Source organism: Stegostoma tigrinum, chromosome 14, assembly GCF_030684315.1.
Source record: "Stegostoma tigrinum isolate sSteTig4 chromosome 14, sSteTig4.hap1, whole genome shotgun sequence".
Taxonomy (NCBI): domain Eukaryota; kingdom Metazoa; phylum Chordata; class Chondrichthyes; order Orectolobiformes; family Stegostomatidae; genus Stegostoma; species Stegostoma tigrinum.
In genome coordinates, this window is record NC_081367.1 from 61,691,662 (window position 1) to 61,763,750 (window position 72,089).

Here is a 72,089-nt window from a genome sequence, read left to right on the forward strand (position 1 = left end):
GCTTCATCGTTCGCCACTGATGAAGGTTCAGAAATTGATCAGCGGCTAATATTGTTCAATTATTTAAGAAAGGTAGCAAAGACAAGCGAGGCAACTGCAGGCCAGTGAGCCTGACATCAGTGGGAGGCAAGTTATTGTAGAGCATACTGAGGGACAGGGTGAACCAACATTTCTATGGCATTACAGTAGATCTCCAGTTCAGGCTATGGATGTGTGGTTGGTTAGCTCGCTGAGCTGGTTTGTTGTTCTGCAGGCATTTCAATACCCTGCTGGGTAATAACACCAGTGCAGCCTTTGATGAAATGCCTCGTATTTTCCCACCTGTTATTTAAAATCTGTTGCCCATTGAGTAGGAATGCCTTACTTCCAGTTTTCCATCGCAATGGAGCACAGATGGGGTCAAGCTCTATGTGAATGTTGTTGGCTTTCTTAATGGAGTACCAGGCTTCTAGGAATTCTCATGCTTGTCTCTGTTTTGCTTGCCTGAGGAACTGGGTGTTTTCACGGGTGAGTTGCTTGTTCTCCTTCTCCAAGTGGGCAGAGATGACCAAGTATTGGTCATGTCCTTTTGAAGACAAATGGTGTTCAGGTACTCTTGATGTTAATTTCCTTCCTGTTTGCCTGACATAGTGTTTGTCACGGCCGCTGCGAGGACTCTTGTTTATGACATTGGACCAGTCCATAGTGAGTCGTGGATCCTTGGTTTGGGTGAGCAGTTGTTGAACGATTCCTTTGGGGTTGTGTGTTATTCTGATGCCCAGTGGTTGTACGAGTCTTGTGGGCAGTTCAGATGTATTCCTGATGGAAGGAAGCGTCATGATTGTCTTGGGGCGTGTAGTATCTTCCTGGTGTCATTGGTGTGATAGCCTTCTTCTGACCCAAGTTTTCGAGTAACCATTGTCTTTGAATACCTGGAAGAGGTACTCTTCCTCTTGGTGTAGCTCTTTGCTGCATGCAGTGTGTTATTATCCTTTTAAATAGTGTTCTCACGTAATTTTGCTTGAGTGTTAGGGTGGTTGCTGCTGAAATTCAGTACTTTGTCAGTGTGTGTGGCTTACCTGTGTGCCTTTGTATGGAATTCTCCATTTGTCCTGTGTTCCACCATGGAGTCCAGGACTGGGAGATGTTTGGTCTTCACCTCTGCCTGTTGAATATGATTCTGGTGAGGGTGTGTTTATTAATTCATAGTCTCCTCCAGTTTGCTGCTTTTAAAGATGATGAAGATATCATCCATATAGCATATCCATAGTTTTGGTTGGATCAGTGGAAGGTCTGTACTTTCAAGTCTCTGCATCTCTGCTTCAGCTATTAGTCCAGAGATAGGTGATCCAATGGGTGCCCCGTTGCTCCAAACATATGCTTGGCATTAAAGGTGAAGTGGATGGTGTGGCATAGGTCTGGTAGCTTCAGCTTGTTGTGGAGATGATTTCATGAGGGTGTTGTTCTTGTTTTACAAGATCCAAAGACCCACTACCCACTACTACTGAAGAAATGACAATATATTTCCAGGTCAGGACAGTGAGTGACTTGGAGGGGAACGTGGAGGTGGCGGTGTTCCCACATATCTTGTTGCTCTTGTCCTTCCATATGGAAGTGGTTGTGGGTTTGGAAGATGCTGTCCCAGTATCTTTGGTGAATTTCTGCATTGCATCTTGCAGATATTATGCACTGCTACTATTGAGCATCGGTGGTGGAGGGAGTGAATGCTTGTGGATGTAGCCCTAATCAAGCGGGCTGCTTTATCCTGGATGGTGTTCAACTTCTTGAGTGCTGTTTGGGTTGCACTCATCCTGCCAAGTGGGGATTATTCCATCACACTCCTGACTTGTGCCTTGTAGATGGCAGTGAGGCTTTGAGGAAGAAGGGGAAGAGTGACTCACTACATTATTCCAAGTTACTGGACTGTTATTGTGGCCACTGTGTTAATGTGGTGATTCCACTTGAGTTTCTGATCAATGGTAACCCCCGGACATTGATCATGTGGGATTCAGTGATGGTAGCACAATTGAAAGTCATGGGGCGGTGGTTAGATTGTGTCTTATTGGTAATGGCTAGAGCCTGGCATTTGTGTGGTACGAATGTCACTGGCCACTTGTTAGCCCACGCCGAGATACTTTCAAGACCTTGTTGCATTTGAACATGGACTGCTTCTGTATCTGAGGAGGCTGGATTCATGCTAATCATTGTGCAATCATCCCCCCTTTTGACCTTCTGGTCCCGCTTCTGACTTTCTGACAGAGGGAAGGTCATTAATGAAGCAGCTGAAGATATTTGGGCCTAAGACACAACTCTGATTAACTCCCGCAGAGATGTCCTGGAGCTGAGGTGATTCGCCGCCTATAACCATGTCCATCTTCCCATGTGCCAGGGATGATTCCGACCACTGAAGTGTTTGCGCCTGATACCCATTGATTTCAGTTTTGCTAGGGCTCTTTGATGCCACACTCCGTCAAATGCAGCCTTGATATCAATGGCTGACACTCTCACCTCACCACTGAAATTCAGCTCTTTTGTCCATGTTTGAACCAAGGCTGTAATGAGATGTGGAGCTGCGTGGCCCTGGCGGAACACAAACTGGGAGTCACTGAACAACTCGTGTCTGAGCAGTCACTGGTTGATTGCAATGTTGATGACCCCTTACATCACTTTACTGATGATTGAGAGTAGACCGATGGGGCGGTAATTGGCCCATGGAATTGGTCCTGCTTTTTGAGTACAGAACATACTTTGGCATTTATTCATATGATTGGCAGGATACGAGTGTTGTAACTGTACTGGAACAGCTTAGATCAGGGAGAGGCAAGTTCTGGAACACAAGTCTTAAGTATTATTGCCAGAATGTTGTCAGGGCCTGTAAACTTTGCAGTATCTCGTGTCTCCAACTGTTTCTTGATATCACGTGGAGTAAATCGAATTGGCTGAAGATGGGCGTGTGTAATTCTGGGGACTACTTGAGGAGGCTGAGATGGATCATCAATTGAGTACTTCTGCCCAAAGATTGCTGCAAATTCTTCAGCCTTATATTTTGCACTTATGTGTTGGGATCTTCCATTACTGAGGATGGGGATATTTGTGGAGTCTCCTCCTCTAGTGAGTTGTCTATATGTCCACCACCATTCATGACTGGATGTGGCTGGGCCACAGAGCTTATTGGTGATCTCTTGGTTGGGATTGCTTCGCTCTGACTATCACTTGCTGCTTTTGCTGTTTGGCATACATGTCACCCTGTTTGGTGGTTTCACCAGGTTGATACCTCCTGTTCAGGCATCCTTGGTGCTGCTCCAGGCATGCCCGCCTGCAGTCTCCTTTCAACCAGCGTTGATCCCGTATCTTGATGGCAATGGTTGAGTGGGGGATTCACTGTGCCATGAGGCTACAGACTGTGCTGGAGTGCAATTCGGCTGCTGTAGATGGCCCCCAGTGCCTTATGGATGTCCTGTCTTGAATTGCTAGATCTATATGAAGTCTGTCCCATTTAATACAGTGATAGTGCCATACAAAACAATGGAGGTTGTTCTCAATGTAAAGGCAGGGCTTTGGCTCCACAAGGGTTGTGCAAAGGTGACCCTTACTGAAACTGTCATGGATTGATGCAAGCGTATCTGGCAGATTAGTAAGGACGAGGTCAAGTTTGTTTTACCCTCTTGTTGGTTCCCTTACCACCTGCCACAGACTGAGTCGAGCAGTTCTGTCCTTTCGGATCTGTCCAGCTCAATCACTAGTCTTGCTCAAAGAAGATCATCAAATACTGCTGCCGAGCCAGTCTTGGTATTAGAAATTGAAATCCACCACCCAGAATACAGGTTGTGCCCTTGAAATCCTAAATGCTTCCTCTAAGCACTGTTCAACTTTGTGGAGTACTGTTTCATCAGCTGAGGAAACAGTGTGTTGTAATCAGCAGGAGGTTTCCTTGCCCAGGTTTAACTTGAAGCCATGAGAATTTATGGGGTCCTGAGGCAATGTTGAGGACTTCTAGAGCAACAACCTCTGGACTGTTTACCACTGTGCCGCACCCTCTGCTGGGTGTGTCCTGCTGTTGGGACAAGCCATTTCTGGAGGTATTGATGGTGGTATTTGGGACTTTGTCTGTTAGGTATGATTCTGTGAGTGCGACTATGTCAGATTGTTGCTTAGCCAAGCTGTGAGACAGCTCTCCCACTTTTGGCGCTAACCTCAGATGTTAGTGAAGTGGATGTTGCATGGTCGAAGGGGCTGTTTCTGCCATTTTTCTTTCCTGGCAACTAAGCCGATGACAGATGATTCGTCCGGTTTCATTGCTTTGAGTCTTTGTAGCGATTGTTAAAATCTGAGTGACTTGCTACACCATTTCAAATGGCAGCTGAGAGTCAACCACATTGCTGTGGGACTGGAGTCACGTGTAGGCTAGGGTGGGTGAGGGTGGCAGATTGCCTCCCTTGACGGACATTAATGAACCTGACGGGTTTTTCCAACAATTGGCAATGACTTTGTTGTGATCAGTGGATGCTTAATTCCAGGCTTTTATTTGAATTCCAATTCCACTATCTGCCATGGCGGGTTTTGAACCTGGGTCCCCAGACCATCAGCTGGTTTTCAGTATTAGTTGCCTCGTGAAAATATCACGAGGCCATTACCTACACCATAATCTACAATCTTGAATCTACAAAACCATTGTACCATCAACGAGGTACAATTCAGGAATATAATAGAATATTTCCCACTTTCTTGTATGAATGCACCTGCAATTACATACAAGCATTTGACACCATTCAGAAGAAAGCATCTGATTTGATTGTTACAGTGTCCACAACTGCTCGTCCTCCATTGTCAATGCACTGTAACCGCATTTCCAAGATGCAGTGCAGGAATCCATGAAGGCTTGTTAAACAGCACTGCCCACATTTCCAACTACAACCAACCAGAAGGACAAATTTAGCAGATATATGGGAACACTATGCAAGATATCGCTGAGGAGCCACCAGCCTAAGGGGAGATTATTTGGAATGTAACAGTGATCTATTGATAGTGGATTCATATATTGTCATTAAATATTGAAACATGCAACCAGAATTGGGTTCTGTATGTAGCAAGAGGCAATTTAACTGTTAAAATGCATAACAATCTGCCTTGCGACGTAAAATTATCTCTCCTCACTTCTGCGCTGATGAAGAATGATGCAAGCTGCATACAATCGGGGACAGATGACATGTTTGGCTTGACTAAAGAAAGTGACATTATTCATGACGAAGGTTTCAGTGAGCACATGAATTTAGGTAGTTTGCATCTTTCCTTTCAAAGGCAATCAGAAATGCGATAATGCAAAAGGTCCCAAGGGTTGTGATGTTTTTTACCATTTCATACTTTGTGAGTTGTGGATAGTGACGAAGGATGCTGTAGGTTGCAGAGAGACATAGATAAGCTGCAGAGCTGGGCTGAGAGGTGGCAAATGGAGTTTAATGCAGACAAGTGTGAGGTGATGCACTTTGGTAGGGTAACTGGAAGGCAAAGTACTGGACTAATGCTAAGATTCTTGGTAATGTAGATGAGCAGAGAGATCTTGGTGTCCATGTACACAGATCCTTGAAAGTTGCCACCCAGGTTGACAGGGCTGTTAAGAAGGCATACAGTGTTTTAGCTATTATTAATAGAGGGATCGAGTTCCGGAACCAAGAGGTTATGGTGAAGCTGTACAAAACTCTGATGTGGCTGCACTTGGAGTCTTGTGTACAGTTCTGGTCACCACATTATAAGAAGGATGTGGAAGCTTTGGAAAAGGGTGCAGAGGCGATTTACTAGGATGTTGCCTGGTATGGAGGGAAGGTCTTACGAGGAAAGGCTGAGGGACATGAGGCTGTTTTCATTAGAGAGAAGAAGGTTGAGAGGTGACTTAATTGAAACATATAAAATAATCAGAGGGTTAGATAGGGTGGATAGGGAGAGCCTTTTTCCTAGGATGGTGACGGCGAGCACGTGGGGGCATAGCTTTAAATTGAGGGGTGAAAGATATAGGACAGATGTCAGAGGTAGTTTCTTTACTCAGAGAGTAGTAAGGGAATGGAAGGCTTTGCCTGCAACGGTAGTAGATTCGCCAACTTTAGGTACATTTAAGTCGTCATTGGATAAGCATATGGATGTACATGGAATAGTGTAGGTTAGATGGGCTTGAGATCGGTATGACAGGTCGGCACAACATCGAGGGCCGAATGGCCTGTACTGTGCTGTAATGTTCTATGAAATCGCTGTTGAAAATTGAGGACGTTTTTGCGCAATGATATTAACTGTCGTCTTGACCATTTTTTTCAACATTCAGTATCTGGATAAATGGTTGATGAGGTTGATAAACATGACGCTGTTGTGTTTGCAGTTTTAGGGTATATACTGAGTGTTGCTTGGAAGCTTAACGAATCGGGTGGAACATCCAAACAGTTGAGTAACAATCCGCTGCCCAGCCATTTTTAAGGCGCAACTGACGCAGTTAACATGCAAGGAGTTACTTTATGACCAGACCGAGCAACAGAGTATTCAGCTCACTGTAGCAACTTTCGATTAAATTATACGCACTACTGTTGCAATAGTTTATTCATAACAAGTGCAACACGAGGTCGCATTGCTTTCGGCTTCTATAAGTCATATCTCATAAATGAAGATAGACATAAGCAAGTCCCAGATTTGTTTTTTTTTTCCCTGAACAGAGGTCACTTGAGATTGCAATAAAAACGATCTGGATGCGTATTTCCAAACTAACCATCTTTGCACCAGCTTTCAAGATTGTTACTGTGCAAATTCTTGGGGAATTCGATGTTTGTGTCCCAACCATATTAAAGCCATAAGCGATTTAAAACGATGGGGCGGATGTCACTCAACTCTCGATCGGAAAAGATGCTTTTAACGTTTATTAAGGTAAATATAGTTATTGTTTCAAAGCCGATATTTGTCAGGTGACCATGTACAAATGCAGTGCTTAATAAATGGCGAATTGCTATTCAATTGAACCATACACTCCAACCTCAAATTGCACATTTCGACACTGCTCTGAAGTCGTCACAATTTCTTTGCAGCGCATCAATTCATTCAAATATACATGGACATCTTTTGAAGCAAATGTCGTTCTCGCATTATCCATGGCATTCGTTTTACATGTATGTACCTGTATCTGTGTAATTGGCTGCGACACTTCTTTGTTTTAGGCGCGGTCCTTCCTACAAATGCTTCATGTTTGGAAGCTGCACAGTAGCAACAGCAGGACACAGCCAATGCACGATGGCGTGGGCTTTCAGCGCGCCAGGCATTGGAAGGGATTCATGGCACATTCAGGCAAGAATATGTTTGCTTTCCAGGATTTTTCTTCATGTGAGATGTGCGAAGTGAGGTGTCAAGTACTGTTGAGCAGAGTGTGCACCAGATAGAAAACTAATGCATGAGACACGGAGGGTGGAGTCAAACGTAATTCCTGATAGCCTTGGTCTGCATGGTGACCCAGTGGTCAGCACTGACGCCTCACAGCACTCGGGCACCACATTTGATGACAGCCTCGGGCCACTGTATCTGGGCAGTTCGCACATTCTCTCTCAGAGATAGTAGGAATTGCCGATGCTGTAGTTTGAGATCACAATGTGGAGAGTTGGAGGGAGACAAAACGACAGGCAGCATCAAAGGAGCAATCTGGATGGATCTGGAAATACTTTGCCAAGTACGGCCTAATCAGCACCCCAAACAGCTGCAGCATAATCTGCCTATTTTTAAATTCCATCCATCTCGCGATGAAGCACAATATCTTCTTTGTCTTCTTCATTATTTGCTGCACCTACAAATGATTTTTTTTTATGATTCATGCATTCCTGATATTGGCCAGGGTTATACATGCTTGGTGGTTTAGGAGTGTGAAATGGAGATTTGTAGAGATTTTGGTGGTTCTGGGTGGGAGGCTCTTGAGAGTGTTGGTGTGTCCTGAATGGCCTGAATGGACTGCTTCCATCCTGTAGGAATGCTGCGATCTGAATTGTATTGATACCAAAAGAGAAGGGACGGACAGCGATAAATTGTCCACTCATTAAATTTTTTCCAAGGTTAAATTGGACTGTGAAACACTATTTCAAACTGAGCTGCAATTAAGTAACATGGTGAGGATTCAGTCTTTTGAATGGAGAACATTTTAACATATTAATTCACAGAATGTTGCATTCCTCACTGGGACAGCATTTATCCTGAACTGCTCATTGGGCAGCTAAGAATCAATCACATTGCACTGGGTTTGGATTTATGTGCCCGCTGGTCCAGGTAAGGAGGACATTTTCTTTCATTGAAGGACATTAATGGATCAGATGGAGTATTCTGACAATCAACACTGGCTTCATAATCATTATTTGACCGTTAACTCCAGATTTTTTATCTGTTGAATTCAATTTCACCATCTGCCTTGGCTGGATTTGAACACAGGTCCCCAGAACATGATCTAGTCCTCTTGATTAATAGTTTAACGACAATACAATTATTTTTAGAACAGCAAAAACAGATGGGCTGGATGAGAAAGTTAAAAAAGGAAAACAACAACAAGAAAGAACGAGACAGAGATGAGCAGAAGACCAAAGGTAGAAGAGATAGCGAATTTCCATCCAAATAGCTTCAAACCAAAGGCACTCCATCAGATCTGTTTCTAATAAAAGAAAAAGAATCTGAATAAAATTCGCAACTGTGTCCTGGGGACTTAAAAGATTGTTAATTAGACCACTTTGTTTTCAATATTACCATTCCGTTTTGCCAAAGTGGCCTGACGTTCAGGGTCGGGAATTTCCACAGTAGGTTTAGCAACACTGGTGTGAATGAGGAGCACATTATCATTCTTGGATTTACATAGTGGATACGAGTCTCTGAGGAATGGTCACGGGACCGAAAGGTTAACTCTGTTTTTACTTCCTTCACAGATGCTGCCAGGCCTGCCGAGCTTTACCTGAAACTTTGGTTTTGTCCCTTGTGAATCTCTGTGTTTGTTTCAGGTTTCTAGCATCAATAACATTTCACTTATATTCCTTTTTGGTGTCATTAACATACTCAGTATAAACGAGAATTTATTTTAATGCATGAAGGATCTCGGCCCGAAACGTCAGCTTTTGTTCTCCTGAGATGCTGCTTGGCCTGCTGTGTTCATCCAGCTCCACACTTTGTTATCTTTCATTTTAATGCAGTTGTATTTACCTGATAATATTCTGCATAACTACACTGGAGGCCAAAATGGGAGGCATTGGACGAATAGCGTAATCGCTAAAATTGTGACCTTGAACCCCAGGTAATGTTCTGGGGGCCATGCATTCAAACCCCACCACGAAAAATAGTAAAATTTAAATACCCCCAAAAAAATTTGGAGTAAAACGCCTGAGGATAACAAGGGGAATAAAAAAAAACAAACACCCATCTGCTTCACTAATGCCCGTTAAAGGAGAAAACTGCAATTCCTTTCCTGAAAAAAAAGTCGAACCGCAGATGTTCTAAATCAGAAGTTGGTGGAAAAGCTCAGCAGGCCCTGGCAGCATCAGTGAAGAAAAAAACAAAAAAAAATCAGAGTTAGCGTTTCGGGTGCAGTGACTCATCCTCAGACCCTTCCCTACCTAAATTATGAATAAATGCAAAGAAAACGCAGTCAGACTTATTTTATCTGCCAAGAAAGAGGCGTCACGGATCACTTACTTTGTATTTCAATCACGTTTGACTGAACATCCAATGGCTCTTTTGGATAGAAAAAAAGAGGTCTGAAAGTACGATACCTCCTTTATAAGCTTTCCGGTGACATGGGCTGCACAGATTCCGAAAGCAATCTACCATTACTAAGCTGCAGAGCTAATGGTGAATACAATTGCTCCAGACGTGGTCAAAGAATGGCTTTGTGAAACTGTTGGACAATGTCCTCCTTGTTTTGTCTTAATTCTCTAGATGTAAAGGGTAAACTTTCATATTGTATTATTTCATTTCCCTGTCTAAAGCTTACTGACATGGTGAAAAAGACCTGCTGAGCCCATGAAGGAGAACTCGCATTTAGTAAAGGACTTAGTGATAATATTACCACAGAAACCCTGCAGTGTGGAAGTAGGCCCTTCGGCCCAACAAGTCCGCACTGACACTTGGAGCATTCCACCCAAGCCCGTCCGCCCATAACTCAAACAACCTACACATCCCTGAACAACACGGGCAATTTAGGATGCTCAACTTAATGAAGCTGCACATCTTGGAAACTGGAGTACTGGGATGAAACTCACGCAGACATGGGGAGAATGAGCAAACTCCAGACAGACAGTCGCCCAAGGGTGGAATCGAACCCGGGTCCCTGGAGCAGAGCCACCATGCTGTTCATTGTAACATGTTCAGAAATGCCGAGCATCCGGCTCATGGTCTCAGGACTGACCATTGCTGGATAATGAAGTTTGAATTCCATAAATGCGAGTTTAATATATAGTGCACGAGCGATTCTTGTAAAAATACATCTGTTTCAGGAATATTCTGTCAGAAAGGAAATGTGCGGGAGTTATTTTTCCTGTTCTCAAAAATAGCCTCAGCAACCTCACATAAAGTCAATCAGGGATCAGTAACAAATTGCAGCTTTGTCCACACTGTATAAGCAAATCAATCTTGGATTGACTTTAATTGGCTCAGATGTCTTGAACGCATCACGCAGTTTCTAAAAATCCATTCCAACAATTTCACAAAATTAAATTAACAGGTTATCATGTTAATGTTATAATTGCAACAAAAGGGCAAACAGAGACGTTAAAGAGTTGAACAATTTGCAATTTTCTGGGTCTGCTGTTTGTAAACTAAATTTTCAAATGTTGAATATCAGATAGTAAGGAAAGAAAATAAGATTTCTTCTGTAAAATCAGGTTCTGAGATAAGTTTGTTTCAAAAGCTGTCCCAATGGAGCAAAGAAAGGACAACCCCTTTGCTGCTTCAACTGCATAAAATGCGCTGATGGTGTCGTAAGCAACATCACTAGTCAGGACGAATAGATCGATTGATCGCTGTTATTCTTTGCTTGCTGGGAGAGCATTTCTGTATCTTAGCAGTCCTTTATAGTTTTTCTGGATCTTAGCAGTCCTTTATAGTTTTGCTGGATTCACAGAACATTTCTCCATGAATAACAAATAGAATGTAGAGGCAATGTAACAAATGGAAAAGTTAGCAGTTGAGTTGTTAAGTATTAACACAGTGCTGAGTTTCTTTTAAAAATGAACTAGGTTCATTTTCCAATGCATTTTGATTTTCATCCATTTAGATTGACCAGATAGCATAAAATAGCCGTTGGCAGACCGGTTCAACTAGAAATGAGACAAATGCATTTTAAAGGATATTGAGTTTCTTTCTCTTGGTGCTCTAATGGGAATTATTTTGATGACGATGGCATTTCTTGGAACTTCCATCACAAGCAGTACATTTGCATTGTTTTACGTTCCAAGAGATACTTGAATTGTTAAAGCCGACAACTCCGAGGAGAGTAAGCTGGCGTTTCGGGACTAGACCCTTCATCATCCAGTTCCACACTTTGTTAGCTCGGATTTTCCAGCATCTGCAGTTCCCATTAACTCTGAGGAGAGTTTTTTTTTGCTTCTTTTATCATGAGCTCTGCATTTCCTGTGTTCGATGATATTGCTTGGAGACCCTTCCACCTGGTCTTGTAACTCACGTCACACAGCAGTTAGTATCATTTTTGTTCTTTGCATTCGTGTGTTTTGAGTAAAACAGTTGCTGTGGAGATGGCATTTAATGTGGTCCTTCCCAGCAATAACATGATGAAGTAATTTAGAACCAGACAGCCATCTATCTGTGTGTGCCCTTACACTGGTGTAATGTTTATTCTGCTCAGTATGGCTAAGAAAATCACCTCTTCATCTTTTAATGAGCAGTGATTATTTCAGTGAAATAATTGTAGCTTCTCTAATAGCCTTTTTATTGTGACACCCCCTTCCATTCCTTAGACGACATGTCCATCCTGGGCCTCCTGCACTGCCATAATGATGCCACCCATAGGTTGCAGGAACAGCAACTCATATTCTGCTTGGGAACACTGCAGCCCAATGGTATCAATGTGGATTTCAAAATCTTCCCTCCCCCCACTGCATCCCAAAACCAGTCTGGCTTGTCCCTGCTTGCCTAACGTGTTCTTCCTCTCACCTATCTCCTCCTCTCACCTCAAGCCACACCTCCATTTCCTACCATAGCCTCATCCTGCCCCCTTGACCTGTCTGTCCTCCCCGGACTGACCTATCCCCTTTCTACCTCCCCACCCATACTCTCCTCTCCACCTGTCTTCTCCTCTATCTACCTTCAGTCCACCTCCCCCTCTCTCCCTGTTTATTTCAGAATCCTCTCCCCATCCCCCTTTTCTGACGAAGGGTCTAGGCCTGCTGTTTGTCCTGCTGTGTTCATCCAGCCCCACATTTTATTATCTTGCCTTTTATTGTGTACTGAGCTGTATTGAGTTTCTGTCTAATGTGTATTTTGTTACCGCTCCGCTAGCATAAAATTTAAACTTTCCATTTTAAAGCAATGTAATAATACGTCCACTATACTGGCGACATGATTTAAAATCCATTGATCAACTTTGAATTGCTGATATGTTCCTTCTCTGTTGGAATTATCAGAGGACAGGCATTAAAAGAAAACCTTTCTGAAACAGTGCATGACACTTAGGGGAGTCATTCCCTTCAGACGACATTGAATAGATCAGACATTACTTGTTGTATTCTAGGCATACCAACCTGAGAAAAAAGCATTGCATTTCATTTAGAGAAGAAATTGATGTGCTGTGAAATAATACTGTCTCATGATAAATTTGTCTTGTCTCTATCGCTGAATGTTATTTAATTGGAGAAAGACTGCAGTAAGCTGCAGAACAGACAGATTGGGAGTTCCTGCAGATGAATCTCAAAAAACTGGAATAGTATAGGGGGAGGGACTTAGATTAGTTCACAGGTCGGCACGACATCGAGGGCCGAAGGACCTGTTCTGCGCTGTATTGTTCTATGTTCTAAAGTATCATTCAACTGCAGTGAAAATGGCCATTTTTGGAGCATTGCATGTAACTCTGGTGTCCTTCCTATAGGAAGGATGTAGTGAAAGTAGAAAGGGCTCGGAAAAGTTTTGCGAGAATTTTTCCAGGGTTCAAGAGTTCGGGGTATAAGCAGAGTTTGAACAGACCGGGACTATTTTCCCTGGCATTTTGGAGGCTGAGGGATGGCCTGTTAAGGTTTGTAATGAAATGATGGTGGGGGTGGGGCATGGATCGGATAAATTAGTAATGTTTTTTCACTATGGTGTGAAAATCCAAAACAAGAGGGCAAAGGTTTAGGGTGAGAGGAAAACACTTTAAGAAAGACCTGAGGAGCAACTTTTTCACACAGAGGGTGATGCATATTCGGAATGAGGTGCCAGAGGAAGAGGTAAAATCTGGTATCTGGATGTGTATATGAATAGGAAAAGGTATTTGAACGTCGATATGAATAGGAAAATGTTAGTAGGATATGGGCTAAATGCTGGTAAATTGGGAGGGATGAAGAGATTGTAGAGCCGGATGAGAACAGCTGGCCATGCAGCATCAGAGGAGCAGGAAGGCTGACGTTTCAGGCATCAACCCATCTTCAGAATTCAAGGCCTGAAACATCATTCCTCCTCCTCTGATGCTGCTTGGCTTGCTGTGTTCATTCAGTTCTCCACCTTGTTATCTCAGATTCTCCAGCATCTGCATCTCCTGCTATGCCCGGGGCAAGATTAATCTGGGACAATTAGTCGGCATGGATGAGTTGGACTGAAATGTCTGTTTCTGTTCTGCACATCATTATGACTCTATGACTCTGCTACACTATTGACGGAAAAAAGAATGTTGACTTTTATTTCAAAGGGAATGGTGTATATCAGCAGGGTACTTTGCTAAAAGTACACAAGTAATGAGCCAGGCCACATTAGAGTACTACAAACAGTTCTGGGCCTCTATAGTAAAGAAAAAAAAACTTCAGATTCATCAGGCTGATGCCAGGTATGAAAGGACTGCATTATGAGGAGGGTTTGAGTAGGTAGGCCTGTACTCATTGGAATTTACAAGTGTCGGAGATGTCCTAATTGAAACACATCAGATTCTTAGGTGATTTGATCGGGTAGATAAGGAGAGATCATTTCCATTTGTGCAAGTACTAGAGAAGATACTCCCAGAATAAAGATTGATAACATTCAAACAGATATTGGTAGTAGTTTCTTCTTCCAGGTGTTTGTGATTCTGTGGAATTCTTTATGCAATTGGCTGAGTAATTCAAACTATACAATGTTGAGGTAGGCAGACTTTTTTTAGTGAATAAGTGAATTAAGAGTGACAGGAAAAATGCAGGCAAGTGGCATTGAGGATTGTCAGTTCTGCCATGATGTCATTGAATGACAGAGCAGACTCAGTGGGCTGAATGGCCTATATATCCACTGACCTCATGTGGTTTAATTTGATTTTTATCAAGAATCTGTAAGTGCAACTTAATACTTTCCCCAACAGCTGGCATCAATTTGAAAACCCGCAAATACACAATATATTGACGTCATTTGTTGAATGGAACGTAATTCCTTAATGTGGCTAATATTTGGAGGAAGCTACAAATGCATGAAATAGCTACAGCCGCATCAATCAGCACCCTCTGACATTGAGTCTAAGTTCCTGAGTACTTTTTACATTTCAGTGCTTTTAATTTTTCCACTCCAGTAATCATAACGATATTAATTTCACTCAACTCGTCATTCTATGTAGATAACAAAGTGTGAAGCTGGATGAACACAACAGGCCAAGCAGCATCTCAGGAGCACAAAAGCTGATGTTTTGTGCCTAGACCCTTCATCAAAGACGGGTATGCGGAGAGGGTTCTGAAATAAATAGGGAGAGAGGGGGAGGTGGACTGGAGATGGATACAGGAGAAGATAGGTGGAGAGGAGTGTACAAGAGAGTTGCAGTGGGAGTGAGATTCCCCAAGGTTGGTCCGGAGGGAGGAGGGTAACTTCTTCAGGTTAGGCATCCCTGGAAGAGGCTTCATAGTGAGGTTAAAATTGTGATCAGAGACAATGAGAACTGCAGACGCTGGAGAATTCAAGACAAAAAAGTGTGAAGCTGGATGAACACCTTAAAAAAATGAGCTCACTGTGAATAATCAGTAAAAGATAGAGGCCCCTGTAAATAAACCCTAATACACACAGCACCTTGTAACTAAACCCTAAAACACAAAGGATCCAGAAAATAATCCCTGAAAAGCAGAGCTCACTGAAACTAAACCTTAGAAACAGACACACGTTTGAGCATACCCTGATGCAGTGACCCCAATCAATAACCTGTAAAACACGGAGCCCCGAGAAAAACAAAATCCAAAAACAGAGTGGCCCCTGGAAATAAACCCTAAAACTCACAGTCCCCTGTAAATAAATCCTAAAATACACAGCCCTCTGTAAATAAACTCAATAACACAAATGCCTCAGGATATAAAACCTAAAAGACTGAGCCACATTTAAATAAACACTAAACCCCAGAGCCTCCTGAAAAAAAAAACAACCCTGAAACACAGAGCCAATTGTAAATAAACTGAAAACACAGTGCGCCCTGGAAATAAATCCGACAACACACATACCCTGTAAATAAATCCTGAAACACTGAGTAAGAACCAAAAGAATTGCGGATGCTGTAAATCGGGAATATAAACAAAGGTGCTGGAAAAGCTCAGCAGGTCTCTCCTCATTTTGTGTAGTTATTTGAATGTCTAATTCTGGGAAGTTTATTCCCTCTTCCCCATTGAGGAAAAAAATCCTCAAAGCAATCACTTTCCCTTTTGGCTAAACGTCTGCTCTGTCTTATAAATTCTGCTAACTCTGCATCTAATGGACCCACATTATTCTCAATGAACTGATTCCTTTTTGCATACCTGGAGGTGTATTTCTCGTGCATTGCTCTGCATTTTTACAACCATGTTCTGATTTCCTTTTCAAATCATATTCAGAGGAAAATCTTTTCAACTTGTTAATGTATGTCGTATTTACGACAAAACACATATCTGAATGATTTAGCTTTGCTATTTGATGAAGTCAGGTACAGGCATGAAATTGGCAGTATGGCCAATCTAGAAGTTAACTTTCCAAATATGCTTGATAACTCAATCATTAACGAAACAAAATCATGCAATATTAAAGGAAGATTTTCTATATTGATAATAAAATGTTTAGGAGACTGAGTGCAAAAAAACAGTGAAGAAAGTTATGTTTTAAACCTGAAGATCTGATTTGTCTTGCTCAAGTTGCAGTGCAACAACCCAGAAAATGTTTGGACAGATATAGCAGTCTGTAACATCCAGGCGACATTTCAATGAAAACTGATCTGCAAGTCACAGTGATATGTAGTCTGGTCACAGACAATACCTTCCACCTTCACCACAAACACACCATGGGAGTTGGCATATGTTGCACAGTATTCCACTGGAGATTAATCTTTTTGGAAACATATAATTTGCAATGATCTAAAGCTGTTCAAATTCTGTTGATAACAGAATTCCATTGTCTCAGAGTTAGAACAAAGAACATTAGCATACAGGAACAGGGCGTTCAGCCCTTCAAGCCTGCACTGACATGCTGCCCATCACAACTAAAACCCACTACCCTTTCAGGGACCATATCCCTCTATTCTCATCCTATTCATGCATTTTCAAGGCACCTTTTAAAAGTCATGATCTTGTGGCCTTCCACTTCCTCCTCCAACAGCGAGTCCCAGGCACCCTCCATCTTCTGTATAAATCTTGCCTCATACATCACCCTTAAATATATGCTCCCTCGTAACTGACTTTTCCACCCTGGGGAGAAAAAGCTTCTGATTGCCCATTTTACCCATGGTCTTCATAATCTTGCAGACCTCTATCAGGCTGCCCTTCAAGCTCCGTCATTCCAACAAGAACAACCCAAGTTTCTCCAGCCTCTCCTCATAGCTAATCCCTCCTTACCAGGCAACATCCTGGTAAATCTTTCCGTATCCTCTGGGTAGTGTGATGACCAAAACTGAATACAATATTCCAACGCAGCCCAACTAAGATTCTATAAAGCTGCAAAATTACCTCCCAATTTTTAAACTCAATAGCCCTGCCAATGAATGCAATCATGCCATACGCCTTGTTGTTGACCTTCTCCACCTGTGTTGCCAATTTAAGTGACCTGTGCAACTGCATACCCAGAACCCTCTACCTATCAATATTCTTAAGGATTCTATAATTGACTGTATATTATTCCATCTGGATTAGAACTTCCAAAACGCATTTAAGTTTTCGGATTAAGCTTCATCTTCCATCTATTTGCCCAAGTCATCAATGGATCTATATTCTGATCTATCCTTTGATGATCCACATTGTTATCCGCAATTGCATGAACCTTTGTGTCATGAGTAAACTTAGTAATCAGACCAGTTACATTCTCCTCCAAATCAATTGTAAATATTATGAATTACAAAGGTCCCAACATTGATCTTGAGGAACGCCAATAGTGACAGCCCTCAAGTTAGAAATGTACCCGTCCACTTGCAGAATCACCCCTGACCCTGTGCAAGTTGACCTTCCTCATCAACTTGCCATGAGGACTTTGTCAAAGGCTTTACTGAGGTCCATGGACAATACATCCACTGCTCCACCCGCATCGTCGTCACTTCCTCAAATAACTCACTAAATTGGGTGAAACACGATCTCTGCTTCACAAAACCGTGTTGCCTCTTGCTAATATGTGCCCTTATTTCCTAGTGGGAGTAAATTCTGCTCGAAGAATCCTCTTCAATAATTTCCGACCATTGACATTGGATATTCTCCAGTCCTCTGTGACCTCCCCTGTAGCCATTGAGGGCCCACATATTTCTCTCAAGGTCCCAGCATTTCCCCCACTTGCCTCTCAATATTCTGAGATATATCTCATCAGGCCCTGGGGGTTTGTTGACCTTAATGTCTTTCAAGATCCCATAGTACCCCCTGCCTTTTGATCTCAACATGATCCAAACTATCTACACACCCTTATCCAGGCTCATCATCCACCAAGTCCTTCTCTATGGTGAATACTGATGCAAAGTACTCATGTAATACCTTGCCAATTTCATCCGTTTCCACACATACAGTCCCTTCCTTGTCCTTGAGTGGACCAACCCTCTGTCTGGCTACCCTCTTGCTCATTATATTTGCATAAAAAGCCTTGGGGTTTACTTTAATCCTGTTGGTGAATGGCTTTTCATGACCCCTTTTAGCCTTCCTGACTCCTTATAAAGTTTTTTTTTCAATTTTCACAGAGTCACAACAGGGTGCAGACAGGCTATTCTGCCCAACAAGCCGACACTGCCCCTCGAGAGCATCCTACCCCGACTCATACCACCACCCCTGCATTTCCCCATGTCTAACCCACCTAACTTGAACTAACTTAAACATCACTGGACATTACGGACAATTTAGCATAATCAATCCACCTCTGCTGAACATCTTTGGACTGTGGGAGAAAACCCACGCAGACACAGGGAGAATGTACAAATTTCATGCAGATAGTTACCCAAGAGTGGGCTCGAATCTGGGTGCCTGGTGCTCTTTGCCAGCATTGCTCACCACTGAGCCACCATGCTACTCTTGTTCTTCAGAGTCTGCTGTCAGTAAACTGGCTTCTGCATGTCTTTCCAGAGTGACTGTCATCACTGTAAAATGTACTGGAATGGAGGTCATGAAAGACTGTCCGTGTGTGTGCACGTATTTATCTTGAAAGTGCAAGGCTATCTGGATGGAATAGACTGTGCAGATTGATGGGCTTCTGAATGTATTGAGCTTCTGCATTGGTAAACACCTTCCTTTGGATGATTTCCTTCAGCTAATTGTGCAAGAACAGTGAACAAAATACATAGTTGATGCAAAATCACACCTGAATATCTTTAATAATTCACCACTCTGACGGTTTGCCTCAGTAACTCCAAATGCAGTTTAAATTATGCCGAATTAGTACTACAAATGCATGACTTCTCCATGGATCTGCTGGGACAAACATTGAACAATTCCACGATAGACACAAAAAAGGTATCAGTTTGATCCATGTGCTGTCTTAAATTAGTTATCTCCCACATGGAAAGAGCTACGTGCCCAATTTAACTTCTTTTCCTCCTTTGCTGGATTTGAGGACACCCTTGCATAGTTGTCACTGAGCACTGCCTTTAGCAGTGAATGAGGAACATCAGTTCAGGGAGTCAAAAGCTTCCTAGGCAATGCTCAATGAATCTATCTCCCCAGCATGACCAGTAGTCTTCATCATTCAGCCAGCAACACCAAAAACATGTGCATTGATCATTTTGTTGCTCTTTGTGCAAGTTTGTTTGCATGTTGCTGCTGCTCAACTACTCAACAGTAGTGATTGCAGTACAAAGTAAACAAGATTTAAATTTAACTTCCGCGTATGCCAGCCTTGCTTCCTGCTCCCAGCCTCCCAGATTTGACAAATGCTTCTTTTCTCTTTTTGATTTGGCTCATAGTGACTCCCATTACCCAAGGTTCCCTGAATGTGCCATACTTATCCTTCATCCTTGCAGGAATATGCCTTTCCAGAGTTCCCAACAACTGACAGTTGAAAGTGTCCCAGATATCAGATGTTGATTTACCCTCAGACACTTGCCTCCAATCTGCATTCTTCAGTTCCTGCTTAATATTGTTGTAATTAGCATTCCCCCCAATCTAACAACTTCACACAACAACCACACTTAGCTTTATTCATCAGTAGGTTAAAGTTTTCTGAAGTGTAATCACTCTTCCTGGCCTGCTCTCCGACTGGGACGTTGACTACCTGGTCGGGCTCATGCCCCAATATTAGGTTCAGTACAGCCTATTTCACAGTTGGGAGATCTTCAGAGTGTCTTAAGAAACCCTCCTGGATGGTCCTCATAATGTTTGCCCCATCTGTGTCCTAAACACCAATTGTGTCCCAGTGAATTTATGGGAAATTAAAATTACCCATGATGACAACTCTCTTAGTTTTACATCTTGCCAAAATCTGCCGACATATCTGTTCTTCTATCTCCTGCTGGCTGTTGGGAGCTTATAGTAAACACCAGACATTTTGATTGCACCCTTCCTGTTCCTGACTTCTACCCACATTCCCTTGCTATATGAGCCATCCAAGGTGTCCTCCTGCACATTTGCTGTGATAATCTCCTCAAAAAGTTGTGCAACTCCCCCACTCCTTTTACATCACCCTCTATCCCGCCTGAAACATTTGTATCCTGGAACGTTAGGCTGTCAATCCTGTCCATCTCTCAACCATGTCTCTGCAATAGCAACAACATCATATCTCCAAGGATTAACCCAAGCTCGAGGTTCATCTGCCTTACCTTTTTCACTTCATGCACTGAAACAAATGCATTTCAGTCCACGTGACCTGCTTTGATCAGCAACTCCACCCTCCCTGCTCTTTCTCTGAGTCTTAGAGATCCTCTACTCTAGTTCCCTTTCGGTCAATTCACTTTTGATTTGTTTCCTTGTCCCCTGCCAAGCGAGTTTAAAACCTCCTGAATGACACAGCAAACGTCCCAACTGGATTATCTGTGCCCCTCTATTTCAGATGCAGTCTGTCCTTCTTGCACTTGTTGCACCTGCCCTGAAAGGGCAGTGTTCCAGATGTCTGAAATCCTCTCTCCTGCACCATCTCTTTAGCCACATGTTGAGCTGTTTTATCTTCTTATTTCCAGCATCTCTGCCACATGGCACAGGGAGTAATCCCAAGATTACAACCTTGCAGGTTTACCTAAATTGTTACTACCAGTATCTACCATGACCTCTGTCTGTTAACCCTCTTGGTTCAGAATGCTTTCTGCCTGTTCACAGACATCCTAGATCCTGGCACCAGGGAGGCAACATCCCACCATGGAGTCTTTTTTGAAGTCCAACAGAAACCTCTAACTGTTCCCCTAACTACAGAGCCCCCACTACTGCTCTGGTACTCTTTCTCCTTCCATTCTTTTGGGCAGAGCTAGCTGTGGTGCCACCAGCGTAGATGCTCCTGCTGTTGTCTCCTGATAAGTCATTTCCCCCAACAGTTTCCAAAATGTTACACTTGTCAGACAGGCATCCTATCAGAGGGGATTCCTGCATAGGATGCTTTCCACTTCCAACAGTTATCCATCTGTCTCCCTGCACCTTGGGTGTCACCACATCTCTAAAACAGCTGTGTAAAACTTGCTGCTATCCTCATGCTCCTGTGTGCATCCTATTGCTGTATCGTCTTATGCACGGAAAGAGGCTGCTCAGCCCATTGTGCCTGAAATAATTCTAATACTCATGTCACTCTCTGGAAGCCTCCCCATATCCTTGAACACTATTTCTATCCAAATAACCATTCGGTGCTCTCTCAACCATGTCAAATTGAACTTAACACCTCAATATTTGGAGACAATACTTTCAATGTCATTAGTACTTGCTGTGCAAAAAAGAATTTCTCCAACATCACCCTTGCACCTTTGGCAGATCACCTTCAATCTGATTTATTTTTCTTTTCGGATTGGAATTAGGTTTTACTGATCTTATATGCCCTGCCCACTCATGATTTTGAAAACCACGATCAATTCTCCTCTCAGCCTTCTTCTTTCTGAAAAGAACATTCCTAACTTCTTCAATCTATTGTCACATTTAAACTTGTATTTCATAGAACCTTCCTTTTTAGTCGGTCCCGCACTCCCTCCAATGCTGTCACACATTGCCAACATTATTTTTACCCAGAACTGTGCACAATACTCCTTTTGGGATCTACAAGTGAACTTGTTCAAGTTCCTCATCATCTCCTTGTCTCTTTACTCCTTGCCTTTTTACTCCTTGCAACTATTAATAAATTGGAGAACACTATATTTTATGAACTATCTTCACCTTTCCTTCCACTTTCACTGATATGTGACATACACATGCAGGTACTTCTGCCCTTGCACGCCCTTTGGAATTGTGCTCGTTATATGATAATGCATTTCACTGTTCGTTTGAACAAAGTTCATTGTATCACACTCAGTGCATTGAGCCTTATCGGGCAGCTATCCACCAATTCCAATAACTTGTCAATGTTCTTTTGGTGTTCCACATTTTCCTTTAAACAGTTTACAAGTTTTCCAAGTTCAGTTCAATTTGCAAGTGTTAAAATTGACCGGTGTACACCGTGATCTAAATAAGAACATAAGAACAGAAGAGCTAGGAGCAGGAATAGGTCATCTGACCCCTTGAGCTTACCCCACCATTTAAGAAGGTCATGGCTGATCTTTGTGAGACTCAGCTCCACTTACCCGCCCACTCACCACAACCCTTAATTCCTTTACTGTTCAAAAATTTATCTAGTGTTGCCTTAAAAACATTCAGTGAGGTAGCTTCAACCACTTCACTGGCCAGGGAATTCCACAGATTCACAACCCTTTGGGTGAAAAAGTTCCTCCTGACCTCAGTCCTACAACTGCTTCGTTTTATTTTGTGGCCTCTAGTCCTATTTTCACCTGCTAGCAGAAACAACCTCCCTGCCTCCACCTTATCTATTCCCTTCACAATCTTATATGTTTCGAAAGGATCTCCCCTCATTCTTCTGAATTCCAATGAGCACAATCCCACTCTACTCCATCTCTCCTCATAATCCTACCCTCTCAACTCTGGAATCAACTGAGTGAATTTCCTCTGCACCCTCCAGTGCTGGTATATCTCTTCTCAAGTAAGGCGACCAAAACTATACACAGTGCTCCAGGTGTGGCCTCACCAGGACCCGATACAACTACAGCATAGCCTCAATGTTTTTAAACTACATCCCTCTAGTAATGACAGACAAAATTCTATTTGCCTTTTTAATTACCTGCTGCACCTGCGATCCCACTTTTAGTGATTCATGCACAAGGACACCCAAATCCCTCTGTACAGCAGTGTGCTGCAATTTTTTACACCAGTTAAAACATCATCCAATGGAATAATCCAATCAAAATGGATGACCTCACACAATATCAATAGTGTACTCCATCTGCCAAACCTTTGCCCACTCACTTAGAATACCTATATTCCTCTGCAGACTTTCAGTGTCTTCTGCACACTTTGCTCTACCACTCACCTTAGTGTCATCAGCAAATTTTGACACACCACACCTAGTCCCGAACTCCAAATCATTCATGTAAATTGCAAACAATTGCAGTCCCAACACTGATCCCTGAGGCACACCATTAGCCTCTGACTGCCAACCAGAAAAACACTCTTTTACCCCTACTCTTGGCTTTCTACTCGTCAACCAATCCTCTATCCATGCCAATACATTGCCTGTGATACCATGCAAATTTATCTTATGTAGCAGCCTTTGGTATGGCGCCTTGTCAAATGCCTTCTGGAAATCCAGATACACCACATCCATGAGCTACCCATTGTCCAGCATGCAAGTAATGTCCTCAAATAATTCCACCAAATTAGTTAAATATGAAAGACCCTTCATGTACCACGCTGGGTATTCCCAATGCGGCAATTTATATCTAGATGTCTTGCTATTTTTTTCCTGAATTATAGATTCAAGCATTTTCTCCACTATCAAAGTCACACTAACTGTTGTATAGTTACTTGCTTTTTGTCGACTTCCTTTTTTTAGAAGTGGCTGTTTTTCCAGTCTCCGGGAACAACGGCAGTGTCCGGTAAATTTTGGTCAATAATTGCTCGTGCATTTGTTATTTCCCCCATCACCTTTTAGTACCATAGGATGCATTTCATCAGGGCCAGGGGACCTGTCTACTTTTCATCCCATTAGCTTGCCCAGCACTGCCTCCTGAGTGATTATGATAGTTTCTAGGTCTCACCTACTATAACCTTCTTGTCATTAGTTTTTGGCATGTTATTTGTGTCTTCCACTGTGAAGACTGACACGAAATTATTGTTTAATGTCTCAGCTACTTCCTCATTCCCAGTTATTAAATTGACCTTCTCATCCTCTAAAGGACCAACGTTTAACTTTACCACTCTTTTATGATTTACATATTTATAGAAACTTTTGCTGCCTGTTTTTTTTATATTCTGAGTGAGTTTACTCTCATAATTTGTCTTGCTTTTTGAAATAACTTTTTTTTGGCTTTCTGTTGGCCTTTAAAGATTTCCCCTTGTATTAGTTTCCCACTACTCTTTGTTTTTATGCATGTATTTCTTTTTCAATCTGACACTTTCCTTTATTTCATTGACATCCATGTATGGCTGTTTATTTTCCTACAGTTCTTCCTTATCTCTAGGATATATTTCTGCTCAGCACTGTGAAATTTCGTTTTGACATTCCTCCACTGTTACTCAATTGACCGACCAAAAAGCTTTTGCTCCCATTTGACTTTAGCTCACTCTTCCTTCATTCCTTCAGAGTCTCCTTTGTTTCAGCAAAGCACATTGCTACTGGATTTAACCTTCTCATGTTCCAACTGTATTTTCATTTCGACCACACTGTGATCACTCCTTCTGAGAGGATCCCTTACTGTGAGATCATTAATTATTCTTGTCTCATTACACAGGAAAGTCATTGCTGTATATTAGGAAAAGTAAGGGGCCGAGTCCTGTTGTCTGAGGAACTCCATTCAAAATTTTTCTCCTGCCTGCAAGATAGTTGGGTATTACCTGCCTTCTTGGAATTGATGTCTACTTGTGCATGTGTGAAGTTTGCACATTCCCCCTCCTCATACATGGGTTTCCACGGAGTACTCATTTTCCTCTCGCAGCCCACGGATGTGCAGACAAAATAGATTTGACAGTGTACATGTGGTGTTAAGTTGATAGTTGGGGTGGGCTGGGTTTGTGTGGAATTCTGTTCAGAGTGTCGGTGCAGACCAGATGGACTGACGTCTCCGTCTGCACTATAAAGATTCCATGAATCCATGATTTAGTCTTCAATGGAAACGATAACTGCAGCACAACCTATGATCAAATATCAGCTCAAAACATGTGAAAATGGTCCAAATATTCAAAACAAATTATAATCTAGTTCAATAAATTCAATGTATATCGCAACAAATAGAAGATCTGATTTACAGTCAGCCTGTATTGATGCTTAAGTTGACCTCATCAACTCACACAGTTTCCCAGAATTTTTTGAAATATCTCAGATTAAGTATGCTTCAACTGGGGATAGTGAGAGAAGTTTCACATGATCCTAGATTAAAGGCAGGTCTTGTATTGTCGCCAAAAAAACCTGAGAATTTTTTGGCATTTTAAAATTCAGCGAAGTTTGACAAAGATTGTTCAGAAAAAAGTAAAAATTATGAGTTCAAACTAGATTACTGCAAAAACAGAAACTGAAAAATTCAAAAAGTAAATGAAAATAAATAGATTACTAAGAGTAAATATGGATTCTGTTGCTGTCAGCAAAGTGATTATAATGATGCATTTTAATGTGACATCAATATTAATGAATTATTTTCAGAAAGTCCTCATTGGAGATGACATCAAAAAATAGCATTGGTATAGAATATTAGATCTAGTGAAGATGATGATTCGTTGGATAGTAGAATTAGTAAAGGTATGCTACTGGGGAAATTACTGGAGTCAATGTTGAACAAAAATTCAGATACCATTAACTACACCCTAAAAGGGGAGGGAGCAGATGCCTTACTTTTGATCTTATGCTATTTTCTAGACATGGCAACAGTTACATGGAGCGAACATTAGATGAAAATTATTTCGCATTCGAGGAAGGATATCAAGAGAAACTAAATTCCAGCAAAGAAATCATTTATCATGGCATTGATGGAGAATGTGTTAGTGCTACGAATTTGACAATAAACCTCTTAGAATATCAAAATCTAACTTGCCAGATGCAACGTGGATTTATGAAAGGAAAACAATGTTTGATGAATTTGTTCCAATGCCTTGACATTGACACTAGTGGCATCAATAAGGGGAACCAGTAGATGTGGTACATTTTCAAAAGAAGATGGTTTAAAGCTTGGAGGGCAACTTTCAGACATTGTTATTCACAAGAACCTGTCATTATTATTATTCTAGATGACAGAGGTCATGGTTTTGGAAAGAGGCAATTTTGTTTTGCTCCAGAGCACCTTCTCGATTGAATACACAACTGACATTGTGCAACACCAAATCTGAAGTTCAGGTTTCATTTTCCTCATGTTTTTCACAATTCAGCTACATTGGTCCAAGATATCGTTGATGTGCTGATGGCATTGCACTGCACAGCAAAGTGAGCACAGCTCATTAGATTCCAGAAGTGAATACCACAGCTGGTGAAAAAAAAAGTTGAGGAAACCAAGAAATAACCACTTCCATCCAGAAAATCTAGCCTCTGAGAGAATAACATTTCAATGGCATCCCAAGGCCAACGGCATCAAGCAGGATGCTGAAAGTGGAGAATTTAGAATTAATGTCATACATTAAACATAATCAGTGATGATTAAGCTCTGTTTTGGTGAAGGTGGTTATTGTTTGATCCCTGTGTGACTTGCAAGTTGATTGCCACTTCACCATCCCAAGCCTGAAAACTATTAATGCGTTTCACATGGGCATGAACTTCTCCATTATCTGTGTCATTGAAAATGGGACTGAACACAGTGTCATGGTTCCACTTTTGACGTTCTGATGAAGAAATTTCATTGTTAAAGTGGTTGAAGATTATTGGACTGAGATCAGACCTGTGGGGAATGAGTGAAACTGTGTGTTTTTCCTCCAAGAATATTATGATAAGTACAGCTCTAGCCAATGGACAGGTTTTCCATGAATTCAATTTTATTTAAGTTTCTTAAGGCTGCTCTCTATCAAACTTCCTCAATATTAACTTATTCTACAATTCAAGTTGTTGGCCATCTTTGGACTAAATTCGCAACGAGGGCTGGTGTTGAGACTTGACAGATACATTAAAAATTGATTTGTCTAAAAAATGGGAATAAGAGTCATGGAAAAAAAAACATAGCTAACCATTATAAGTTGGTAAGTTAAACCTTGCTGTCAAATTCCTCATGACATTCAATGTGAATACTATGGATGGTCAATTTGAAAACAGAATTGCGATGGCATGATTTTCCCGTGATCTGCAAACTAGGCACAGAACTCAATGTTGAAGGGACAACATCAATCATTGATGTCAGCTGAAGGTTGCAGGAACAGCAACTCATATTCCGCTTGGGAACCCTGCAGCCCAATAGTATCGAAGTGGACTTCACCAGCTTTAAAATCTCCCCTTCCCCCACCGCATCCCAAAACCAGCCCAGTTCATCCCCTCCCCCCACTGCACCACACAACCAGTCCAGCTCTTCCCCTCCACCCACTGCATCCCAAAACCAGTCCAACCTGTCTCTGCCTCCCTAACCTGTTCTTCCTCTCACCCATCACTTCCTCCCACCCCAAGCTGCACCTCCATCTCCTACCTACCAACCTCATCCCACATCCTTGACCTGTCCGTCTTCCCTGGACTGACCTATCCCCTCCCTACCTCCCCACCTATACTCTCCTCTCCACCTATCTTCTTTTCTCTCCATCTTCGGTCCGCCTCCCCCTCTCTCCCTATTTATTCCAGAACCCTCACCCCATCCCCCTCTCTGATGAAGGGTCTAGGCCCGAAACATTAGCTTTTGTGCTCCTGAGATGCTGCTGGGCCTGCTGTGTTCATCCAGCCTCACATTTCATCAATTTGTAATCTCTGTTGATTTCAATTATGGTAGAAATCTATGCATGCAGTACGTGATAGTCTGCCTGAAAAACAACCACTTCAGGAATGGCTTGGTAAATTAGGCGCTGAATGTGGCGAACTCATAATACAGCAGTATGAATTATGACATCTCGGTGAGCAAATGCACATATATGTGTATGTAAAACATATGGTTCATATGAATTAAATTTGTGTAACATGCCTGGGGAGAATGAAGTTATTTGTGAGTTCCTTTGGAATGTGAAAAGAAAACTAATTCTTAAAAAAAGCCGTGCATTCAATTTTCAACCATTCTGTAAAAATGGTGATCTCAAAGATTACAAGACTTTCCTTCTTTCCACCACCAAAATCACCCCTCACTCTCACGACCATCACAGCTCTAATAGACAACTTAGCACAGTGACGGCACTTCTATGAATGCATTTTGTGAAAGAGTTTTAGGTGATCCATTTTGGACACTTGAACAGGCCAAGATTGAGAAGGAATTGCTTATTGATAGGTCAAACAAGTCTCAAATAGAAATTCCACGCAACGAAGAAATTCAAGATGAGATGAGGAAACCAAAAGTGACCTTGTTCTAAATTTAAAAAAAAGTATGGGTCACATCTGATTTTCAATTCTGATTAAATGAAAATCGAGGAAGAGGTATAAAATGTTCAAAATTATCAGCTTGGCGTCAAAACTGCAAATCCTGATGGTCATTGTGGCTTCAGTGGATTGAATAGAATGTGTGCTGGAAAAACATTTGGCTTTACCGCTGGAATTCACTATCTTTACGACAAAATCATCATCGACTGAAATATCCTGGCCTCATTTATGAACATTTTCAAAATGCTTTTTTGAAGCCACTAAGCCCATAATGCTCCTCTTTGAATTGTTTTCTTTGTTCAAAAGAATAATATAACATTTTGGGGCAAAAATGCAAATAAGTAGGCCAAAGCTGGAGGCCAAAATAGCAAATACTTCAACCACAACAGCATATTTCCCCGGTGAACTTATGTAAGCTGGAATGAAAGTTACCCAAACTGCACAAAAGATAAGCATACTAAACGTTATGTGTTTAGCTTCATTGAAACTATCTGGAAGTTGTCGAGCTAGAAAAGCTACCACAAAACACACACAAGACAGAAAGCCAATATAACCGAGGACACAATAGAAGGCTAATAAAGATCCTACATTGCATTCAAAGACAATTATCTCATTGGAGTGAATGGTGTTTTTCAAAGGATAAGGTGGAAATACAATTAACCAGGTAGCACATATTGCACATTGTACCAGGGTAAGGATATAAACCATCAGCCGTTGTTGTCTTGGTCCAAACCACTTCATCATATTATTGTTCGGAAACTTTGCTTTGAATGCCATCACCACGACAATCGTTTTACTCAATACACAAGATACGCAAAGAACAAAACTAATACCAAACGCTACGTGGCTGAGCATACAAGACCAAACTGAAGGTTCACCAATGAATGTAATTGAACACAGAAAGCAAAGAGTGAGGGCAAAAAGAAGAAGGAAGCTTAACTCAGAGTTATTAGCTTTAACAATTGGAGTGTGTCTATGGGCGTAGAATATTGCGAATACACCAAGAGTGTTGCAGGTTCCAAACAACGCCAGTGTCACCAGAATTATCCCCAATGTCTCGAAAAAGGAAAGAAACACGATATCCTTTGGAACACACTGATCCCGTCTCTCATTAGATTTGAATTCCAGTGGACATCTTACGCAATGAACGGAATCTAAAAAAAAACACAAGATGTTGTCATTATATGAGGAATCGCAATGCCTGAGCAATGTCGACATCAAACTTAGGCAGCAATGCCTTTGCATTGGTGTTTTCTTACCTGTTGTGTTACTAATTTCTCCTTGTGCACATGGTATGCAATCAAAACAGCAAATGGGTTGTCCTTTTCTACTTGCTTTCCTTGTTCCTTGATGGCAGCTTTCAGAGCAAACAGCTTTAGGAACCTGGTTATGGATATGAATACAATGGTGGAGAAATATTAGTAATTCTATGTGGCAAATGTACAACATTCAATCTGCAATACAGCAAGTGACCTCAGCATTTCCTAGCTAAAGTCCTGTTAAAGTGCTTGGAATATATTTGAATTTGCCGAAACAAGATATTTTTGATGAGTTCAGGTTCTGGTAATAACATACATGATGTGCCCTCGGAGCTGCTTCATTTATTGTTGATAAAAGGAAATCGGGAAACAACCAAATAAAATTGGATGCAATGTGCACCAACACCGTTTAATGGATAAAATGAAAACCACAAACAGAAATATAAATGTTTTTCTTCATTCATTTACAGGATGTGGTGGTTTTTGTCAATCCAGCATGTATTACCCATCGCCAGTTGGTCATCGAGAGATAGTAGGAACTGCAGATGCTGGAGAATTGGAGGTAATAAGGTGCAGAGCTGGATGATCAAAGCAGGCCAAGCAGCATCAGAGGAGCAAGAAGGCTGATGTTTCAGGCCTCGACCAGCTCTGGCAGTTCTACACCTTGTTATTCCAGTTGGCCATTGTCTGCGTTCCTGAAGTTGAAATCCATTTGCTGTAGAGAGTGCAATATTCTCATATTCGAGAATCTGAGATATTTTTCTAAATAATATGATGAGTGGCTGACCGGGGAACCTGCAGGTGATGGTGCTCCCATGGATTTATTGCCAATGTTCTTCCAATTGGAAGTGAGCATGGATTCAGAAGGTGCTGTCTCAGGAACATTGTTGAATTATTATAGAGTATCTTGTACCTGCTGCTGCTGAGAAGATGCAGTAGAGGAAGTGAAAGTTTGTGAATGTGCTGCCAATTAAGCAGGCCACTTTTTCTGAGATCGTGTCAAGCTTCTTCAGATTTATTGGAACTGCATCCATCCAGGCAAGAGGGAAGATGCTATCACAGTCCTGAGTTGTGCTTTGAAGGTATGGTTATGTTTTGGAGAGCTGAGAGTGTAGCTAGCTTTTGTAGGTTTCCGAGCATCTGACTTGCTTTTGCAGCCACAGAACTTATGTGAATCTGGTTCAGCTTCTTGTAAATGGTACCCTCTGTGATGCTGATGGTGTCGCAGCCAGCGATGTTGATGCTTTTGAATCTAAAGGGGAGCTGATTAGGATCTCTGCTGTTGGAGATGGTCATGGCTTGGTTCTTAAGTGGCACAAATGTGTTTGTGGTCAAGATGAATATGAGCCATAATATTCCTTTGTGCACAACCAATATATTCATTGCTCCCTTCGAGCAATGCTCCCTTCAATTTGCTTTCAAACCTTTTCAACCACTTTTCTGTATGTTTAGACTCAATGTTTGTGGATCATACATTTCTGTGTTCATTCAGTGTATTTTAACATGTGGTTAAGTTAATAATTCATTGTTAAACTGTAATTTTTTGCAAAATTTAATTATGTCAGTTATGTGCAAAGGAAATTTGCTCTTCCTAGTGGCGGCAAATAAAATATCTCTCTGGTACTACATTGTGCATTCATCAAGCTAAACGAGCTTGGAATTGTTGAGCAGATATGTTCTGTATAACGATGTTTGATAAATTGCAATTATCCTTCACATCAAGAAATTGGCATCAGCGGGTAGGGTGCATATTTGATACAGCAGCCATCAGTTTACTTTTCCATTTCAGAGAAGAGAATTTGAAATGATAAAAAGGCACTGTTTAAAAATCTTACCGACTTCTGCTCTCCATTCCAAACAATTGTCCCTTCTGTTATCGAAAATTCTTCCCCAGTGCTAGCTGATCCATCATACAGCCCAACATTTACAATATCAATGCCACCGAGGGCATTTGGCTGCCAGTTTACAATGTCATATGTAGGGACAGGGTCTCCGTTTTCATCAAAATAAACGTTTTCGCCGATCTTGGTTATGAAATTCACTGTTCTCACGTAATATAGTAACTTTGAACAAAAACAAAATGGGAACTCGATTACATGAATTGCAAATGTTCAACCGTGAATTTGGCCACATTTGATTTTAATGTAAATGCAGTCATCAAACTATATTAAGTGTTCCTCACCTGCCACGGTTGAAAATTTGAAACATTTGCACAACTTCCGTTGGAGAAAGGTCCTTCCCCGGTTTTACATGACACCATATTGTGCAGTGCATGAGCTATAGCATAAGTTGCTTTGTACACATTGTAAGTGACTCTGTACTGCAACACATCAGTAAATTCGTTTTGGACATTCTGTAGATTTTCTCTCCCTGTGCATTCCTTCATCTCCGATTTAGTTTTATGAGAATCTGTTTTGTTTCCTACACTTAGAGTGCAGTGGAAACAACTTTCCCAAAATGTTTTCACTAAATGATTGCCTGGATATGAGGATGGATGAACATTCATGAGGAATTCCCTCAACCCTGGAATGCTGACTTTGCGAATTGCAACTCCAATTGTACCAGAGGCAATCTTTTTACTTTCCTCTGGAGGAAGAAGCAATGCAGAAACCCACGATTCAGTTCCAATCCATTGTATGCCGCTGATATTTTGTCTTATCATTTCCTTTAGAAGAGTAGCCATGTTTGATTCTCCCACAAAGGCAACGACAACTTTTGTAGTGGAAGTTTTTATGGTGTCAATGGTTTTCAATAATTTCTCTGGAGCATGTGTAATATGAAATGACTCGGAAAAAGCTATACAAACGCCGAATTGTTGGACTGCTTCTTCAAATGCTTGCATTCCAAAGTTTCCATAGTCATCGTCACTCTTAACTGTCCCGATCCAGGTCCATCCGAAATGTTTCACCAGCTGGGCTAATGCTCGAGCCTGATAGTAATCACTCGGTATTGTTCTAAAAAATGATGGATATTCTTTTCTATTGCTCAGGCACGCACAGGTAGAAAAGTAGCTAACCTGTCATAAATAAAGTAAAAACATTTGTGTTATACTTATAATTTGTGGTTGTTTATGATATCAAGGCAAAAACATCAGTGTATAAGTGCAATGATTCAAAATCATATGTTGCTTATAGGAGTGGCTCTTCTTAAACCCAGAATAAACTACTTAATTAATATTTTCAAATGTACCAATCAAATATTCACTTGCACGATTTATTGCAAGATTTGCTCTTACTTGTTTGTCCGTGTACGAACCGCAACCGCGCATAATGTCTAATCCCTCCAATTTAACTTGAAGACGGTCTTTGAATATTCTTTCACTCTCTCTCTCTCTCTGTATCTCCAGGGTTCCTGGTTCGAATTCCAGCTTCATGTAATACAGTACTGAGGGTCCACTGTTGATCTCGCATTTTGCCCTTGCCCGTTGAAGTCCATGGAGCGAATAGAAAAGGCAGTTGTCGGATGTGTAAGTATTTCTACACGACCTACTGTACAGCATTGCTCAAACTTCATATTACTGTTCAACCAAGCCCTTATATCACCAGCATCATTTTCAACATTATCCCAGACTCGTACCCTTACCCTGTCCCTGTAACCCTGCATTTCTCAGGGCAATACCAACCAATTCCACATCCCTGGAAAGAATTAGTGATTTAGGGTGGCCAATCCACCTAATTTGCGTGGGTAGATTCGTGGGGCTGGGATGTTGTAGCCATGACAGAAACATGGCTGAGGGAGAGACAGGACTGGCCACTTCATGTTCCATGGTACAGGTGCTTCAGTCGAGACAGGGGTGGAAGAAATTGTATTTTCGATTAAGATGAGGATTACAGAGGTAGTTAGAGATGAAATCATTTCTTGTTCCGCAGAGGTTTTGTTGCCATTCTTGGTAACATCCTCAGTGCAGCCTCTGATGAATCATCGATGTAATTTTCTGCCTGGTTTTTAAACTCTGGGGTCCGTCGTGATGAATTGCCTCACTTCCGGGTTTCCTCCGCAGTGGAATGTATGTGGGCTCGAGTTCAATGTGTTTATTAACAGCATGCTTCGTGGAGTTCCATGCTTCCAGGAATTGTAGTGCCTGTCTGTGCCTGGCCTGTCCCAGGATCTTGGTGTTGTCCCAGTCCAAGTGGTGATTCTCCTTTTTCGTGTGGATTGAGATGAGTGAGTATTGGTGATGTCTTTTTGTAGCCAGTTGGTGTTCATGTACTCTTGTTGTCCTTCCTGTTTGTCCGAAGTAAAGCTTTTTGCAGTCTCTGCAGGGGATCTTGTAGATGAGATTGGTCCTGTCCATGGCAGGCAGTGGGTCTTTCGTTCAGGTGAGCACTTGTTGTTGGGTTGATGTGGGCTTGTGTGCCACTCTGATGCCCAGCGGCCGTAGAAGCCATGTGGTGAGTTTTGACATGTTCAGAGAGTAGTAAGGGAATGGAACACTTTGCCTGAATCGGTAGTAGATTCATCAACTTTAGGAACATTTAAGTCATCATTGGATAAGCATATGGATGTACATGGAATAGTGTAGGTTAGATGGGCTTCAAATTGGTATGACAGGTCAGCACAACATCGAGGGCTGTAGGGCCTGTACTGTGCTGTAATGTTCTATGTTCTATGTAAGTGTGATGAGTGTGTCGGGGCGTGTAGAATCTTTCTGATTTTGTTCTTGAAGGCATCTCCTGACCCAGTTCTTTGGATATCCATTATCCTTGAACACTTGGAAGATCTATTCCTCTTGGAGTAGTTCCATGTTGCTGCAGTGTGTTGTTGCCCTTTTAAACAGTGTTCTCATGCAGCTTCATTTGCGTGTGTTGGGATGGTTACTATTGAAGTTCAGTACCTGGTCTGTGTGTGTGGCTTTTTAGTGTACTTTCATTTGCAGTTCCCCATTTGTCTTTCTTTCCACCATAATGTGCAGCAATGGGAGCTGTTTGATCTTCTCCTCCTCTCTGGTGAATTTTTTTCCAGTGAGGGTGTTGTTTTTGGGTTTGTGTGTCTCTTCTAATTTGTTCCATTTAGTGATGACAAAGGTGTCAACTCTGTATGCATTGTTTTGGTTGGACAATGTGGAAGGGCTATGCTTTCCAGTCTTGGCATCACTGCTTCTGCTCTGAGTCTGGAGATAGGTGATCTTATGGGTGTCCATTGATTTGCTCGTATGTTTGTCTTTTGAACGTGAAGTGGGTGGTGAAACGTAGGTTCAGTAGTTTCAGCATGCTGTCCTTGGAGATGGTTTCACTGGTGTTGTGTTCTTGTTCAAGTGGTGTTGTCATTGTTTCCCTTGCTAACTAGAGTTAGAATCTCTGCAGAGTGAAAACACGCCCTTCAGACCAATATGTCCACATCATACCTCAGAGCAGGCCACCAAGACCCATTCCCCTATAATCCCCTATATTCTACACCTTCCTGAACACAATGGGCAATTTAGAATGGCCAATCCATCTTTCAACTGTGGGATAAAACTAGAGCACCCAAAGGAAACTCATGTAGACATGAGGAGAATGTGCAAACTCGACAGACACAGTTGTCCGAGGTTGGAATCGAACCCAGGTCCATAACAGTGTTATCCACTGTGCCGCCCTAGTGACCTGTCTATTGATGTGAATTGGGCCGTGATATCAAATAATATCATGGTCTCCGTGTCCTCTATCATTATGCCGTTGATGGAGTTGAGGAATTATTGGGCTGAGTTGATGGAGTGGGGTGATTTGTTGATTAGGTTCTTGAGTCTTCTTTGTCGTTCTCTGACTAGTCTGTGTGATGGAGTGCCTGCGGGTCTGAGGAGGACTGCCAGCTTGTGCACTTCCGTGAGGCCCTAGAATCAGTGTCCCATTGCAATCGACCCCAGAGTTTAAAAACCAGGCGGGGAAACACACAGACGCATCAGCAGAGGCTGCACTGAGGATGTTACCAAGCACGGTAATGAAATGTCTGTGGTACAACAAACCAGCTTGGCGAACCAATCAACCTCAACACCCACAACCGGAGATTCAGATCTTCCCCAAAATCTTAGAGAGATTAAATAACTGAAGGATCGTCGGTGAGGCTTTGTCAGTGGAGTGAATAAATAAGAGGAGGATGGTGATGTTAATGGAGGTTGTACTATCGACACTCTCCAACTTCTCCCTATGACTCAGGCCTACTAGTTCTGATAACACCCTTGTAAATCTTCCTTGCACACTTTCCAGTTTAACTTTGTCTTTTCAAATAACATGGCAGCTAAACTGTACACAATACTCCAAGTGCAGCCTCACCAAAGATTTATACAACTGTAACATGATGTCCTATCTGAGATGCAATGCCTCAAGCAATGAAGGACAGCATGCTAAATCCCTTTTCACCACACTGTCCACCTGTGACACTGCTTTCAATGAGCAATGTGTTTGTTTCCACAAGGTCCCTCTGTTCCACAACATTCCAAAGGATCCTGTCATTTGCTGTTTAAATCCAACCTAGGTTTGACTTTCTAAAGTGCAAAACCTCACACTTGCCTGCATTTGCCAATCCTGAGGCCACTTCCTCATCTGATCAATACACCTCTGTAAGTTTTGATAACCTTCCTCACTATCAACAGAACCTCCTAACTCTTTATCATCCTCAAACTTACTAATCATGCCTTGCACATTCACATCCATATCATTTACGTAAGTAACATTTATGAAAGTCCTAGCACTGACCCCCAAAGCACACCAATAGTCACAGTTCTCCAGTCCCAGAAACAACCTTCAACCGTGACTCTCTGCTTGCTACAATGTTTGCATTGCATCCTATAGCATTATGTTTATGGTGTGGTTTTCTGCTGGATAGGCTGGATAGATATCACATTCACGTGCTATGTTGCTTCCCTTCAATTTTACAAACCCTTAATTTCAATTGTTCACGGAATAGCGCTCTGGGTTATCACATTGCTAACTTTTGGAACCATATTTGAATGTTTGCTTTCTCATGGTTTGTTTCTATTCAGCTTCAAGTTTCTGAAATGAGATTTTCAAAGCGGCGACATCAATGAAGAAGAAAGATAGCCTTGCTATAAAGCTATAGCTATGCCAAGCCAAAGAGCAATCAACAGTAATTGTACCGGACTGTCTCACCGTCCCGAAGGAATATTCTAATAGGCATGTAAATGAAGACTTCAGCGTTTTTTGGATTAACAACACAGGTTCCAAATTTTTCTTAGGCAATAGATTAAATGACACAAGCAACATTACATCGTAAACTGTTGATACAAGCCTACACAAATGACATAACTGAGTTATTAAAAGCCACATCTTACCATAGGAATTCTGAAAGCACCGATGGAAGGTGCTATTGCTAAAGACCTCGTGGATCCAGAATCAGCAACAATCGCTGAAACAATGGAGGAGCTTTTACAGTTTTCAGAGAATGTGCTTGCCTCGGGTTTGTTCAGAAACGCTAAAGCTGCTTTTAGCGATAACTGGGTCAACTTGCAGGAATCATACAGGCGGTATCCCAATGTGACACCGGGAAGGAGGGCTGTATTGTTATTTATTTCCTCAATTGCAAAAATCATCGCCAGTGCGAAACGGAAAGGTCTAAAACGAAAGCTGCAGATAAAGCAAGGAAACACGATTTTAAAAAAAACGCAGAAAACTGCGATAACATTTGTATCCGAGGGGGACTCCACTTCGCTATTATTAACTATATTTCAGTGGTAACAAGCTGTCTCGAAAGTAGAAGTTAATTATTCGATGCTCCAACGCTGATCTTTGAACACAAAATTTCAACTGACAGTTAAACAAAGACCTGACAATATGCCGAATTTCAAATGAAACATTAAGGCGATCACCGACCTTCCCTCGTGGGTTCAATAGAAGTATTTTGAAGAACAGCAGGAGACCTCTCAAAATACCTTAACCAGCAACTATCTCTCATCCCAAAATCCTAGAAGAGGTTTTAGAGTTTTTGATCACGATACTAATTGGGGAGCGTGTGGCACATAAATTGCTGTATTACGACGTTACATTCAATAAATTACAGAAGTATTTGAATTTTATGAAGCAATTTGGGGCATTTTTCCAAAAGCAAAGTGAACTAACTTTTTTTCACTAAATTCGGAAATTATTTCAGATTTTGATCATATAAACCTTGAAGCAACATGAGGGCAAATGTCTTCCAATTTACCGAACTGACCTGAGGCATTTTGCTGGCTCCGGAAGACTGCTAAACGAAAGATGGCGATGGTCAACGCGGTAAGAATGCATACCAAAAATTCCACCCAATATAATATCTCCATCCTTCTCCAAGCCCAGTAAATCAAACCTACCCCAACGTTGGCAAGCCTGCTCATTACTCGACCATGCCAAGGCCGCCGCTGAATTTACTATTAAAATGAACCAATAATACATCTGTTATAGATAAGTTATTGTCGTCAGCTTACAGGAGAATGACTTTTCTTTCGTAAGCTCTAGCTATTTCGGTGAAAAACGTCCCAATGAGAACCAAATAAATTACAATCTCTTGTTGAACGTCAACAAATTACTTGGCTAGTCCCAAAGGAAGCACATCACCACTTCAGTCGACATGAGACTGATGAAGGAATTAATTGCAAATGAAGTCACCTGTGTACTTTCAATCCATTTGGGTCTGCAAGAGTGGTTCGCACTGCTGCCAGGGACCTGGGTTCAAATCCTGCCTTGGGCACACATTTGTGATAATGGGAACTGCAGATGCTGGAGAATCCAAGATAATAAATTGTGAAGCTGGATGAACACAGCAGGCCAAGCAGCATCTCAGGAGGCCAAAAGCTGACGTTTCAGACCGAGACCCTTCATCAGAGAGGGGGATGGGGTGAAGGTTCTGGAATAAATAGGGAGAGAGGGGGAGGTGGACCGAAGATGGAGAGAAAAGAAGATAGGTGGAGAGGAGAGTTTGGGTGGGGAGGTAGGGAGGGGATATGTCATGTCCATCATGGACCTCCTGCAGTGCCACAATGATGCCACCCGAAGGTTGCAGGAACAGCAACTCATATTCCGCTTGGGAACCCTGCAGCCCAATGGTATCAATGTGGACTTCACCAGCTTCAAAATCTCCCCTTCCCCCACCGCATCCCAAAACCCGCCCAGTTCGTCCCCTCCCCCCACTGCACCACACAACCAGCCCAGCTCTTCCCCTCCACCCACTGCATCCCAAAACCAGTCCAACCTGTATCTGCCTCCCAAACCCGTTCTTCCTCTCACCCATCACTTCCTCCCACCCCAAGCCGCACCTCCATTTCCTACCTACTATACTCATCCCACCTCCTTGACCTATCCATCTTCCCTGGGCTGACCTATCCCCTCCCTACCTCCCCACCTATACTCTCCTCTCCACCTATCTTCTTTTCTCTCCATCTTCGGTCCGCCTCCCCCTCAGTCCCTATTTATTCCAGAACCCTCACCCCATCCCCCTCTCTGATGAAGGGTCTAGGCCCGAAACATCAGCTTTTGTGCTCCTGAGATGCTGCTTGGCCTGCTGTGTTCATCCAGCTTCACACTTTATTATCTTGGGCACACATTTCCCGTGTGTGTGTGAGTTTCCTCTTTGTCTCCATTTTCCTCTCACTATCAAAGGTGTGCAAGTCGATGGATCCTCATAACCATGAAATGATCTTGAATTTGAATTCAGGATCACAGAACGATGAGTACCTGAATTCACTAGCAACGGGATTACCATCATCTCTTCCCTTCTGCGGAGTAATGTTAATTCTAGTCAAATCATTGTTCGTTATTCATTATGCAAACTCACAAATTTTCCAAAGGCTGTCACTTCTGAAACTGTATATTGTCCTCCCTATTTCAAATTAATTAGTAGAAAAATTATCTCAAACATCTGCAGTAACACAAACAAAAATTACTGGAAAGCTCAGCGGGCCTGGAAGAATCTTTAGGCAGAAATCGGAGTTAAATTTTCGCGTCAAGTGACCCTTCCTCAGATGCTGCCAGAACTGCTAAGGTTTTCCAGCAGTCTCTGCATGTTGTTTTATTTGCAGCATTTGTAGTTCTTTCGGTTTTTAGCCAACATCTGCAAAGGAGGTGAAGAAAATTGTTAAATGTTGCTCCTATGCAGCGCTAATGTGTTTCACGAACAGTCTCCAGACTTCAGCCCTAAATTATCTATTTTGTTTGAATGGCAGTGCCCGTTGACCATGATACAACATAATTTGATTATAAGGCAGCAATTGCTGAATAATCCTGACATAATTAAAATCTTTACTTGAACTGATAAAGTGCTCAGGGATTTTTTTAGAGCATGTGGGACTTGATATCAGGCCTCCTTGTTCAGAAAGACCAACAGTTCAACACACAAGACCTGCTGGAAAATGCATGGTGCTGCATGCTAACGCATTATGTAATAAAATGCAGGGATGACATGAAAAAGATCATATTCAAGGATTGAGATAACAAGATGCAGAGCTAGATTAATACAGCAGGCCAGGCAGCATCAGGGGAGCAGGAAAGCTGATGTTTCGGGTCTGGACCATTCTTCAGAATATGATGCTCCTCTGATGCTGCCTGGCCTGTTGTGTTCACTCAGATTGACACCTTGTTATCTCAGATTCTCCAGCATTGTTAGTTCCTACTATTTCTGAGTGAATATTCAAGCATTGAATCCTTTTCAATCTACACTTTCAGAGAACCATTATGGTGACAATGCAGTTAGTCAGAATTGATAGGTCAACTAATCAACATTGCTGAAATGAAACTTGTGAATGCTGATATTTCCATACATCTGCTGTCTTTGTCCTTCTTGATTGTGAGCTGTTGTTGAGTGAGCAATGGTGCTATTGTGCTTCTTGTCGAGTGTGTTCTGCGTTGCACTTGTGCACCAGGGAGAAAGGAAATGCATACTGAATGTGATTGGTGGGATGTTAATCAAAGTGGGTGCTGATATATGGTCATCGCCGAGTGGTTAGGATGATGGATGAGAAATCATTTGGGAAGTTCCTTTATTGAATAAAATCCTGCTGCTTGCATTTTGCATCCTTCCTGCTTTTACTCAGTTTCTCTAATCATTAACAATGTTTAGTTGTTAACTGAAGCATTTTTGCTTCAAAACCAAAGAGGGCTGAAGTCTTCGCTGCTTCCAATTCACTACAATTCATTGCAACTCTGTTCAAACGTGTAAAAAAGGGACTGTAGCTGCTAGAAATTATCTGCAAACAGTTTCAGCTCTCCTGTTATCAATTGATATCAGGCAAGTTGTTTCCTCTCGACTTGTATCAAATCTTTTGAATGTACCTGGAACTGCAATCATCCAGGAAAGTGGAGAATATGACATGACACTCCTGATTTGTGAATTGTAGATCGTGCACAACCGTTGTTTAGAGGAGATGAGCTACTTACAAATGAAATACAAGCTCCTCACCTGCTCGTGCTGTCACAAAACTGACAAGTGTGGCGCATTTTTGATCTCTGGCCAATGGTATGCTTCAGGCTCTTTATTGTCAAGGATAAACTTGGCAATGGTAAAACCATTGACTGCCAAAGAGAATTGATTGGGTTGTTTTTGATGCAGTTTGCTGTCGTCTTGTATTATCTGGCATTAATGTTACTTGCATTTTTCAGCCCATGAATTCGTGTTGTCCAGATTTTGCTGCATTTAGACTTGGGATGTTTCAGTGCCTGACGAATTGTAGATCATGCTGTGCATTGTGCAGTTATCAGAGGACATTTCCACCTCCAGACTTCTTATGGGCAGATGGTCATGATACAGTAGATAATTGAGCCCAGGATATCACTCTATGTGATTCCTGCACTTACCTTGGAACATTGAGATGATTGATATCCAACATCACAAACATCTTCCTTTCTGCCACATAAGAAGTCAACAAAGTAGATTTTTCTTCACAATTCACACAGCTTGTAATATTCTTCAAGCTCCTTAATGCCTTGTGTAGGCAGTTGATGCTTTGATATAATCGACAGTCATATTCACCTCATTTCTGGGTTGATCGCTTTTGTCCATTCTTGTGTCAGTGTTTTAATGACGTCCAGAGCCGAATGGCACTTGTAAATTTCCCGGAGACCGCATGAGGAGATAATTGCTGTGTAAATTCCAGTTGATTACACTATCGGCAACACTTCTAATCCCTTTGTTGATGATAAGGACCACACCGCTGGAGTGACAATTGCAATGTTTGAGTAAGTTTGCAAATTACCTGTCTTTCACATTGTTGTGCTGATTGATTCCATCATTGTGGGTGGGAATGCTTGGAGAGGTCTCCCTGCTAAAAGTTGCACAATTGACCACCAGTTATGCGGCAACACTAAATATCTCATATCCTCCTTTGTATGTGGCTCACTTAGTTCTTTCCATCACATATGACATGTACTGTTTGGCATGCGAGCTTGTAAATTGGCACTTCATTATTAGATATACCTGGTTACTGCTTCTGATATTACTTCTCATATTCTTCCTTGAAATACGGTTGATGCCTGGCTTGTGAGCAGTAGTAAATTGGAGAAATGCCAGGCCGTAAGTTCACAAATTGAAGATCTAAACCACCATGCTGCACTCGAAACATTAACTGTGTTTCGTTCGCCACAGGTGCTGCCAGACCCGTTGAGTTTCTCCAGAACTTTGGGTTTTTATTTCACAAGCCCATCATCTGCAGTATCTCCTTTATTTGAGTCCTCAACTTAGTTATATCTTTAGACAGAGATTCATGCACTTTCGAAGAATAACTATTTTATTTCACCAAAGTTTTAAGGAGCAGCCAAGGCACTATTGACCACTGAGCGCAGCACCAGTCGTGGGCAAGGTTTTGGAGGGCTTTTCAGGGATAGGATTTCTGTAGGTTTGGAAATGTAGGGACTAATTATTCTCAGTCAACTTGGCTTTGTGTGTGGGAAATTGTTTCTCACTGACTTGATTGAGTTTTTTGAAGAAGTAAAGAAGTGACAGGAAAAATTGATGAAGCCAAAGTGGTGAATTTTTTCTGTACAAACTTAAGTAAGGATTACAACAAGGTTGTGCAAGGCACACTGTTTGTAACGTCATATAAAGTGGAATAAGTAAGAACTAACCATTTGGATACAAACTTGGATCGGGGCTTGAAGAAGGAGAGAGGTGGTGGAGGGTTGCTTTTTGGAATGGAATTCTGTGAACAATGGGATACTGCAGTAATCTATGTCAGGTCTATTGCTTTATAGAACATGGAACAATAGAGCACAGAACAGGCCCTTCGGCCCTCGATGTTGCGCCGACCTGTGGCCTAATCTAAGCCCCTCCCCCTACACTATCCCATCATTATCCATATGCTGATCCAAGGACAGTTTAAATGCCCCTAACATGGCTGAGTTAACTACATTTGCAGGCAGGGCATTCCATGCCCTTACCATTCTCTGAGTAAAGAACCTGCCTCTGACATCTGTCATAAATCTTCCACCCCACAATTTGTAGCTATGCCCCCTTGTACAAGCTGAAGTCATCATCCTCGGAAAAAGACTCTCACTGTCCACCCTATCTAATCCTCTGATCATCTTGTATGTCTCTATTGAATCCCCTCTTAGCATCCTTCTCTCCAATGAGAACAGACCCAAGTCCTGCAGCCTTTCTTCATAGGGCCTGCGCCCCAGACAAGGCAACATCCTGGTAAATCTCCATTGCACCTTTTCCAATGCTTCCACATCCTTTCTGTATCTATATAATTGATTTGGATTTGAATATTGACGGTATGGTTAGTCAGATTGCAGATGACTCCAAAATTAGCTTTATAGTGAACAGGAAAGAACACTACCGCAGAGTAAAACAGGAGCCTGATCAGAAGGTCAATGGCTTGAGGAGTTACAGATGAAATTAAATCTCGAAAAATATAAGTTTCTACATGTTGGTAAAGACTTATATACTCATTTGGAAGCTCCTGGGGAATGTTGATGAACAAATGTACCTTGGAATGAAGTTTCATATTTCCTTGAAAGTGAAGGAACAGGGAGACAGAGTCATGAAGAGGATTTTTTGTACATTTGCATTAATTGATGAGTGCATTGAGGATAAGAGTTGGGAAATCACGTTTCAGCTGCTTAGGACATTGTTTCGGCAAATTTTGGAATATTGTGTCCTAGTATGTTCTCCTTGCTCTGGGATGGATGTTGCAAAACTTGAAAGTGTTCAGAAGAGATTTACAGGAATGTTGTCAGGGTTTCAGGGTTGAGCCATAAAGGCTGAATGGACTAGACTTATTTTCTCTCGAGTATGGGAGGCTTACGGTTGACCTTATGGACGTTCATGAAACCATGAGGAGCAAGACTAGGGTGAAAAGCCAAGGTCTTATCCCCAGTTAAGGGTGGTTTCCAAAACCACAGGAATTAGGGGGTTTACTGTGAGAGGAGAAAAGTTTAAAAGTGTCCTAAGGGGCAAATTTTTCATGCTTTGGGTGGTGTATGTATTGATTAATCTGTCAGAGGAAGTGTTGGAGACTGGCACCATTACAATATTGAAAAGGTATCTGGATGGGTACAAGAATGGGAAGAGTTTGGAGGGATATTGGTCAAATGCTGGCAAATGGGACTTGATTAAATTATGTGTGATTGACTTTAATGAGTTGGACTGAAGAGTGTGTTTCCATGTTGTAAATCTCTACAACTGTATAGCAAATTCAAAAAAAGTGATATTAACCTCTGTAATTGCAATTGAATTAAGAACACACATTATCTGGACTAAATACAATCTGGGACTATTACAACAAATCAAAAAAATTGCACACTTAAAGTTTTATTATTTTATCACATGCCTTTCCAAGTGATTGTAATAATGCTGAATGGCAATGAAAATTATAAATTAAATCAAAATCTTCAACACTTACAACAGAAAGATAAAAGGCACAGTCTTGGAGCTATCAAGCTCTTTAATGTTCAATACAACACAAACGTTTGTAAAACTTTAGAAACAGAATTTTGTTTCGGAATGAACACATTGCACAATTATACTCAAACTTTTTCTCCATTTTATTGCAGTGTAGATGTCAGGTTAATGGCCTGAGGTAATGTGTTCAAGACCCACCATTGCTGATGGTGACAGTTGAGTTCAAATTCAAAAAAAAATCTGAAATTTAATGCCAGTCTCATGTTTATTGTTAAACATTGCTGACCATTATAAATACGCAACCGGTTCAGTAATGCCCTTCAAGGAAAGAAATCCACCATCTTCAACTGTTATGCCTATCATGCAACTGCAGGTCCACCGGATAATGGCACACACCTGCCCTGCGAGATCCCAAAGGGCATTAAGGATCAAGAACAAATGCTGGCGAGGTATGCCAAAACAGCGAGTTCAAATGAAGTCAGAAAAGGTCCCAATATCAAGATTGTAAGCTAGACAGTTAGGACTACGGTAAGGAGAAACTCTCCTTCGAGACAACTGCACCAAGGTCCTGACATTAAAAAAAACACAAATGTCTACTTACCCAGGATTGTTGACTCTGCCCAGACTCAGAATTCAGCTCGAAGGGAGTGAATACAACTGATAAGGCTTCCAAATCAAGCACGTCCATTCACTCAACTAAAGATTCAACACGTAATCGGATATTTTATCATCATGTGTCTCGTAACAGTTTCTGTCATTTTGCCCAAAGGGGACAGCAATACTTGTGTCACCTTTATTTAGAAAGAAAGAGATTCACATTCATGGGCGTTTTGAGTTTGTTGTGCACGAATAATGGATAACTGTGTTGAAACATCAAATTTTAATCTCTATTGGTTTTAATCAAGTTAGAAAATTATGTCATCAGAGATAATGGGAACTGCCGATGCTGGAGAATCCAATCGTATCAATGTGGGCTTCACAAGCTTCAAAATTCACCCTTCCCCCACTGCATCCCAAGCCCAGCCCAGCTCGTCCCCTCCCCACACTGCATCCCAATACCAGCCTAGCTCGTCCCCACCTACCTAACCTGTTCTTCCTCTCACCTATCCCCTCCTCCCACCTCAAGCCGCACCTCCATTTCCCACCTACTAACCTCATCCCACCTCCCTGACCTGTCTGACCTCCGCGGACTGTCCTGTTTACTCGCTCTCTCCCCACTTGTACTCTCCTCTCCACCGATCTTCTCCCCTATCCATCTTCGGTCCGCCTCCCCTTCTCTCCCTATTTATTTCAGAACCCTCTCCCCATCCCCCTCTCTGATGAAGGTTCATGGCCCAAAACGTCAGTTGCTTGGCCTGCTGTGTTCATCCAGCTTCAGACTTTGTTATCTTAGAAAATTATGTGTGTTGTATGTGATAGTCTGCTTGAAGAACAACTATTTCAGGAATGTCTTGGTAAATTAACTCCTTGAAAGGTCAAACATATAACATCACAGTGAATTACAGCATCCCATTAGAGGATACACAGCACATTTGAGACACGCTTCCTTTTTGAAGCTAAAGTGGTAAGCACAAAGATTTTAAACGCTCCTTATTCCAGTGAGCATTACCCCAGCCTCCTGCCAGTAAACCCCTGAATGGGTTTTGTGAAAGTGACGTGAGTCATATATTTTGCTGACTTCAATAGACCAGGTTTCAGAACTGGTTCTTCTTTTGATAAACAAAGTATGTTTGATATTGAAATTTCATGCAGAGATGAAATCCAAGGAGGAGGGAGGAAACTGAAAGTGACTTTGATCCACATTTAAATAAATATAAGTCATACAATATTTTCAAATCTTATTAAATGAAAATCAAGAGACATGTGTAAAATGGTCCAAAATATCAGTCCAACTTCTAAATTCCTCTCCCTGCTGCTCATTATGACCTCGTTTGATTGTGTAAAATGAGTGCTGATAAAACAATCGGCTTTACAGCTCTCCAACTTGAATTCCTGTTCACTAACCAACAACAAAGTTATTACCTCCGAAAATATCCATGCCTCGTTTATGAATCTTAAGAAGAGGAATATCACATTTCTAAACTGCAAAAAGGAAGACCAAAGTTAGGGAGTATTCATTCCTTCATTAAGTGTCATTGAAGATACGATTACATTTGTAATTCTCGTTCTTGAACTGCACTGACTGGCTTTTTGTCATTTCCATCTATGTCTGTAAAGGCACTCTGCTCTCGAAATTGATAGAAATGAAATATCTCACTAGTCTTATACTCTAGATTGATTAAATTAAGTGATATTCGAATTGGTGAGGGGAAGATTAGCATTTGGCAATGCGTTATTGTTAGGTTCGTTTTCGGAGACCCTCACAGACTTAATGCAATAACAAGACACTGACCTGTTTCGAAAAACAAACACAAATCTTTTATTACAAAGCAAGTACAAGCCATGGAGGATCACCGTACTCAACCCGGCACAGAATGCAGAGTCTCGTATGCGATTCTCCCTGAGCAGTGGATAGTTCTCGCTTTTTACACTTTACTCAGTGCATCACACATAAAGCAATTTTACATCTCACAATGGCATGATACATGGAACAATCACTACATCGGACAATGACATGATACAGAAACAATTACCACATCAAAAGCATAAAAGAGCCGGATACAGTATTACAAAGTGTGGAACTGGATGAACACAGCAGGCCAAGCAGCATCTCAGGAGCACAAAAGCTGATGTTTCGGGCCTAGACCCTTCATCAGAGAGGGTCTAGGCCCGAATCGTCAGCTTTTCTGCTCCTGAGATGCTGCTTGGCCTGCTGTGTTCATCCAGCTCCACACTTTGTTAGCTTGGATTCTCCAGCATCTGCAGTTCCCATTATCACGGATACAGTATTGATTATTTATGAAGTGACTGCTAAAGACAGGAGGCATTTTCAAGTTGCCGAAGTGCCAGAATGTAATTTTAAGCCTACAAAGTGTCTGGCTTGAACAACAGTCAGTGCCCTGGCCCCTTTACCAGAAACAGAAGTTACATACTTTACAGGATTTCAGAAGTTTCACACCTTGACAAACGCTTCCCACCTAATCTTGTTTGAGACAGTTTCCACACACCCTGCGCAGGAAGTTAAAGCTTTACAATGTTTATACCTAATTCCAGTTGGGCAGGAAGTTTTAAGGCAGCGTCTGCATACCTCTGTGTAAGCAGATAAACAGCATTAAATTAAAGATAATATGGAAATCAATAGGATGTTATCCCAATAGCATCTCATCATCAGTTGCAATTTTACTCATCATCAGGAATTAGGCGGCGCATATAGGGCATCATTTGGTACAAGGACCACAAGTTTGCTCCGATGTTTCAGAGAAAGGAAATTGAAATTAAAAATCAGGCAGTGTTTAAAAAGGGACAGTTCTCCACAATGCTAATCAACTTCTCACCCATACTGCAAACAATTGACTATTCTGGCCCTCAAAGTGCCCAACATTTATAATGTCAATATCAATGAGGACATTTGGCTGCCAGTTTACAATGTTATATATTGCAAAAGAGACTTCAATTTTCATCAAAATAAAACTTTTCTCTGGCCTTCGTTATGAAATTCAAAGTTCACATGTAAAATAGTAACTTGAAACAAAGTTTAAATACGTTCACATTAACTGCAAATATTCGACTGTGAATTTCTTGTTCTTCAAGGGCCACAATTTCTCGCCCTCCACCCCCCACCCCCCCGACCCGGCTTTCTTCAAGGACCGAACATCCCCCCGGCAGTGTTTGAGAACGACCTTGACCGAGTCTCCCGTGTTTCCCGCACATCATCCCTCGCACCCACCCCCGCAATAGTTGTACAGTTTAATTTAGACTTATTTCAACTGATAATATTATGCCTGGTTTGTATAGTTTGCCATTGTATTTATCTTATTGTTTGTTGCCGAGCAGGCTTTCTGCACAATTAATTTATATGCAACGTTGTCTGCCATTCCACTTTACATTTCCTGAATTTCAGAAGTTCTGGGAATATCTGTCTGCTTCTGCATTGTTCTTTGCATTGACAGCGTAGCTGATGTTGCAAGGTAAATATGTAGTGACTTTGTTTAGAGTACTTGTAGATTGGGAGGCAGCAAGTTAGATTTTTTTATTTGTAAAAGGCTAGAGGTAAAAGCTTTGTGTTGGCCCTTTAAAAGGCAATAATCTTTTTCAATGCTTAGAGATTTAATAAATCTGTAAGGAGCAGGTTGAAAGTTTGCAAGTACACAGAGATCACCCAAATTGAAATATTTCTGTCAAAAGGCCATACCATTAGCAGGCCAAGCAGTAATTTATATCAAGACAACGCATTCTGAATTAAGCCAAACAATTTCAACCAGGCACTTAGATACCAAAAACCAATTAAATTTAAATTTGATGGTTTTGACAATATATCACCAATCATGTTCCAAGAAATTGGCAAGTTATCAATTGTATTAAAGGAGAGGACTTATGAGCAAAGACAGGAGAACTAACTGCCATCCATCAGAGTTAACCGCCCTCAGCTCTCAAGAGAGGATTGTTGGTTCTCTTAGGCTTCCCTATGCATTACAGAAAGTACCAACTAAATAACGAAGCTACGTATGGCACATCAATTGAATATTCCAGAAGACATGATGTGGAGGTGTGATTGTTGACTAGGGTGGACAAAGTTAGAAGTCACACAACACCAGATTATAGCCCAACATGTTTATTTGGAATCACTCAATCTTTCGGAGCACAGCACCTTCATCAGGTGCAGTGAGAGAGCAGAGCGGACAGACGCAGAGTTTATAGGCAGACAGATCAAGGTCAGAGAGATCAAAATATGATACAAATAATGTGAGTGGAGTGTAATATGATAAGTCTCTGCAGGTGATGAAGAGTGTTAGATGATTAATAAAGTGTCGACAACAGTCACGGGCATTTGGCCTCCGATCTTCAGGCAAGCATCCTCCAAGGTACATTTCAAGAACAACAACAATGCACAATCACCAAGAACAGACTGATAACCAAGTTCTGTAGCCGTGGAGGTGGCCCCAACTGTAATCTTTTGTTGATGTCACGTGACTGGTGACCCCCACCATGCTGTTCTCTATCTGTAAAATCTTTGCTCTTGTCCTGTTTAGACAGCATCACTTAATCAATTGTTATGATTGCTCCACCTTAATTAGATTGTATATTTTTGAATGCAATGAAACAAAGAAACTTACAGCTCAGGAACAGGCCCTTCGGCCCCCCAAGCCTGCGCCGATCAAGATCCTCTGTCTAACCTGTCATCTATTTTCTCACGGTGTGTGTACATTTGCTCCCTGCCCATCCATGCACCTGCCCAAATATATCTTAAAAGACGCTAAAATGTCTGCGTCTACCACCTCCGCTGGCAACGTGTTCCAGGCGCCCACGACCCTCTGTGTAAAGAACTTTCCACGCATATCTCCCTTAAACTTTCCTCCTCTCACTTTGAACTCATGACCCCTAGTAATTGAGTCCCCCTCTCTGGGGAAAAAAGCTTTTTGCTATCCACCCTGACTATATCCCTCATGGTATTACGTATTACTTTGGTTAAAATGTTGACATGTGACTCTTCTACATGTCATGTTATTCCTGTCATTTAGTTTTATCTTTGACAGCGTTTTGTTTGTAACGTTTTGTAATTATTTCTCTGTCTCATTTAATCAAATTAGAGGTTATCCCTTTGCTGTTTTTCAGTGGTTGACAGTTTACTCACTGTCTAACACTTTTGGTCACCGGCAGAGAAATCATCTGACACTCCACTCACACCAGTTGCTTGCACTTCTGATCATTCCGCAATTGACCTCTCCACCGATGAACTCTGGATGTTTGTGCTCTGCTGTCTCCCTGCACCTCATGAAGGGGCTGCACTCCAAAAGCTCGTGTGATTTCAAATAAACCTGCTGGACAGGTTTATTTCGTGGTGTCCTGTTGAGATGTTAATGTGATAACATCCCATTGATTTATATACTTCTATAAATTAAAGTTTTTTTATCTGCATTTGATTCCTATACAGAGACTTTAAATTTCACAAGTAAATTCTTATCTACCAACACTTAGGTATGCAGGCACTGCCCTGAAGCTTCTTGTCCATGTAAGAATTCAGTGTAAAGATTTTGTAACTCCTTTTCTTCTCACACATCGATATGCAGACACTGTCTGAAGCTTCCTGATTGAATTAAAATTAGAATCAAATTGTTTCAAATAGGGTTAGGTGGGGAAAATTTGTAAAGGTGTGAAACCTCTAAAGCATGTAACTTCTGTCGCTGGCAAAGGGGCCAGGGCACAGACTTTGTTCTAGCCAGACATACTGGCAACTTGAAATCGCAATTTGTTCCAGAAAACAACTCAAAATCGCCTCCTGCCATTAGCAGCGACTTCACTAGCAATCGATACTATCTCCTGGTCGTTTATGTTGTTCTTGTAATAATTGTTTGGTATCCTGTTTTTGTCTGTTGTAGTAATTGTTTTATGTTTCATGCCATTGTAAATTGTGAAATCGTTTTATGTATTATGTCTTTTGTAAAGTATAAAAAGTGGGGACTGTCCGCTGCCCGGGGAGAATTACTTGCGAGGCTCTGCACTCTGTGCCGGGTTGAGTACAGTGATTCTCCACAGCTTGTACTTGCTTGGTAATAAAAGGATTTGTGTTTTTCTGAACAGGTCAGTGTCTTGTTATTGCAGCAAGTCGGTGAGGGTCTTCTAAAACGAACTTGACATGTGACTTCTGACATCATTCCGGAAGACATCTCAGCTGACTGTAAAGTCGAGACAAAATTATACTGTTTTCATATATGAGTGGGAATTATATTTATTCGAACAACATACTATTAGAATATTGTTTTATTCAGCAATAATTTGTAGCTCGAAGTGGTTTCGTAAGTTTGTTAATAGTTCAGATGATTTGTTCAATGTTAGGGTTGGATAAACAAATTATTACTTGTTGATTGTGAAGTGAGAGTCAGGGGTAAATTTTGCTTAACGACTAGAAGTTGCTCAAAGGTAGGTTACACGACCTTTCACAATCCTTTTTCAGATTATAGTGCAAGGTGCTCCTCTTTGAGTGTTTCAGTTTTAGTTCTTAGAGGGGATCGAACTTTTCTTTATAAGATTTAAAGGAAGTATAAGCTATTTTTCTCAGTTTTTGCCCCCTGAACAATGTGACCCTGCCTTTACTCAAGAGATAAGTTGTGTAAGCCACAGTCATACAGTCAGAGTCACAGACCCAGACCCTTCAGGCAAACCACTCTATGCTGAATCTAGTCTCAAATTAAACTATGTCCACCTGCCAGCTCCTGGCCCATATTTCTAGAAATGCCAGTCAAGAAAGATGGACAGGTTAAGGAGGTGAGGATGAGGCTGGTTGGTAGGAATTGGGGGTGGGGCTTGAGGTGAGAGGAGTGGATAGATGGAAGAAAAGATGGATAGGTAGAGGAGGTGAGGATAATCTGGGCTGGATTTGGGATGAGGTCTGGGGTGGGGAGTAGCTGGGCTGGTTCTGAGATGAGGTTGGGGATGGGGAGATTTTGATTCTTTTGATGTCCACATTTATACCATTGAGCTGCAGGGTTCCCAAGTGAAATATGAGGTGCTGTTTCTGCAAACTTCGGGTGGCATTGTTGCGGAACTGGAGGATGTCCAGGATGGACATATCATCCAAGGAGTTGGAGGGGAAGTTGAAGTCATCTGATGTGAACCAAGCGTAGGTGTTCCACCATGCAGTCTCCAACCCTCCGCTTGATTTCCCTGATTTTGTCTTGTAGGTTGTAGGTTGCAGGTTGACTGACCAAACCCCATCCTATCTCCCCCTGCACACTCACCTTTACTGGCTCCACCCCAACCTCCTTGATGTGTCCATCTCCTCTCCACCTATCTGTTCCTGTATCCACCTTCAGTCTGCCTCCCCCTTTCTCTATTTATTTCAGAATCCCCTTGCCCTCCCCCATTTATGAAGAAGGGTCCTGTCCTGAAACATCAGCCTTCGTGGTCCTGTGATGCTGCTTGGCCTGCTGTGTTCATCAAAAGCTGCGATAGCAACAATGGACAGGTTAACTGCAGTCAAGTAGAACTCTTCTAAAGTCGATATTTGAATTATTTAGCACATGCAGAATGCCTTCATATGAGCAAAGGGTGAAGGTTCAGGTCTGAAAATGTCATCTGCATTTGACCAGTGCTTTCCCGTCCCCCTGACTCAGAAGTTTAAAGTCCTACTGGCCACCCTATTTATCCTTTTCGTTAGAACACTGGTTCGAGTTCGGATAAGGTGGAGACCGACCCAACAGTACAGAACTCCCCACCTCCAACACTGATGCCAGTGCCCAATGAAATGGAATCACTCTTTCACACACCAATCCCTTCGTCACATGTTTCCTTCCCTAACTTTGTTATCCCTATGCCAATTGGCAAGTGGCTCGGGCAGTAATCTGGAGATTATGACCCTTCAGGGCCTATACTTCAATTTCCTTCCTCGTGCATCATAATCCCTGAACAGGTCCTCTACCCTAGCTTTGCCAACATTGTCAGTCCCAATGTGGACAACAATGACTGGATCCTCCCCCTCCCACCGCAATATCTTTTCAAGCTGGTTGAAGATATCCTGCACCCTGGCACTGGGCAGGCAACACACCAAGAGGGACTCCTGATCCTATCGGTCCCCCTAATTATAGAATCCCCTGTGACAACTACTTGTATTTTTGCTCCCTCCTCTTCAATGGCCCTCTGCACCATTGTGTCATGCTCAGCTGGCTCACCCTGTCCACAGCTCCTTGGCTGATCCGTACAGGGAGCAAGAATCTCATACCTGTTGAACAAGGTCAAGAGCTGAGGCTCATGCACTCCTGAACTCAGAATCCCCCTACCTGCCTCACTTACAGTCACACCCTGTTGTCCCTCAGCACTTATTGAATTTGAAGTACTTAATCTAACGGATGTGACTGCCTCCTGAAACAAAGTATCCAGGGAAGTGACCCCATCCCGGATGTGCCGGAGAGTTTGAAACTCAAATTCCAAATCATCAATTCTGATCCAGAATTCTTCCAGCAACCAACACTTGCTGCAGATGTGCTCGCTGCCGTTCACAATGGGATCAGCCAGCTTCCACATCATACAGCCACAGCACATCACCTGTCCAGCCATAACTATTCATTTAATTTACTTTAACAATTTATGTATTAAATAATTTCTCATGTTTCTCTGCTACGTTCTTATTCAGTTAACCAATTAAATGCACTTTTAATCTTGCCTGAAGACGAGAAAAGGAGCTATTCAGCTCATGGGTAACTGGGAAGTAGAAACAAATATTGATTATGCCAGCACTACCTACATCTCAGAAAAGAGTAAAAATGACCTATATTGCCAATTTTTGGAATAATATTTGAACATTTTCAGATCACAGCTTCCTTCTATTCGTCACTACGTTTCTTAAACGTGGCTTTTGAAGCAGTATCTTCAAATAACAATTATAATAACCTCATTATAAAGCTCTGGCTAAACCCAGCCGAAGGGCAATCCACAGTAATTGTATTAGACCACTGTCCTGAAAGCACATGTTAATGGGGATGTAACTGAAGAATTCAGTCTGTTTTGGCTCATTTTAAAATGTTCCGAGTTTTGCACCGCAGATGGATTAAATGATTTTAATAACATCATATGATACACGTTTGATACAAATTTGCCCACACTGCACAATTGAATCATTAAACACCATCTTCTATCATGGGAAATCTGAAGGCACCAATGGAATGTGTTTTTGCTAAACACTCATGGATCCAGCATCAGCAGAAAATCACAGGAAAATAGGACAAACTTTCATAGTAAACAGAGGAGATGTTTGCCCTGTTGCTTTTCATGGTACCTGGCCAAAACATAAGAATCGTAAATGGTGTATCTCATAAGCAGGAGAACTCTCACAATGCCTTAACCAATAATTATGCCTCATTCAAAGATGCCAAAAGAGGTTGATGAGTTTTGGTCACAAGACTAATTGCAGGAGCTTGCGGTGCATGTGTTGACTGCTGCATTACCAATGTTAAGTTGACATTACGGCAAAAGTACCCGATTGGTTATGATACACTTTGGTCAACTCCTCAAGAAAAAAATTAATGATTTTTTATTGTTAAATTCACAAATTATTTTAGATTGTGATCAAATAAGCGGTGAATTAGCACAACGACAGAATTGTTTCCAATGTAATGAACACAATGGAACATCTCAAGCCACCTGTTAACCTGGGGCATTTTGCTGGCTCTGGGTGATTGCTGAATGAAAGTTGTTGATGCTCAAAGTGATCATAATGCATCCAACAAATTCCACCCTACATGATAGCTCCATCCTTCCACAATCCTAGGAAATCATTCCCAACCCAATATTTACAAGCCTCTACATGACTGGGCCATGCAGGGCAATAGCAGAATTCAAGATCAAACAGAGCCAATAACGCATCTTTGACAGGGCAAGTTATTGTATTACAGTAGGATGACTGATTTATCATTAGCTCTAGCTAGTTCAGTGAAAACTTGGAAAAAATACTTTACCAGTTCCTTATGAAATCACATCGCCACTTTCGTCAACAGGAGACTCATGAAAGAAAAAAAGAAACTGCAAGCATAGTCACCTGCACATCTTCAATCCAGCTGGAAGAGCAGAGTGCTTCACTCTCCGGCCAGGGAACTGGGTTTGATTCCAGGTTCGTGCGACTGCCTATGGAGTTTGCACATTCGCCTGTGTCTGTGTGGTATTCCTCCAGTTGCTCGAGTTACCTCCAACAATCCAAAACTCTGTGTGTCAATGCATCTTTAGACCTCATTGATAGACATAACACTAGCAAGATAAATAATTACAATACTCTGAAAGGAAGAGCAAGACACCAGTGACACCATCTCAACTGACAACAAGGTGAGGCTACTGGACCTATGCCTCGCCACTCACTTCGCCTTTAATGGCCAAATGCATTAACAGATCACCGGGACACCAATGGGCTTGCCTATCTCTGGACTAATCACCAAAATGGTGATGTAGAGACTAGAAATTATGACCCTTCCGCTAATCCAACTGAAACTATGGATACGCTTTGTGGACGAAACCTTCATCATTACTCAACGAACTAAATTCAAGGAGATAATCTAATAAACAGCACCCTCACTGGAATCAAATTCACCAGAGAAGAGGAGAAGAACAAACAGCTCTCATTGTTAGGTGGTGTGGGAGAGCTCAGGCTAAATGTGAATTTCGAACAAAGGTATGCAGGAAAGCCATGCACTGAATACATACAGCAACCACCCGAATGCACACAAACGTAGTTACGTGAGAACATTATTCAAAAGGGCAACATCACACTGTGAGCAGCATAGAGCTTGAGTACCTCTTCCAGGTGTTCAAACACAATGGTCACCCAAAAACTGGGTCAGAAGATTCTTATTACACCAACGACACCAGGAAGATACTACACGACCCAACACACTCATCACACTACCAAACTTCAGGAACAGATCTGAACTGACCACAAGACTCCGACGATCACTGGGCATCAGAGAAACACACAAACCCACATCAACCCTCCACAACTGGTCACCTGAACCAAAGATCCACGACACACAATTGATGGGATCAACATCATATACAAGATTCCCTGCAGAGACTGTGACAAACTCTACATTGGACAACCCAGAAGGAAATTAAAGCAAGGATAAACGAACACCAATTGGCTAAAAAAGACACAGCCAATGCTCATTCGTCTCGATCCACATGGATAAGGAGAACCACCAATTCAAAAGGGACAAACACCAAGATCCTGGGACAAGCAAAGCAGAGATAATGCACAGAAATTCCAAGAAGCCTGGTAAACCTCGAAGAAATCCAACAACAAACACACAAAAATAGCCACCATTAACACTCCGTTGCAAAGGAAAACCGGATGTGAGGCCATCCAATTCAATGGATACCAGTGTTTAAATAACAGGCGCGAAAACACAAAGGCGTTTCATCGGAAGCTGTACAGATGCGTTACCCAGTAGGGTAATGAAACACCTGCGAACAACAAAGCAATTCTGTGAGCCAAACAACCACAACTCGTCAATACACCACAAGAGCCACTGAAAAGTACAAATTACTGCCTGTTTCAGGCTTCACTTAATGATATGCAAGGGTTGGACAGAACATATATATATCCACATTCAAGCCAAGCACGTTTTGAAAATTGCCCATTCACAGTTCCCATTCGGTGACAATGCATCTGGCAACCAGAATTGTTTGGTTGATCAATCAGCACTGGTGAAGTGAAACTCGTGGGTGCTGGTATTTCCATGCATCTGCTATATTTGCACTTCTCAGCTGCCGGGGGTATGAGATGTTGTTGACGCAGAAATGGTCCTACTGTGCATCTTGCAGAGTGTTTTCTCTGTTGCTGTTGGGCATCAATTGTTATGGGAGATAACAAAGTGTGGAGCTGGATGAACACAGCAGGCCAAGCAACATCTTAGGATCACAAAAGTTGACATTTCGGGCCTCGGCCCTTCATCAGAAAAGAGGGATGGGGAGAGGGTTCTGAAATAAATAGGGAGAGAGGGGGAGGCAGATCGAAGATGGGTAGAGGAGAAGATAGGTGGAGAGGAGACAGACAAGTTAAAGAGGCGGTGGGGGGATGAGTTGTAGAGGTGGGTATAGGTGGGTAGGAAAGGATGGGATAGGTCTGTCCGGGGAGGATGGACAGGTCAAGGGGGTGGGTTGAGGTTTGTAGGTAGAAAATGGAGTGCGGCTTGAGGTGGGAGGAGGGGATAGGTGAGAGGAGAACAGGTTCGGGAAGCGGTGACAAGCTGGGCTGGTTTTGGGATGCAGTGAGGGGAGGGGAGATTTTGAAAGTGGTGAAGTTCACCTGGATACCCTTGGGTGAGGGCTTCCCAAGTGGAATATAAGTTGTTGTTCCTGCAACCTTCGGGTGGCATCGTTGTGGCATTGCAGGAGCCCATGATGGACATGTCGTCTGAGGAATGGGAGGGGGAGTTGAAATGGTTCACGACTGGGAGGTGTAGTTGTTTATTGTGAGTCGAGCATAGGTGTTCAGTAAAGCGGTCCCCAAGCCTCCACTTGGTTTCCCTGATGTAGAGGAAGCCACAGCAGATGCAGCATGCCACATTGGCAGATGTGCAGATGAATATCTGCTTGATGTGGAACGCCTGGGATGTGGGTGAGGGAGGAGGTGTGGGGGCAAGTGTGGAACTTCCTGTGATTGCAGGGAAATTCCTGGGTATGGTGCGTTTGGAGAGGAGTGTGGAGCAGACAAGGGAGTCCCGGAGAGAGTGGTCTCTCCGGAAACCAGACAAGGGCGGCGATGGAAAATTGTCTTTGGTGGTGGGGTCAGTTTGCAGACAGTGGAAGTGTCGGAGGATGATGCGTTGTATCCAGAGGTTGGTGCGGTGGTGTGTGAGGATGAGGGGAATTCGCTTTTGGCGGTTGTTGCGGGGCTGGTGTGTGAGGGATGAGTTGCAGGAGATGAAAGGAGACATTGTCGAGGGCATTCTTGATGACTGCCGGGGAAAGTTGCTGTCCTTGAAGAACGAGGTCATGTGGGGTGTACAGGAGTGGAATGCCTCATCCTGGGAACAGATGCAGCAAAGGCGAAGGAATTGGGAATAGGGGATGGAATTTTTGCAGGAGGGTGGGTGGGAGGAGTTGTATTCTCGGTAGCAGTGGGAGTTGGTGGGCTTGAAATGGATATTGGTTTCTAGGTGATTGCCTGAGACAGAGACAGAGAGGTCCTGAAAGGTCAGGGATATGTTGGAGTTGGCCCAAGTGATCTTGAGGTTGAGTGGAAGGTGTTGGTGAAGTGGATGAACTGTTCAAGCCCCTCTTGGGAGCAGGAGGCTGCACTGATACAGTCATCAATGTATTGTATCAATTGTATATGTCTCAATGTTTTGGGAGTTTATGTTGAAAGTGATGGGCACCACTCAAGTGGGGTTCTGGCTTCTGGTCGGGTCCAAGTAGTTAAGGGGATCAAAAATCATTTGGATTGTCCGCACATTGAATGAAATCTTGAAGACTGCATTTTTCATTACTCTTGCTTTTCTTCAATCTTTATTAAAGTTAGCAAGATTTGACTGTTAACCAAAGTACTGTTGCTTTAAAAATGAACAGGACTGAAATATTCACTGTTTCTACCGAACTCTGATTCCTTGCAACTGTGCTCTCGCTTGCAAAAAGCAACTTCTGCAGGCAGAAAACATTCCCAAGTTGTTCCAACTTCTATTGTTATCAAATGACTGTCAGCAAGCTGTGTCATCTTGAATAGCATTAAAACATTTCAGTGGTGCTGGGGCTGCAAATCCTCTGGGAAAGTGGTGAATATGATATGGCGCCCCCATTTTGTGACTTGCAGATAATGGACAGCTGTAGCGCAAAGACAATTTACTTTGTACAGAATTCTAAGCCTTTGTCCTGCTCATGTGGTCACTACACTGATATTTGTGGCTCATTTTGTATTCTGGTCAATGGTATGCCTGAGGCAATTAATTGTGGAGGTTGGATTCAGAAATAGTAAAACCATTGACTGTCAAAGAGAACTGAATTGATTATTTATTGATGGTGACAGCAGTTGCCTTGGACAATAACCATTGTGACGTGGCACATATCAGCCCAAGTCTTCATGTTGTCCAAGTCTTGTTGCATTTCAACCTGAGATTTTGCAGTGCCTGGCAAGATGTGGATGGTACTGTGCATTGAAAGTTTTCATATGTTAATCTATTCAATGCTGCTTGGAAATGCAAATGCAACATGTTAACTGGCTCCCCTTTATCGACTCTCATGTTCCATTCTTGAAGAAGTCTAATAAATGCATAAACCATGATTTGGTGTTAGAAGGCTCTGGTAACTGAACTGCCAGGAGATAGAACAAAACCTACATATTGTAATAAAGTTCAATCCCTGCAATTTATCTGTCTATTAATGACAGCCATGGCATTTAGCATTTCCTCTACTGCACAGCAAACTGACAGCTAAAGGGAGGCAATGATTCCTATGTGGAAGATGTAAATTTATTTCTGTGCTTCTGCATCATAAGAAGCAGGAGTACACCATCTCAGCAGAATTACTACTTCACAGCCCAGTCCCCAAGGGAACATGCCTCCATCCCCGGATTGTCAATGAGTCAACAATTGATAAACTCTCCTCCTGGAGAGGATTGTGATATGAACCATGTTTACAAATGCCTTTCATCCAGGGCTGTTGACTTCACCAACACAATTTTGAATGCAGTTCAAAGGGACTGAATAAGTTTGAGAAACATGACTTCCAAATCAAGGACCTTCATTTTTTTCTATGAAAGGTATTATTCCTGATAAGATAATGATCATCTTTCCAACATTAACACCAAAACATCTGTCACCTTCATTGAGAAAGAATAAACTTCAATTCCACAGACATCTTGTTGCTAAAGTACAGGAATAATGGTCAAATATGTTAAAACACCAATTCCGAATCTCTATTGATTTTAATCAAGTTAGAAAACTATGAGCGCAGTATATCCAACCCGACATAAAAACAAACAAAAAAATTCAATTCAGTAATTTCTTGGAAAATTAGTTGCTCGAATTTATTGATTTATAGCTGTGAATTGTCGTACCCCATTGAGAAGGTACACAATACATTTCCACAACAACATGATTCAAATTAATCAAGTAAGCATGTAAGTTAACGAGTACATATGACAGAGATAGCATGAAGAAAGGAGGAAGTAATATGTGCTGGCCTGCCCTGTGATGCCCATATCCTGTGAATGAATGAAATAAAGGTTCTGTTTAGAGCAAGTCAATTTTTGGTCTCTGGCCTCTATCCAACACTTCCAGCACCTTCTGAGTTTGGTTAGACGGCTGTATAACTTTAATTTCATGCTTAATGTGTGCTTTGGTCAGTGAAAGCTGCTGCTTGTTGATTCTTTCCAAGCACAAGCTCACATCATGATCAGTTCTGCTATTGCATTCTGATTGGCTTTCGTTAGTCAACAATCATTGCTAATTGGTATAAAGAATGAATGCTCAGCCAAATATTGATCTGGGCAATGGAAAAGGCAATGGGAAAAACACCCCTGTTGACACTGCAAAGTCGTCCTTACTAATATCTGGTGGCCACTGCTAAAATTGGGAGACCAGCATCACTGCAACACACTGACATAGTTCACACTTATGGTGTCAATCTCAATAGATGTGGTGTTTCCCCAGCAACAGCATTACCATCCTGGATATATCCTGTACCACAAGCAGGTGAAACCCGGCAGAGTAGGTGGTAGACTGGTATGCAGTCAGGAGGGGGCCGTCCTGGGATTTCTCAATGTAAAGTCTGGACTCCGTGAATCCTCATGGTTTCAGGTTAAACATGGACAAAGGAAACCTTTTGCAGATTACTATGCACCATCCTCCCTCGACTGTTGAAAAATGTTTGGAAGAAGCACTGATGATGGGAATGGTGCCAAATGTATTCTGTGTGGTTGATTTCAATGCCCACCACCAGGACTAGCTCGACAGCAGCACTACTGATTGGCAGGTCAGGCCCTAAAGGATATATCTGCTGAGACTATGACAGGCGACAAGGGAAGAAGCAAGCAGGAATAATCAGTTTCAATCTTACCACTCTGCTGGCTGTAAATACATGTATCTATGACAGTATCAGTAGGAGTGATGGCTGCACAGGCATTATGGAGCTGAAATCCCACCTTCAGTTGAAGATACTTCCATCGTGTTTTGTTGCACTGTAACCATGTGAACGGATCTAGCAGCTCAAGACTGGGTGTGCAGAAAGTTCTGTCGACTATCAACAGAAGCAGAATTTTAATCCAGTACAATTCGCAAACTCATGAAACAACAAATCCCCCCATTCAGTCGTTACCATCAAGCCATGGAATCAAGCCTGGTCAAGTGAAGTGTGCAGGAGGAAATGCCACATGCAGCCCCAGCCAGACCTAAAACTGAGGTGTCAACCAGGTGAAGCTACCAAATGGGATCACTTGCATGTAATGCATCATACGTAAAAGAGCTGGACAGAGCTAAGTAATCCCACAACAAACTGGTCAGATCTAAGATCTGTAGTCCTGCCATATCCATCTGTCTAGGGTCGCGAACAATCACATTACTCACTGAGGGATTCAATCTCATCCTGAATGATGGAAGAGCTGAACCCATCAATACAAAAGATTAGACTGAAGCATAAGCCGTAAACTTCAGCCAGATGTGCCAAGTAAATGACACATCTCAGCTTTCTCCAGTGGTCCCAGGATCAGAGATGCTAGTTTTCAGTCAATTAGATTTACTGGACGTGATATCAGGAAAAGTCGAAGGCTCAGGGTATTGCAAATGATCTGGGACATGACAATATTCCAGCAAAATTACTGAATACTTCTCCTTGAGAACTTGCTGCTCTCCTGGCCAAGCCATTCTAGTACAGTTACAACACTTGCATCTACCCGGCAATATTACAAAATGCATGTGTATATTGAGCACCTGAAAGGCGGGACAATTCCAACTCAGCCAAAGATCATCACATCAGCCTATTCGTGATCTTAATAAAATTATGAACAAATGCCATCAACAATTCAATTAAGGTGCACCTGCTCAGAAATAATGAAAAGATTGGCACCCACTTGGGTTCTGTGAAATGAACTCCTGACCACATTACAACTTACCTTCAAACATGGACCAAAATACTGAATTCCAGTGGTGAATTGGGAATGACAGCCCTTGGTATTATGGCCACATTCAACGGAATGTGACATAAAGAAGCCTGAGCAAAACTGAAATAGATGAGAACCAAGGGTAGACTCTCCACTGGTTGGAGTCATGGCGAGTGGTTGTGGCTTTTGGAGGAGAGTTATCTCAGCTCTAGTACATTCCTTTAGGAGTTCCTCATGGCACTGTCCTAAGCACAACCATCTTCAGCTGCTTTGATCATGACCTTCCAACATGAGGTCTGAAGTGGGAGTGTTTCCCGGTGGGAGCCCAATGTATAGCACCATTCTCAACTCCTCAGATAATGGAGCGTTCATGTTCATATGCAACATGATCTGGACAATATCCAAGATTAGACTGATAAGTGGCAAATAATACTTTTGTGCCACACAAATACCAGGCAATGACCATCTCCCGGAAGTTACAATTTGAATATTTCCCCTTGGTATTCAATGGCATTATCATCACAATTTCGCCATTATCACCATCCTGTCCGCCACTTCTCAAAGTCCGTAGCTGGTTCTTTAAGGCATGATCAATATGAATAAAGGAAGAGATGTGCACTTCGATATAAAACAAATGAATTAGCAATATCTACTTTTGATAAATTACAAACAAATGAGTGAATGTATGAGCTGTAACTACTTTAGACACATGCAAACCCATGAGTGAATCTATTAGCTAAAATGATTTCAGATGCATTCAACAAGTGTGTCTTCCATCTTTCTGCTCATTCAGGCCTCTTTGCAATGGTTAGCACTTGGAGCTCAATCTCAATTTCTCCAGCACCGTTTGTGAACCCGGTTTACTGGTGAAGTCCAACAAACTGTGAAGCATCCCTGATGCTAATTGTGCACTGGATTTGATGTTACATGTTGAATTGCCTCTTCTCAGTACTTTTCCCAATCATCCATCTGTGCTTGGTCAAAAGCAAGTCCAGGTATCACTGCAAAACAGTCAGTTCTCATGTTCAGAACATATTCTTGCATAACAGCCTGTTCTCACAGATTGTTCCACTTTCCTTTGATTGTTTGTTGGCAGGTATAATTAAACTTTGATGATCTGGTTGAAGATGTCATTTTATTTATCATGCCCTACAAACAACATTGAAAAGAAACTCATCTGGGCTCAACATAGGAATACAGTGTTGACAAGAGCATGTGAGAGGTTAGCTTTATGGAGGTGAGTAACTCACCTCCTGACTCCTCAGATCCTGTCCACAATTTATAAGACACTGTCAGGACTGTCATAAAATAGACCCATTTGCCTGAACAGGTCCAATTGAATAACACTCATGAAGATTGACGCCAAACAGAATAGAGCAGCCTACTTCATTGGCACCACATGCACAAGCGCCTGTTCCCTCATCATCAATGCTCAGTCGCAGCAGTTGTATGCATTGCAGGAATTCGTGAAACAACTTCAGAAGGTGCTTTTCTAACCTATTTTCGATTCCATCTGGAGGGATGGGGCAACGGACGCTTCGGAATATCACCTGCAGTAAGTTTGCTTGCAAGCCACTCAGAATCCTGATCTGGAAATGTATCTCTGTTGCTTACTGTCACTGGGTCAAAATCCTAGAATTCCCTCCCTCAGAGAACTGTTCGTCTACCTACAGCACATGGGCTGCAATGGCTGCAGAGGATAAATCATCATCGCCTTCTCAAAAGCAAATACATGCAGGCACTAAATGCTAGCCGGTTAGTGACATATCAATCCCACGTATGAATAATAACAAAAAAATCTGTTTGGCAGTCATATATTCCAATACGTGCAGTCAACACATTGTCTTGAGTGAGAACAAACTAAAGGTTTGAACAGTTACTTACATGTATATTGTCTGGAAATTAACGTTAAAACGAATATAACATTCAATAGAATATAATTGCTTATTTTCTAAAATAAAACCAAAAATGCTTTCAACAAACCCAATGCAGGGCACAACTGTCATCCTGATTTTGTTACCCGTAACTTCATCCTTGCCTTCTCCATTCTCCATAAGGAGCTAATGAACTGGCAGGTTGTGAACTGATCTTATTTAAATTACGGGATAGCCTATCTCACAATCATAAAATCAGGTTCACAGGACACTCCAGCAAACTGTTACCTCAGGAGCGGCAGTGCGCACCATCTAGAAGATGCACTGTAAGCATTCACTAAACCTCATCAGACAGCACCTTCCAAACCCATGACCACTATTACCGAGAAGTGCAAATGCAGCAGATTCATGGACGCACCACCAGATCCAGAGGTTGCCCTCCAAGCCACTCACTACTCCCTCAGTGTTACTGGAGTCAAAATCCTGGACTGTCAAAATCCCACTGAATATCATTATGGGCCCATCTCGAGAATACGGAACGCAGGGTACAAGAACCCAACTCACCATCATCTTCTCGTAGGTAACTAGGGATGCTGTCTAGCAGCGATGTCCATGTCCCATGAGTCAATAAAGGAAATGGTCATTCACAGGCTTTTACTGCTGGAGATCTGTAATAATCAATATCTTAGCCTTGACTAATTAACATCACTGTCAGAGCCTTGGATGAGGGAAATGAGAGTAGTGAAAGTGAGTCTGTTGATGGAACAAAGTTATGTCAGAAATTAAATTACCAAGAAAATGCAAAATGACAGCAAATGTTGAGAATTGAGTTCACAAACAAAACCTTGCAGTTGAACTGTAATGCCAGAAGCATGGCATTGTCTGCTATGTTGGAGAAAAGAGAAAAGTGGGTGTGTTTGAAATCGTGCAGGAGTGGGAAATGTTGTATTCAAAAGGATCCACGTTTCCTCCTCTATGAATGACAGAAAGTTGAATTCAGGGGCAGCAAGTAATTGAAAGTAATAAATTGGGCATGTTAGTGTTGATTTCAAAAGATGTCTTGTCACAAATAAATAAGTTTTGGTAAAGTTGCTTGTACCCTTGATGAGCCAACAGCTGAAGCACATGCTATCATTTTGGTCTTTGCTGCAAAAGAAGAACTAATTTACCTTTGAGGGAATCCAACGATTGATCACTGCTTTGATTTCTGAGATGAAACAATTGTTTTATGAAGTTAGATCGAGTAGATAAGGGCCATACTTTATTTGAGTCAGGAAGAATAAAAGATGATTTTCACTGAATCGTATAAAATTCTCCAGAACTTGTCAGGTAGAATTTGGCATTGGAGTTTTAGCTGTGGCGAAGACTTAAAACGTTATGAACCCACTGGGTAAACCAACACCTGCTCAAATGCTGCGCTTTTATTTTCTGCTCCCTTTTATTTCCAGGCAGGCACAAAAAGATAGAGTTTTGGAATAGCTATAGCCTTTTTGCGTATGTTAAAATCTGAGACTGAAAGGATCAATGCATCAAGGAACATGTAGAAAATGAGGTGCAGCTGATACTAGTTTCATGTATAACGACATTGAAACGGAGATCGCTTGCAGTACTTGTTTCTTTCCTTTTCTATTAGTACTGAGGTTCAAATTAAAATTATTACATTTATCCACTTTTGGGCAGGGGCAGAATGCTATTATCAATTAAAGAGATTACCTCTGCAATTGGTGTATACGTTTTTCCAAGACACCGTTTTCTTGAATGTCGTTGTGTAGTTCGTTTTTAGAACCTGAAAGACTTTTTTTTAACTGGTGCAGTCAGATGGAAATTTTACAAGTAGCATTTTGCTCAGTTGCGATTGAAATGCTATGACTTTGAAAAGTTTGAACTTGGTGGAATAGGGGCACGATTACAATTTGTTTATTCACACGCTAGTTGTGCACTCCAGGCAAATTGGAATCATTGCTTGTTTTCTTTTGGGACATTTTAAGCGCACCAGTAATCTTTTCGTAGCGAATTGACGGATTGTCATTACGTATTGGGGCATATAAGCATAACTGATTGCTCTGTGAAACGAGAGACGAGTTTAGTGGTAAAGATGCATTGCGTTCTGCCATTTGTGTTATCGTTATCCTTCCTTGCTTCTGCACTCATGAAGAACAATCCAAACTGTAAACAATGGGGGACTGATGACTTGCTCGGTTTATCGAAGGAAGGTGATATTGTTCTTGGCGGAGTTTTCAGTGTGCACATGAATGTCGATCGTCTGGATCTTTCTTTTCAAAACCAATCAAAAGCGGTAAAATGTAAAAGGTCTCCGAGAGTTGTGATGTTTTCTACCATTTCATACTTTGCAGAATATCTGTTCAGAATTGAAGGCTTCATTTGTGCAAAATAATACACATGTCGTCTTCTTACAGTGTTTTGCAAAATCCTATCGTTGGATGAACAGTAGGTCCAGAGTATTATTTATGACGCTGCTATTACGTGTTTATAATTTTAAGATATACATTGAGCATTGCTTGGAAGTTTAACGAATTGATTGTAAAATCGAAACGCTTTAGTAGCGATTTGCTAGTTCCGCCGTTTTTTGAGGCCCGACTGACGTGTTTAACATGTTCACTTGCAAGGAGTTACAATCAGACTCGACAGACCCGTAGTCTATTCGGCCCACCGAAGCAATTTTCGATTAAACGGCTGTTGCTGTGATTCATTTATAGCAATTGGTACAGCATATGTCATTGTTTTCGGCCGTTAGTAGAGATATCTCTTAATCCAGATGGACACGAACATCACTCAGATTTGCGGAGGTTTCCTATTCAGAGATTTTGATGTGTATTTTCAAACTCAACATCTTTTGCCCAACTTTCAAGATTTTTGCTCTGCAAATACTCGGGGAATTCAATGTTCTTGTCCCAGCCACATTAAAACCAGAAGCGACTGAACACATTGCAGCTGATGACACTCAGCACTCCATTGTAAACATTTACTGAGATAAATATAGTTATTGTCCCAGACAGAAAATATGAAATATGTGTTATTATTTAAAGGCAATGTTTAGACATTGGCAGGTTATTACTTAATTGAGCCATGCACTCCAACCTCGAGGTGCACACTCAGTCTCGGTTCTTCAGAATTCACAATTCCTTTGTGTCTTACCCATTCACTCAAGTATGTATGCACAACTTTTAAAGCAAATCTCGCTCATGCATTACTACTGTCATTCGTTTCGCATGTATGTATCTGCGTCTGTATAATTAGCATCAGTGCTTTTATGTGTTAGTAGTGGTCATTCCTGCAAATGCACCAGTCTTGGAAGCTGAGCTATCGCAAAACAAGACACAGCCGAAGTACAACAGTGGAAGCGTTCAACAGGCCAGACATCGGAAGGACTGCGTATCACCTTCAGAAAAAAAAACACGTTTGCTTTTCGGGATCATTTTTCTTGCGAGATGTGTCAAGTAAGGTGTCTTAGCACTGTCCATATGTCAAAAGCAATTGTGCAGGATGTGATAAGAACCTAACGCTAATAGCGGTGACCACGGATTTAATGAAAATTACAGCTGTCAGGCACCAAGCGTGATTTTTAAAACCTTATGAATTGTAACGGTGAGAAAAGAGAAGAATAGGAGAGCGATGGATTATCTACTCTTTAATTTCTAAACTAGGCTGAATTGGTGTGAGAAACACTGTTTGGAAGTGATCTGGAATAAAATAAGTTGGTGAGCATTTCATATTTTGAATGTAAGATTTTAAAAATGTTCAGTCACGGGATGTGGGCTACGCTGGCGAGGCCAAGATTGATTATCCATGTCTACGTACCCAGAGGATAGTTCAAAATCAACCACATTGCTGTGGGTCTGGAGTCAAGTGTAAAGTAGATCAGGGAACAACGGTAGATTTTCACCCTGATGGACATTCGTGGACCAATTGCTCTTTTTTTTGGCAATCAACAATGGTTCCACGATCATCATCAGACTGTGAACTCCAGAATTTTTATAAGTTGAATTCAAATTCCAACATCTGCCCTGTCAGGATTTTAATCCAGATCCTTTGAATATTACTCGATTTGTAGTCCAGAGATAAGAGTATACTTTTAGAAAAGCAAAACTGGATCGTCTGTAGGAGAAAGCGAAAGAGACAAACTAGAAAGTGAGGAACAGAGAGATAAACAGAGGGCCAAAGTGAGAGAGTTAGCGAAGTTCAATTCAAATCGTTTCAAACCAAATGTATTCCGTCAGAACTGTTTATGATAAAAATAACCTGAACAAAGTTCACAGTTGCCTACCTGCAACCGAATATCTGTGCATTAGGTCACCTACTTGTCAAGACTGTAATGTCCTTTTCCGCAGTGGACAGATGATCAGGATGGGCAATTGACGTAGTCGGTTCAGCAAAATATCTGTGAAATCGGAGCAGTCTGAAATTCTTGGATTTTTGATGCAAATACGAGTCTGTGGGAATAAAGTACGCATTGAACATGATTATCCCTAGCTTCAAGAGATCTGGTTTTTAGAGGAGACAGTGACAGCCAGAGGTGATATATTATGGAATGGCTAAAGAAAAGAAGAAAACAACAAATGCTCACAGGTGGTGGCACACACACCGAAAATCCAGACATCGAAAGAAAATCAGCTGGAGGTCTGTCAAGCAACATAAACGTAGCATTTCAACTGTGAATCGTTTGACTACAATTTTATTTATTAACGTCAATGATGAAATGCAGAGTAGTGACTTGTCAAAAATGCATGTGAGAATCTGTCAATGAACATAACCTTTTGAAAGCGCTTCTGCAGATGCAATCACCTGTTTGATTTTCTTGGATTTTAGTTTTAAGAAGATTTATTTGCACGGTTTAATGAAACATTCAGTTATTGAGTGCACTATCTCAAAATATTATATGATTTGCAATGATGAGAGATTGGTCAAAATTAACATCAACGTCTTCATAGCTACGGACATGCAACGAGAAACTTGAAAGGGTTGAGAAAAGATTTACAAGAATGTTTCCAGGGTTGGAGGGTTTGAATTCTTCCGAGTGGCTGAATAAGCTTGGACTATTTTCTATGGAGCGTCGCTGGCTGAGGGGGTCCTGAAAGAAGTTTATAAAATGATGAGGAACATTGATATTGTGATCAGTCAAGGGCCTTTTCGCCAGGGTGGGGGCTCCAGGATTGGAGGGTACAGGTTTTAGGTGAGAGGAGAACTAATTATAAGGAACCTAAGAGGCAACTTGTTCAAGCAGAGCATGGTGCGTGTTTGGAACGAGCCGCAGGAAGGGATGGCGGGGGCTGGTACAGTTAGACCATTTAGAAGGCAACTGGAATGCAACATGAATGGAACGGGTTTAGAGGAAAATGGGTACAATGTTGGCAAACGGCGCGAGATTAATTTCGGATATCTGGTCGGCGCGATGAGTCGGACGGAAAAGTCTGTTTCTGTGCTGTATATCTCCGTGACTCAAAGAAACTAAATCAGTATTAATTTTATCTACTTGCAAAATAAAATATTGTTCTACAGCTTTTGGACGAGAGGTTTGCGTTTCGCGCTGACGATGATTTTTGCCATTGAAGAAATCAACAAGAACCCAAGGCTGCTTCCTAACATTTCCCTGGGGTACCGAATTTATGACACCTGTACCATTCCATCTTTAACTCTGAAAGCAACTTTCCAGTTTTTAAACAGAGGTGAACTCACCTCCTCCAGACTGGCTTGCACGACGTCTTCCAGTGTCGCTGCCATTGTTGGTGATGCCGCATCCTCGCAGTCTGCAGCAATGGCCACGTTAATTGGTCCGTTCAGGATTCCAATGGTAAGTCTCATATAAATCACCAATTTCAGTCGGTAACGATCAGTAAACGGCACTATGGACAAAAAGGCAGACTGTTTCATTTTATTCAGAACGACAGGCAGCATCTATGGGGAGAGAAACAGAGTTAACATGTCATGTCCGATGTGTCTTGTTGACAAACGAAGATGCTCCACAGATTCTGCAACATCCTCGCTGCTTGTTTCAGCTTACCACATCTGTAGTATTTAAGGTTTATTCGTTTTTATTATCATTAATACATTCAAATACTAATCGATATATTTTCTTAATAGTTTTAAATTTACACGTTAATATTCCATATTACGACAGTGGTACCAGCACTCCCTTTCGGAAAGGTAATGAGATGGGCTAAGTGTGCTGTCACTAAATGGGTTATTTGGAGCCCCTTTTCTATGGGATCCATTGCTAGAATCCCGCCACGGTAAAGAGTGACATTTGAATTCAAATAAATAAAATCTGAACGAACACAGTCTATTTCTCAGATTATTGTTTCTTGTGTTCTCTGTTGGGCAAAATAGCAAGTGATGTATTTTTGCATTCAATTCTCCTTGCCTCACTTAAAGAGAACACTCCATTAGCTCGAATGTGACTTGGCGTATTACCTGCGTCGCAGCTTAATTAATAATTCACTGCAACATTAACAGCAGCGGAGGCAATGAAGAAAATATTAATTATTGCCAATCTTTGAATCAGATAACCATTCCAGATGGAAATGATAAGTTGAGTTGCAGCATTTCAAACTAATAATGCAATTGATCCTGTTCCTCTGCACTTGCCCGAAAACCTTTCGATGTTTCCCTTCCAGTAGATATTACATTAATGTCTAAAAGAGTAGCACAGGTCGACCTACAAGTTCCTTCCAACTGAAGCCCAACAGCCCACACTCCACTATCACTCTCGTAATTATCTTCTAAACTTCCTCCAAACCTTAGAAACATTGAGCAGTTTCTTCCCGAAAGTTTCGATAGTGAGCAATGTAATGTTCCAGTGCTAAATGATCCTCATGATTTTCCGTAACATTAACACATTTTCATTGTGGCACCCTGGCCTGACTATTTCCATGATTTTCAGCAAATAAATAAAAAAATCACCGGCGTGAAAATAGAAAAACATGACAAGCTCCACTTTTAATCGTCCACAGGTCAGCTACTTTTCTACCTGTGCATGTCTGAGTAACAGGAAAGAATATCCATCGTTTTTCAGAACGATACCGAGCGACTATTTTCAGGCAAGAGCCTTAGCTCATCTAGTAAAGCGTTTTGGTTGGACATGGATTGGGACAATTAGGAACGACGATGATTATGGTAAGTTTGGGATGCAAGCTTTCACCGAAACTGTCCAACAATTGGGCGTTTGCATTGCTTTCTCTGAGTCCATTCACAGAACCTACCAAAGGGACAAGCTGCTTCGAATCGTAGATACTGTACGGAAATCTTCAACCAAAGTTGTTGTTGCATTCGTTGCGCCTGAGGAAATGAGCATTTTATTCAGTGAGATTGCTCAACAGAACGTGACCGGTGTACAATGGATAGGAAGCGAGGCTTGGGTATCCACACAATTTCTACCCCAGGAAGAAAGCAGGCGCTTTGTCTCTGGCGCAATCGGAGTTGCAATTCACCAGGTAAATATACCAGGACTGAGAGAATTTCTTTTGGACGTCCATCCATCCATATATCCAGGAAACCGGTTAGTGAAAGAGTTTTGGGAATTAACTTTCGGCTGTGCATTGAGGGGCATAGATAACAGAACGGATCAAGTTCTCTTCAACAAGTGGAAGGAATGCACCGGAAGGGAGAGTTTACGGGTGATGCACAATGAACTTACTGATGTCTCACAGTACCGGGTTACTTACAATGTGTATAAAGCTATCTATGCCATTGCCCACGCTCTCCATGGCATGCTGTCATGTAAAACTGGCAAAGGACCATTTTCCGAAAATTCTTGTGCAAATATCTCCAGTTTCCAATCGTGGCAGGTAAGGAGTCATTCAGACCTTTTTTTTTGGCTTATTCTTTCATGCGGCAAAAGCGTCTTCAATGATGCCACATTTCTTACCCATTCCTGGCTGTGGTTTAACGATGTATGGTGCTTGGCCATTTCCCAGGATACGTCAAAGTCAAAATTGTTGACGTCTGGAATCTCTTGTAAGGCTGACGATGTCATAACATTTGACCTCCTTACCGAATTAACATTACTGAAAAAGATTCACATTTCAACAATCTTCAATGATTTCACGGTTAACATTTCCGAGAAAAATTTTCAATTTGGATTTATTAACTGCACCTAAATTTCATCAATTGTCATAGTATTTCTACGAGCTCTAATGAACTAGCTCAGTAACTTTGCTATTATAGTCTAGTTTTCCCATCTCAAGGAGCACATTCTGAATGTATGTACATTTCTAAATGATTTTCGAATTCAGCATGAAAATCAAA

General features: G+C 41.8%; 2 protein-coding genes across 2 annotated transcripts in view; one reads left to right on the plus strand and one right to left on the minus strand.

The window, feature by feature from the left end:
- Positions 1-28,452: 28,452 nt before the first annotated feature.
- LOC125457789 (extracellular calcium-sensing receptor-like) lies at positions 28,453-37,720 on the minus strand. Its single transcript, XM_048542386.2, has 6 exons — positions 37,635-37,720; positions 36,757-37,048; positions 31,672-32,505; positions 31,325-31,552; positions 29,490-29,613; positions 28,453-29,384 (listed from the first exon to the last, which is right to left on the minus strand). Exons 1-6 carry the CDS (start codon positions 37,703-37,705, stop codon positions 28,453-28,455), a joined length of 2,481 nt encoding a protein of 826 aa, XP_048398343.1. The 5' UTR covers positions 37,706-37,720.
- Positions 37,721-69,357: 31,637 nt separating this feature from the next.
- LOC125457926 (extracellular calcium-sensing receptor-like) overlaps positions 69,358-72,089 on the plus strand; it is a 5,954-nt gene continuing 3,222 nt past the window's right edge. Inside the window, exons 1-2 of the mRNA XM_059651201.1 lie at positions 69,358-69,636; positions 70,796-71,629. Of these exons, the coding sequence (XP_059507184.1) occupies positions 69,379-69,636; positions 70,796-71,629 (1,092 nt within the window). The 5' untranslated portion in view covers positions 69,358-69,378. The remainder of the gene's footprint in view (positions 69,637-70,795; positions 71,630-72,089) is intronic.

Excerpts from the sequence above, each read along its gene's own strand:
- LOC125457789 (XM_048542386.2), bottom strand. The coding sequence starts at position 37,705 with ATGCATTCTTACCGCGTTGACCATCGCCATCTTTCGTTTAGCAGTCTT. Across the intron at positions 29,614-31,324 it reads GGAATGGAGAGCAGAAGTCG|GTTCCTAAAGCTGTTTGCTC; the intron begins GTAAGATTTTTA and ends ATCCATAACCAG. Across the intron at positions 29,385-29,489 it reads AGAAATTAGTAACACAACAG|ATTCCGTTCATTGCGTAAGA; the intron begins GTAAGAAAACAC and ends GTTTTTTTTTAG.